Source organism: Cryptomeria japonica, chromosome 3, assembly GCF_030272615.1.
Source record: "Cryptomeria japonica chromosome 3, Sugi_1.0, whole genome shotgun sequence".
NCBI lineage: Eukaryota > Viridiplantae > Streptophyta > Pinopsida > Cupressales > Cupressaceae > Cryptomeria > Cryptomeria japonica.
Window position 1 is genome coordinate 162,118,367 of NC_081407.1, and position 72,089 is coordinate 162,190,455.

The following is a 72,089-nucleotide window of genomic DNA, read 5'->3' on the forward strand; positions in this document are numbered from 1 at the left end:
ATGTAGTTGTCTGCTATAGTATTTTTGTTATTTATTTTACCAGAAATGACAGAGGTAGCGTCTATTGACAATTCAGGGTGTCCATTTGATCTTAAGTTTAAATTAATTGAAATTTAAAGCTTATTATGTTTTGGAATCTTAACTAGTCAATGCATTGGGTTGAAAAAAAAAAAAATTAAATGTGGATGAAATTCTCTTTTACATAAATATTTATAGGATTTATTTGGGCTTGAAATTCTATAGAGAAAGGTATATTAGCTAATTAACTTAGATTCAATTTAATAGCTGAGTAGATAAATGAATAATAATGTAATATTAAATTGGAGCAAAGATGCACTTAGCTTTAGAAATAATGATGGAGAATTAATGATGTAATTCGCAAATAAGTTTCACTTATATGGGAAATTAATTCTCTTGGCAAGATGAATGTCTTGGGTTTCAAGTACTCTCATAAATCTATGTGGTCAAATCTAAGTCACTCAATTTTGATACCAAGCATTATGAAAATGATGTAATGTGCAAGAATGAACTATGAACCATGGGAATGTTCTAACAAAAAGTTTTAGAAGTGATATCTTCACCTTCACCTTCTCTATATTTGATTTTGTCAAGGAGGTCTTTACAAACACCTTAAAGAATATTGTTAGATCACTAAAGTCAAGTTCTCCCAAGTCAACACTCTATCAAAATAACTTTACAACTCTAAGTAAATTATTAAAGACAATGTATAGAGACTTGCAGATGACCTAGATGATCTTGATGCAAACGAAGATTTTTAATCCCTTTAGAAAAAGAAATATGCTTTTGTAATATTTTCCTTGTTTTTCTATTGGTGCATATCATAAATTCGCATGTGAATTACTTGCACAAATGAATAGTTTAACTACCAAGACAACATTTTACAAAAAATGGTTGCTAGTTCGACTCAAAGGGCTAGTGAAAAGGGGTGAGAAGTTTAGAATTTAAATTTTATAAATTAAATTTGGGGTCAATCTTGAGGCATTTAAAATTGACTAGGAGAAAAAATATATATTGTTTTTGAGGCATGGATTGAATGTGTGAATATGGGTATGAATGTAGACTAATAAATGGTGTGCAAAGGGTGAATATATGAGTGTATGTAAATGGGGATGATATAAGGTTAAATACATAGAAATAAATTTACTAGTAATTATTACAAGTGATTATGTTGATTCCACATAACTTCTACAAGATAAACTATGGTAAAACCCATAATGCAAAATAATAACAAAGCATAAATATAAGATAACACCAAATGTACCTTGGAAAAATCTTATTGGGGGAAAATAACCTCTAAAGAACAACAAAGTCAATGTATTATCTAAAAAATGAGATTACTATATACTTATAAAGTTATCCATACAATACTTTATCATAATTGAGTAAATTAATTACATTCCTCGTGTGATCAATCTATCAAAATATGGGAACCAAATATACTGAAGCAATCATCGGTGAGGAGGGACCGCAAAGAGATCAATCTAGACCGGTCAGCAAGAGTAAACACAATGAAAACACAAAGATATGATGGAGGTAATGCTGAACAGATTATTTTATTGCATGAAATTTGATTACATCCAACTGGTAACAACCGGGTTACAACATACCAGCTCACAAGCCTGATAGAACATACAGAATAGGTCACAACCAGGACCTTAAATCTTGAGATCTATCTTCTACGTACAGTCTAGCTACTTGATTCTCTGATTGATTACATTCTAATGTGCAATTACAATTATATATATCAATCCAAAGGATCCAGTCGGCCCAAAAGGGATCAAAACCCGCAGAACAAGACCTAATGTGTAAAATAACGAAGTCGGCCTCCACCAAGAGATTCCTCTGGAAAATCAAAAGGATGAAACATAGATCATGGGAAAAGGTTCTCCACACTCTAAGGAACATTGAAATCAATGCCCAAGGCTCTGCAAGCTTCAGAATGGATTTTGGTAGATCACCCAAAATAGGTCCAGGCAACCAATAACAAGAACTTCCAACCGGTAATAGGAAACTGTCATGGAAACCGGTAGCTATACCATGCCGAAAAATGATCCAAATGCAATGTGTTCTAGAAGTAAGAAAGATGATCTAGTCTTCAAGTAGAATCTAACTCCACAGGATCCTGTGAGCCAAAACTAAGACACACAGAAAGGAAAACTGAAACTACAAACAGAAAGCAAAATAGAAAGGAAAATGTTTTTGGTTGGTGCAAGATTGCTATGAACCAGGGATGCTCCTGCATCAGACATCCAGGGTTATTGAAAAATTGAGCCTCTCTTTTTGTTGGGGTTAGAGGGAAACAAATCCAAGATGAACCTTCAACTGGTATGTCCTTCCACATCACAAGATATTCCTTATACTGACTGCTCCAGGTACTACGCCCAATCCTACTATCCAAAATCTCTTCAATTTGATTTGATTCCTTCTAGGGCAACTATTTCTCCAAGTATATAACACTATCCTCACTGAATTCTAGTTCATGATACTCATGAAGATCTGCAATGTTAAACACGAGTGAAATACTTAGACTATATGGTAACCCCACTTCATATGCATTTCTAGAATTGAACTTCCTCAAGACCCTGCAAGGTCCAAACTTCTTCATTTGCAACTTGTTATAAGTTCCAACCAGGAATCTTTCTTTTCTCAAATATACAATTAACTCATTGCCAACTTTAAATTCCTTGTCTCCTCTTCTAATCCTCCTTCTCCTTATACTTGTTTTTCATGTCTTCCGAATGTTGCTTAACCTAAATATGCAATGCTGCCATGTGATCTACAAAGTCTTCTTCTTCTAAACTTCTTTGGTTTTCACTGCTAATGTTTGTCAACTCTTGTATACCTCTAGGATGCACTCTGATAACAATCTCAAATGGCTTTCTTCCAGTACTTCTATTCACTGAATTATTGTAGGCAAACTCTGTTTGTGCAAAGATCAAATCCCAACTTCCCATTTTATCTCCCACTAAACATCTCAACAAATTTCCCAAACTCCATTTAACAACTTTTGTCTATCCATCGGTTTGTGGATGAAAAGTAGAACTAAACTTCAAATTTGTCTTCATCTTCTTCCAAAGTGTTCTCTAAAAATAGCCAACAAACTTAGTGTCTCTGTCTAAAACTATGCTCTTACGTAATCCATGCAACCTCACCACTTCCTTGAAAAATAGGTCTATTACATGCAATGCATCTGATGTCTTCTTACAAGGTATGAAATGAGCCATCTTCAAGAATCTATCCACTACCACAAATATAGAATCATTCCCTCTCAGTGTCTTAGGCAATCCAAGTACAAAATCCATGTTTATATCCTTCCAAGGTCTTACCGGTACCGTCAAAGGTTTATACAATCCCACATTCTGACTACTACCCTTTTCAACTTGACAAGCTCTACAACTCTGCACATATCTCTTAATATCCTTATGAATCTGCGACCAAAAGTACTACTCACTCACCAATGCTACTATTTTGTCAATGTTAGAATGTCCAGCTAGTCCTCCACTGTGTTTCTCCTTTATCAAAATCTCCCTCATAGAACTCTTAAGTATGCACAACTGAACTCCTCTGAATAACATCCCATCCTGAATGAAGTAATCCAACCACTTGCTTCTATCTACCATAACCGGTTCTCTACATTCTTTCCAAGGTTTTGCAAAATCCGGCTCATCATCATACAAGGTCTTCAAATCCTAATACTGTCACTCTCATCTCTATCAGCAAATTCCTTCTCCTACTCAATGCATCGGCAACTTTATTAGATTTCCCACTTCTATGCTTCAACACAAAGGTATAACTCTATTAAAATTCTACCCATCTCATATGTCTCTGATTCAACTTACTCTGTTTGGTCAAATACTGCAAAGCTTGATGATTTGTATACAACACAAACTCCTTAGGCAACAAGTAATGTCTCCACTTCTTCATGGCTTGAACTATGGCATAAAATTCCTAATCATACACTAAATATGTCCTCCGGGAATCATTCAATTTCTCACTGAAATAAGCTACTTCTCTCCCTTCCTTACTCAATACTGCTCCTATTGTTGTTCCACTTGCATCACAATCCACTTGAAATACTTTATTGAAATCTGATAAAGCTAACACAGGCTTCTCAATCACTTTCTATTTCAATAGTTCAAAACTTTTCTTTGCTCTGGTGGTCCACTTGAATTCCTTCTGATCTCCTCTCATGGTCTCAGTCATAGGGTTACAATCTGAACTAAAATTTTGATAAACTTTCGGTAAAAACTAGCCAATTTATGAAATGATCTTACCTCTCCAATGCTTTCCGGTGTAGGCCATTCAATAATTGCTTTCACTTTCTCAGGGTCCATCTTCAAACCATCCTCAGATATCACAAATCCCAAATAGAGTAACTCATCCTTTATGAAATAACACTTCTTGATATTGATCAGCAACTTCTCCTCTCTCAACTTCTGCAAAACTTGTCTTAACAACAACAAATGCTCATTTTTTTTCCTACTAAAAATTAGAATGTAATCCAAATACAAAATAACAAACTTACCCAATAATTTCTTCAATACGTCATTCATCAGCCTCATGAAAGTACTCGATGCATTAGTCAATCCAAAAGGCATCACCAACCATTCATACAATCCTTCATTTGTCTTAAATGTTATCTTCCACTCATCACCTTCTCTGATCCTGATCTGATGATATCCACTCTTCAAATCTATCTTTGTAAAGTATTTTGCTCCACTCAAACAGTCCATTATGTCATCCATCCTAGGCAAAGGAAACTGGTATTTCACTATGATCTTGTTTATTGCTCTGGAATCAGTGCACATTCTCCATTCTTCTTAGGTGCTAATGTTGTTGGTACTGCACAAGGGCACAGACTCTCCCTGATCAAACCTTTCTTCAACATCTCATGCACTTGTTTATTCAGTTCTTCATTCTTTGTCGGTGTCAACCAATGTGTAGCTTTGTTAGGTAAGCTAGCTTTGGGAACCAAGTCCATGCAATGACTAATACTTCTCATAAGTGGCAATCCATCAGGTACAATCTGTGAAATGATGTCCTCATATTCTGTCAGCAAATCTTTTATCTCTTCCGGTTGTTCTCCTTTCGGTTCCGATTTCTCGGTCTTCTTAGGAATTAAGGCAAAACACACATTCTCATGTCTCAATCCATCCAAGAATTTCCTTCCATCTACCAAATAGATTCTAGCATTCATACAGACTTCATTCTTCAAAGGTTCCTCCAAGGGTAACAAGGTTTACTTCATCCCATTGGCCACAATAGTGTATGTATTCTTTCTCCCATCATGTATTGCATGTCTATCAAACTGCCAAGGTCTACCCAACAAAAGATGGCAAATATCCATAGCCATAATATCACACAAGACTTCATCATGATAATTCCCAATTTTCAATTTCACCAAACATTGTTCACTTACTAACAACTTATGTTCATCTTGAATCCACGTTATCTGATAAGGCTTAGGGTGTTTCAATCTCTCCAATTTCAACTTATTCACCATTTCTTCTAAAACAAGATTATCTAAACTACCACTATCAATAACAACTTTACAACACTTACCGGATACCTTACATCTGGTATTGAACAGATTCTTCCTCTGCAAGGGCTCTTCATCTCCTCCACTAAGACACAAAGCTCTCCTCATCACAAACAGTTCTCCATCTTCTGGTTTATTGTCTGATCCAGTGGGGTTTTCTTCCACCATTTCTGCTCTTCCAGTAGTTTATGTCTTCTTACAATCAAATGCACAATGTCCTTCTCCTCCACATTTAAAGAAAGTTCCTCTAAATGTCCTCTTGCCTTGTCTTCCAAAATTCTCATTCTGGTAACCATCTGGTTCTCTCCTCTAGTAGAAATTTCTATCATCCTTACCTTCTTTGTTTACTTCCTTGTCCTTGCTTTGATCTGTATTGGTTCCTCTTCCTCTGGTATATCCTCTTCCTCCTTGAAATCTTTCTCCAATAAACCTTCCACCTCTGCCTCTTTGCCTCTGCTCATGTCTTTTGTTTAACTTCTCTTCTACCTTCAAGGCATACTGGTAAGCCTCTTCAACACTCTCCAATTTGATCAAACTCAATTCATCTTGTATATACATTTGTAATCCATTCAAATATCTTGAAACTTGTTCAACTTTTTCATCAACGTGTCTGAATCTAATATTCAACTTGTAGAATGCTTCAGTGTACTCCTTCACACTAGATTCCTTTTGTCTCAAATTCTACAACTTTCGAAACAAATCCACTTGATAATTCATCAGCACAAACTTTGACTTCAACTTAGCAATCATCTAATCACATGTCTTAATCTTCTCTTTACCTCTTCTCTATCTATCAACTTGCAAATGTTCCCACCAAAGAGATGCATGACCTTTCAACCGAGTATAGGCATATTTCACCTTCCTCTCTTCTGCAATGTTTTCAAAATCAAAATACTTCTCCATCTTCGAGATCCAATCCATCAATTCATATGAATCTAACTTCCCATCATATTCTAGTGGGGTAAAATGAGGTTTAGTATTCGCCCTACTCAAAACCTTCAAAAACCTTTCCTCATCTGGATCAACTATCGGTAGGTTTGCTTGTTCTACCAGGGCTTCTTCTCCTTCACCTTCACTTACATCTTCAATGTGTCGTCCTCTTCTCTGGGCTATCTCTACGGCTTCCAAATGGGCAGATATTCCTTGCAACATCTCCATCACAACAAGGTCTGCATTCCCATGTGCTCCACCATTCCTAGCTCCTCTCCACGCCATCGTTGACGCTAGTCCTCTACAGCTGCAGGTCAGATCCGCAATTCACCACCCTACAACAAAATTTCAGGACATGCAACCTCCAGAACGAAACTTCGCTCTGATACCACTTAAAGCAGTCATCGGTGAGGAGGGACCTCAAAGAGATCAATCTGGGCCGGTCAGGAAGAGTAAACACAACGAAAACACAAAGATATGATGGAGGCAATACAGAACAAATTGTTTTATTGCATGAAATTTGATTACATCCAACCGGTAACAACTGGGTTACAAGATATCGACTCATAGGTCCGATAGAACATAAAGAATAGGTCACAACTGGGACCTTGAATATTGAGATTTATCTTCTACGCACAGTCTAGCTACTTGATTCTCTTATTGATTACATTCTAATGCGCAATTACAATTATATATATATATATATATATATATATATATATATATATATATATATCCAAAGGATCAATTCGGCCCAAAAGGGATCAAAACCCAAAGAACAAGACCTAACGTGTAAAATAACGAGGTCGGCCTCTGCCAAGAGATTCCTCTAAAAAAATCCAAAGGATGAAACGTAGATTGTGGGAAAAAGTCGGCCACACGCTATGGAACATCAGAATCAACACCCAAGGCTCCGGAAGCTTTAGAATGTGTTCCGATAGATCACCCAAAATAGGTCTAGGCAACCGGTAACAAGAACTGCCAACTGGTAACAAGAAACTATCATGGAAACTGGTAGCAATATCATGCCAAAAAATGATCCAAATGCGATGCATTATGGAAGTAAGAAATATGATCTAGTCTTCAAGTAGAATCCAACTCCACAGGATCCGATGAGCCAAAAGTGGGACACAATAAAAGGAAAACTGAAACTGCAAACAGAAAGCAAAACATAAAGGAAAATATTTTTTGGTTGATGTAAGATTGCTATGAACTAGGGATGCTCCTTCATCACATACCACTCCATTTGTGTTGAAATCCAAGAACATTGAGAGGGGGGGAGTGAATCATTGTTCTACTAGTATGATCAATTTTAACCTTATTAAAACATGCATACATCAACTGGTATACCGGTACATAAATAATTGAAAGAAGTAAAGAAACCAATAAGCCAATCACATAAATGAGAACCATAACACATAGAATTATACGTGGAAAAACTTAAAGAGGAAAAACCACGGTGGGATTTATGACCCACAATATCAATTCACTGGCCATATGAAGAGATATTACAAATATAAGGGGCCTACACTTGTAGGAAGGCTTATAGCCTAGAGCACACTGCTCAATCACAAAAGGAGCCTCATTGACTACATATAAATCTAGACCTCAATCCGGAGAAATGAGTGAACTGCTAAGATAGCATCTTTTATGCCAGAATACAGTTCTGATTAAGCTCTGTTTATTTCGGTCTGAAACCCTAAACCCTTTACTGGAATAACCCTTTACAATAATATCCTCACATACATGATCTCTCTGATGTATTTCACATCTCCTTCATTATTTCCTTCTTAATACATATTCGCATCATATCGCATCCACATATTCCATATCAAAATGATCTAATCCAACTGACCTATATACCTTATACAATTTATCATGCCTTATGTCGGCTTACAAAGATAATTACAATATCAATATACATATCGGCTAGATAACATAAATACATTAATATCAAAAATAATTACTGATGCCGGATCCAAGAGATGTCGGCCTCCAATACCGATAACCATGTTGTCCTACATTATTGGTAACCAAAGAAATCCTTCCATCCTGTCGGTGTCAGTGTTGGTGCCGGTGAAGTGCCTGTTGGTACACAACTGACCCAAAATATGAAGTCGGAACAAGATATCATGTTGCCATCAATGACAACATAGTGAAACCAACCAATTGAGTGTCAATTGCCAACAATCTCCCCCTTTGGCATTGATGGAAACACTCATGTGAAAAATGATCATGGTTTCATTTGTCGGTTTCATCCTGCCTACTCCCCTTGAGTTGAATAGTCATCAATACAAAATACTCCATACTCCCATAGTTCCATATCTCCCCCTAATGTATACAACTCCCTCTTTCTTTTTCACATCTATATCACTCCCCCTTTGACATCAATGTCATCAAAATTTCCAAAAAGAATGCCAAAGATCCAAAACCGGGACAAAGAATGAAAGATATTGTACAATGAATATCCCAAAAATATCTTACCCGAGCTTAATATATTTGAAAATATCTAGGTATGCCTTCTCCAAAAGCTGAAGGTAAGTATCCCAACCAGATTAGAAAAAGCTAGAAATAGAGGCAAGTCCATTTAGCATATGTGCAAATGACTCTTTCTCACTTAACTTTGTCGATGTGGGCTTACCAACCATATCCCTACACTCCTTCTTATGTGCACTGAGTGAATCCAACCAGGGACTCACCAAACCTCTCAAACTTCTGGCTCTTCTTATGATTGTCTTTTTTTTTCTCTCAAGAACAAAAATTTGGGCTTCCAAAACCAAAATTTGACCATCAATGGATGTAGTCAATGAATTCAATCCATCAAAAGAATTAGCTATACTTGCAATTTTCTCCTATAATTCCTTAATCTTCTTATCCAAATTAAATGTAAGAGCATCTATGTTACAACATACTCTGTATATATTTGTACATTTCTTCAATAAAATAATCAATTTCAACTTCTCATCAATTTCCTTTCTCTCAGACTAAATCATCTTATCAAATGTGTCTCTTTTAGCCTGTGTGAGCCTCTCCAGTGCTTGTCGGTTTAAAATTTGCTACAAGGATTGAAAATACTTTGAAATGTGCTCTATAATTGTCTTAAGCTTGTCAGATGGGCTCACTTCTTTGTCAAACTTGCAATCTGGGACTAGTTTGTGCAAAATAGTGATAGATTGATCAATAATCCCTTTATCCATAGATCCTTCCTTCATCAATTTATGTGCAGCCATCATCATGAATTCAGTAGAACTCATCTCGATTATGTTTTTCTTTACAACCTATGAGGTGTCAATTGACAACAATGATGGACTCACTACTGGTTCCCTGTCAGATTCCTCTGTCTTCTCCTTTGATGATTTATCTTTTATAGTTTCCTCACTTGCACCAGTGGCTTCGCCACTTGGTGCAGTTTCAGTAACTATCGGTTCCTCCCTGGGAACTGTAACCTCATCCTATACATTTGTATCCGGAGGACTGTTGTCCTCAATATTAGTATCATGTACATTATCAACCTTTACACTCTATGTATTTGTCAACATCTCAACATTTGCCTATACATTTGTATCTATCAAGGGCTTAATTTCCACTATCTTAATGTTTTTTTCAAAATTGAGGGTGAAGTACCCATAATACCCTTTCCTTTCCCTTCAACTGGGATGTCTGCAATGTCTGTCTTTGATTCTGATGAAGTAAAGAAACCTCGATTCTCTTAAAATAACTTAACCCATGCCTTGTGGGTCTCCTTTATTGTCTCATTTACCCTTCCTAGCATCAGACTGGTTATTCTATGTTTGTTGTTAAAGACTTTTCTATCTGCCACCTCAAGTGTCTTATCCATTTTCTTTGGAGTAATAGAAACACAAATAGATAACAACTCGTGTATCTTTATATGTCAGTCTTCTTCCATTGTTGATAGTCTCCTAGCATCTAACATATTATACAATTATGTCGGTATTTGGTTTTTAATTTCTATCAAGGCTTTCTTATAAATATCCAAATATAACAAAATTTCTTCCTATATCTCTCTTTGTTCATCATCCTCTAAATTTTCATAATAAAACTGTACATTCTTTAACATACCATCTTTAGTGATCTCATAAACTAATTTTGCATAATTTTTTAGTGGAATGATAGTTACATTACCAGATTCAATTGCCCGATCAATGTCAGCCTTCTTCTTCCTTCTTGCAGTACCAGATGGAGTTAAAGATATTACTTTTGGTGCTTGTTTCTATGCCGGTAACTTGAATGTAACTTTCCTAATCGGTTTATTTTTAGTCTCTACCTTGGTTTCCTTTGTTTTCTTCCTTATAACCCTTTTGAAAGCCAGGGGTGTGTCATCCTTAGATTTAGACTCTGCTGCAATAGGCTCAATGAACACTTATGGTTCTTTTCTCTTCCTACCTTTCTTTGGGACAGCATCAATCAATGCTTTAATGTCTTATGAGACCCTTTCTACAAATTTTCTTTCCTTTCCATCATGATTCTCTCTTTTCTTCCTGTTGAACTTTGTTTCAAACTCTTGTGTCTTTTGCTTTGTAGTGCCAAAGGTTTCGACAATTTCATCTACCGGTGCATTAACTAATATCTTTGCATAGGCATCTAAAATTTGTGCATCAATTTCATAGCCCATTTCCTTAATCTAGAACTTCTAGGGCTTAACTACTCCCATGATTAAAGAAAAGTACATGTTAATCACTATGGATGAAACCCTAACAAACTCTTTCAATCATCAGTGAAATTGCTCAAGAAGATATCTGATTGCACTGAATCGCCTTTAATCGCCCTGAATTGCTCTTAATCACATTGAATCCCTCTAAACGCAAGGTGATCAAAAATGAAGTAGATTCAACCTTTTTTCCTCCAAGAAAAACCCTAATCTTTCATTGACATCAATAACTTATGATGAAAGATATCGGATCTCAAACAAACATATCCATGTTGGATAAGCATCTCTAATGTCTAGAACATCTTCCAAAACCTCTTCCCGGGGCATATGCAGCATCTTCATGAATTTTTGCCTACCCCTAAGGCATCTGCCTCAGTTACCAGATGAGCTACCTACCAATGCAAGAGCAACCTCCTTTGTCGAATAAGTAACCAGTGCATTCCCATCTGCTGATTGATCTTCAGTCTTCCTGACCCATCTCTAGGTATGATCTTGTTGGATTTCATTAACCTTCTCTTTTCCTTTCTCATTTGATCCTCTATTACCAACCGATGGATTTCTTCTTCTACATAATTTAGCAATATGTCCAACCTCATTACATGCATAACATGTAACATTGTTCTTTTGAATTGCTTTGCTAAAACCGATGAAAGTTCTTGACCTGCACTGATTAGTCATATGTCCAAATTTTCCACATGCATAGCATTTAACATTCATTATGTAATCTTTTGTCTAATGACCATACTTATTACATTTAGAACATTGACTGGGAGCAAATCAGGATTCTGATTTGCTTTGTTTCTACATTGTTTAGCCATTTGACTAAATTTATTACAAGCAAAACATCTACCATTAAATTTATAAGCATTAAACTGTCTTACCGGTGCCTTATGGTTTTGATCTTCATTAGTAGTACCAGAACTCTGTCTTTACTCAAATCCAAGTCCACTGGAATCTCCATTCTGCCTTTGTCTCTTCAATAACTCATCTAGTTGTGCTGAACTAATCTTAATTTTTTCTTTATACTCACTTGCAATAGTTAGATCATCTCTCAAAATTATCATTTGTCTCTCAAGCTCTTGTTCATTACTTTGGGATTGTATTAAATCAGTTCTCAACATATCATTTTCATGAACCAACCTACCACATTCTTCAAATTCGTTCTTCAGAGATATAGCAAGATTTTCTTCCTTTTTATTCCGGTCCTCAATCTCTTTAGACATTCTCATAGTTATAGCTTGCATTTCATTTTTCATGACCATGTTCTCCTAACTTAGCTTCTGACACTGTTCCTTAAGTGCATCTTTCTCTTCATCATCCTGATTTTGTAAAAGTTCCTTCCTCCTAGCTTGAATAGATGGCAGCCTCTCCTGTAGGACAAGAATGAATTCCTTAGTAGAATTCAATTCATCTTATAGCTTTAATGTCTTCATCCTTTCAGCATCATAATCTTCAAGTGTCATCTCAAGTTGTTTCTCCAAACCCATATCCATGGATTCCGGATTCAGGATCTCCCTCAAGTTGTTAAACTTCCTCCAAGGCATAAGGCCTTGATACCAATTGTTGGAATCCAAGAACACTGAGAGGGGCGTGAATCAATGTTCTACTGGTGTGATCAATTTTAACCTTATTAAAACATGCATACATCAACCGATATACTGGTACATAAAGAATTGAAAGAATTAAAGCAACCAATAAGCCAATCACATAAACGAGAACCATATCACACAGAATTATACGTGGAAAACCTCAAAGAGGAAAAACCATGGTGGGATTTGTGACCCACAATATCAATTCATTGGCCATATGAAGAGATATTACAAAATATAAGGGGCCTGCACTTGCAGGAAGGCTTACAGCCTAGAGCACACTACTCAATCACAAAAGGAGCCTCACTAACTACATATAAATCCAGAGAAATGAGTGAACTATTAAGATAGCATATTTTATGCCAGAATGCAATTCTGATTAAGCTTTGTTTGTTCCGATCTGAAACCCTAAACCCTTTACTAGAATAACCCTTTACAATAATATCCTCACATACATGATCTCTCTAATGTATTTTGCATCTCCTTCATTATTTCCTTCTTAATACATATTCGCATCATATCACATCCACATATTCCATATCAAAATGATCTAATCCAACTAACCTCTATACCTTATACAATTTATCATACCTTATGTTGGCTTACAAAGATAATTACAATATCAATATACATGTCGGCTAGATAACATAAATACATGAATATCAAAAACAATTGTCGATGTCGGATCCAAGATATGTTGGCCTCCAATATCGATAACCATGTCGGCCTGTATTGCCAGTAACCAAAGAAATCCTTCCATCCTGTTGGTGTCGGTGTCGGTGAAGTTCCTGCCGGTACACAATTGACCCAAAATATGAAGTCGGAACAAGATATCATGTTGCCATCAATGAAAACATAGTGGAACCAATCAATTGAGTGTCAATTGCCAACAATTTGTTCATCAAGATCTTACCACATATGTAGTCTTCTTCAGATGCTCCACAATGCATACATATGCCTTTGCCTATCTATTTTCTTTGATAGTATAAGTGTGCAAAAATCCACTAAGTGATATTACATAAATCATGAGCCCAAGTTATGTGATTAGTAGATTGTGATTCCTAAAATTAAATACATGTCCAATGCCTCATACAACTTAAAAGTCTCAACAAGAATCCTTATCCTGGTGTGGTATGCACATCCTAAGATGTACCATAATATAATAAAAATATTAAGTATAATGCAAGGTGTAAAACACACATTTCCCAATATTCTTCCACTTGTTGTATGCATTACATAAGGTGTTAAAGATAAACTCAAACAACTAGGGATGATTTTTATAGACGATTTACACCATCTAAAGTTCCCTATTCTCATGAGCTCTATCAAATCATCTATAATAGAAACTAAGGTGACCACTATCTCAACCAAAACCTTCTCACCCTCCATCATGTCAATGCATGAAAGATAAGATCCTAGCCAAATTTATGATACACTAATTATCACGTAGTAACATTATCGCATCCTACTTACACTAAAAATTTCAATGCAAAGATTAAATCCAAAATAATAGAAAATAGGGCCAAGTAGATGCCAAGTACTCATTTACCTGGTTGGAACAATGACCATGACATTGTGTTTGTTCACAACACAACCCATTCTTTTATCCTAGAAAAATAACAACCCCCTTTCATTTGTTCACTTAGAGGCTATTGGCAAAACTCTTTTTTAGAAATCATCAAGATTAAGGTTTCTTGATCAAATTTCATTTTTAGGAGAAATAGAATTATATTGTTAATATATGGTGCTTTTAAAAATGATGACAATTTATTCATTACACTATGAATAAATTTAAAGTAATGCACAAATTATTACTTTGTGAACATTATTGTTCCATCCAAACGACTAAGATCTTCCTGCAAGGCTAATTCAGTAGGGTTTTCCCACAAATGATACATATTTAGCTAACATCTTCTCTTGTATTAATATTTCTTTGTGTTGAATTATCACATCTAATTCACTTGAGTAATTTTGCACTTGTACTTGCTATTGTGTGAAGTTTTAATGTGAAATTTAAATTCACCAATAAGGAACATCCATTTGCATAGCTTTTCCCAAATAGCTCTTGTACGTAGGAAAATAGGGGAAAGCATAAAAAGCATAAATATTAGGCAACCACAAACCTAATTGCTAATGAAATCCAATCCTAATACACCAATAGAGCAAGAAAGACAAAATTTAAAAACAAAAGCGCAAACCATATACAAAAATCTCCTTCCTTGGCCTCCATTGTTATTCTTTCTCCTCCAAATTATGTGGGTGTCACCTACAAATGCAAAAGATGAGCAAGCAAGATGATTGCAAACAGTGGATTTGAAAGCGACAACGTGAGGCTCGAATTGTGGTTTCAATTGATTGAAAAGAGAAGTCAATTTATAGACAAATTATCTCCAAAATTTATGAGCATTTAAAAAGGGCAACAAATTGGAAATTTAGCATGATTATGACAAAATTATGTCAAATTGAATGGCCAATTTCATGACAAGTTGCTATGTGAGAATATGACAAATTGAGAGCAATTTATGTTCATTAATTATGACATGATTGAGAGAGAAAATAGCCACTTGATTTATGACAAATTACTCACAAAAATTTCTCATTGATTGAATGACAAATTGAGCAAAAATAGCTTCATTAATTATGACATGATTGAGCACAAAAAGAGGAGAAATTAGTGGAAGAAGTTAGGAGGGAATAATTAGTGGGATTTGAAATTCAAAAATAGCAAATTAGGTGGAAATGGGAAATTAGAAATTAGAAAATTAGAAATGGGGAAATTAGGGGACATTAATTTATAAAATATTTATTAATTAATACACAAAGAGGACATAATTAGCCAATTAAATGAAACATTTAATTATGGCAAGAGAGACCTAGGATAAATGAAATTAATCCATTTAACCTAAAGAGAAAAGTTGGAAGGATTAAATCATTAAATCATTAAACCCTAACAGAGACACTAGAAATGAAATTAGCTCAAGACAAAATCGAAGCCAAGAAAAGATAAAAACAAAATGACAAGGACTTGATAATGACAAAAAACCAGATTTGCTTCAAATTTCATGGATTTATCTCACTCGAGGGAGCTGACTAAATTGGTAATTGGAGCATATGTCCACTCCTTCACCTTTACTTGGGAGGAAGTGAACCTACAATTGGATAACTATGACTTGTTCAGCGGAGATTTGTGGTGGGGTGGTTTCCTGAACAGGGGTTTTTTTCTGGTTGACTCCATCCCTAGATCAGTGTTCATCTCCTTCATACATGGTTTGCAGTTCGCCTCTCCTCGCCCCTTCTTAGCCTGGGTTCAGCAGTTTGCTTGGCTAATTGGGGAACCACTCTGATCGATTCTAATTGCGAAATTTACTGCAATCTCGAGTTTGAGGGAATTCACGGAGATTGACTTTTTTGGGAATGCTAATTCTTTCCCTCAGCCACGCGCAGTTACTTCCTCACATAAATCCAGAATCTCACAATAAACTAGAGTACAACATTTTGTGGGCCAGATCTTTGAGGGCTGGTGCCTCTACAAATTTTTGTGTTGTGGTCGAGTTCTAGATTGTTGTTTGTTGTAGGTTATGTTGCCCAGGAGATGCGGCTTGGAGAACTAAGTCGACTCAAGTTGAACACGGTGAAGTATCTCTGCAGTGGGTTTCCATAGGTTGGTGCTATAGTTGTTCAAAATTTTGGTGATCCCACAATGTCTTCCTTTTTGCCAGCGACTGATAGTGTTTGCCTTCTCTCCCGGTAATGGAAGGAGGCTTGGATTGTCCCAGTTCTTACTTTTTGTATAACCTTTGTAGTTCTAGCTCCCTTGTTATTTTCTCATGTAATGAAGCTGCAATGTGTGTATTCTCATTTTGTAACTATTATTCCACGTATTTGAACAGTATGGCTTATTCTTGGCCTCATTCTGTGGATGGTTTGTATTGTAACTCCAAGGGCAGTTGCTTTTGACTCCTACCACCTTTTGTAATCTCTCCTTTATTATAATCAATATACTATAGGCCTCGGCCTTTTGCCTAAAAAAAAGATATGACAAAAAACCGACATTGACATTGATTGATGAAAATCAATGATGAAACAATCAAGATTGACAAAAGGACCAAATTGATAAATGACAAATGACAAAGGATCAATGACTAATCAATTCAAAATTGACAAGGATTGATGATTGATTGAGATCGATGACAAATTGATCAAAGATTGACAAAAGGTCGACTTGGTGAAGGTTGACATGATGTCAAGATTGTCAAAGACCGATGATGAATCGATCGCAAATTGACAAGATTGACTGATAATTGACAAGAGATCCAAATTGAAAGAGGATCCAAAAATGATTGAAGATGACAAAAATCGAGGACAAAACCCTAATTCGACATCAATTAGGATTGATGATGTCCAATTGATATGACAAAATGATTACAACCAATGATTTCCAGTTGAAAAACAAAATTGACAAGACCCAATTGAAAATGCAAAAAAATGCAATTGAAGAGGAAAGAAGTGTAGAAGAATGACAAGATGTCGACAAATGATAAAGATCAAGTGTGTGACATAGAAGAAATGTTAATAGGATGATAAAACCCTAAAATAAGGTCATGTGGACATGTTAAAGTATGACACCGCAAGCATTGACCATTTTTAGATGCCTACAACTCTTTTTGCATTTTTTTTGTATAAGGTTGATTTTAAAATTATAATAGACAATGCATGATTTCATTTCTCAAGTGAACTTTGTTAATTACTTCCCAAGTTATCAATTTGCTTTCAATGGTCTATGTTGTACCTTGGCAACATAAGCATGACATTCTCATCATTTATGCTAATGTAATCATCAAAAAGACTCATCCAAACTTCCCTATATTCATCAATGTATCATATTCACATGGAAGCATCCACTTGGTTAGTAGCGAGGTGACAGACTACATGAAAAAAAGGTGACACAACTATTGTCCATATAAAATGACATGGGTAAGACATGATAACATATAAACTATCATACAAAATGGCATACACTAGGACCCACACCCACTTGTTGTAGCATTACAATGTTGTTGTTGGTTTTAATAGTAGCTACCATCAGTCATGAGTGCAAATAAAAATGAAATGAATGAACTTTTGACAAGTTATTTTTCCACCTAATAGATTCTTTCGAAAATATTTATTTTGATGTTGTTTTGTTTTATTATATATATCAACAATGTTATTTTATATTATAATATATATATATATATATATATATATATATATATATATATATATATATCGTATTACATTATAATATATGAATAAAAAATATAATACAATATATATATATATAATATATTGTATTATATTAATATATATAATATATTGTATTATATTAATATTTATTTATATATTGGACTAGGGGCCTAGCTCAATTGGTGAGAGCTTATATATATATCATAAGCGAGTGTTTTTCTCTAGACAACACCTCATAAGAAAATTTTGATAACGGATAGACTGATTATTATTAAGATTAATGGACCTAGTAGATGCCCATTATGTTTTGAAGAGCCTGAGACTACTAATCATCCCCTTTGGTGTTTGTTTGTGATCAAATGTTGGGATTGGTTACAAACATAGTTGGGTTAGATAGGACTGCAACAAGATGACTTACAAGACATTCTAATAGAGTGGCCCAAGTCACATAGGAAATCTCTATAGACATATGTCTGACATGTAGCCCCATCAATACTGGTATGGTAGATTTGGAAGGAACATAATAAGAAGATATTTGATGATTCTCAAATGGAGGTTGAAAAAGTCATTCAAAAAGAAGGCATTTATGACTTGTGGTGAACTCAAAATCCTTCTTAAAATCCTACACTTAATTCACTCAGTGGGATGGAGATTCAAAAAAATATGGAAAGAATTGAAAAGGCCTAAGGGCTTTCCAAAAAATAAAAAGAAATATGGATGGGAGGTAAGATAGTTTGCACCTTGACCAGGTAGAGTGAAGTTAAACTTCAATGGTACAACAGAAGACAACTCGGGCTGGTTGCATCATACGAAATGAGAAGGGGCATTGTGTTTGGCCTTTGTCTCGAAAAACTTGGCATTGCAACTTACAATGATGCTAAGATGGAGGCACTTGCATTGGGGTTATGGCTATGAAAGGAGAAAAACCTGACCAATATTGATATAGGAGGGGATTAAATGTTGTGTATGAAATGCCAAACTGGAAGCTCAAAAGATGGATTCAAAAAATACGGAACTATTTGGAATGCCTGTGAGACCACACAACTACACATGTCTATAGAGAAGCAAATGGGGTGGAAGATTTGTTGGCCAACCATGGATTAACACAAGAATTAATGGAGGTGGTCGCCAACTATACAAGAAGTTGAGGTGGGTTGGATAAGATAAATTCAAATGAGGTACCCAAACTCAATAGTGGTTAAGGCATGATAAGTCATAAACTTTTCATTTAACGTAGTCGTGTTTGGGCTAATTGTTCAATATGACTTGGGCCAAACTTAAGGAGAAATGTGGCAATCATCTTCCCTTATGTCGGGCACATAAATAGTGATCATTTGGATCCATGGTTTGATGTCAGGGACCAAAAAGGGACATAAACACTCAATTGAGATTTAAAGACCTATCTTTATCTGAATATGATGCTTTAAACTTGAATGAAGGACTGGAGTGATGTCTTTAGCGGCAAATTTATCCAATCTGAGATTCTATATTTGATGTCTTTAGTGGTGGAGCCTATACAGATGTGGTGATGGTACGAAATATTCATAGGGGACACATGTGACGACCAGTCATAAATCACACATAGTAAGAAACATATTAAGTCTAAAGAATGTTAGTCAATTCTGAATGTTTAACACTTTTAAGTCTATAAGTGTATTTTTAGTGTGACCACACACCTTAAGCAACATATTAAGCCTAGAAAATATGAGTAAACTCTATGTGTTCAACACTTTTAAGCCAATAAGTATAAGCTTAATGTGTTTGATTTGAGTCATTCCCACATGTGACTAGTAATCTCTGGATGGATCAGGAACTGCCAAAATCAGAGTACTAACAAGGAGTTCCTTCAAGGTATGAAAAGTTGACTCACACTGCTCTAACCAAACAAACTTCTTTCCTTTCCTCTGAAGAGAAGTAATCAGGTGACCTATTCGGGAAAAACTCTGAACAAAGCGACGGTAATATCTGGCCAAACCCATAAAACTTCGAACCTCTAAAGCATTGGTCGGTGTTGGCCAATCAACAATGGCTTGGATCTTAGAAGGATCCACGGATACACCATCTCCCGAAACCACATGACCAAGATAGTTCACCTCTGACTGGAAGAAATCACACTTCGCCAAGTTGGCATAAAGTTGATTCTCCCTCAAGAACTGCAATACCTGTTGCAAATGGCCCTCATGCTCTTCCATAGATCTATAATAAATCAATATGTCATCCAAGAACACAAGGACAAAATGATCAAGATAGGTGCGAAAAACCCCATTCATGAGGCTTTTGAAAATTGAAGGCGCGTTCGTCAACACAAATGGCACCACTGTGAACTCATAGTGACCATAACGAGTATGAAACGTCATTCTATGAATGTCAACATCATGAATGCGCAACTGATGATACCTAGATTTCAGATCAATCTTAGAGAACACCTTGGCTCCCTTTACCTGATCAAAAAGATCATCTATACGAGGCAATGGATATCGATTCCTAATGGTCACCTTATTTAGCTGTTGATAATCAATGCATAACCGAAGAGAACCATCCTTCTTCTTAACGAAGATAACAAGCGCACCCCAAGGAGAAACACTAGGATGAATGAACCCCTTGGCCAATAATTCCTCCAACTACAACTTCAACTCACTCAACTCTTAAGTAGGCATCTGATATGGAGCTCTCAAATTAGGTTCTGCACCAGGAACCAAGTCAATGCGAAAATGTATGTCTCGCTTCAGAGGCATACCGAGAATATCCAAAGGAAGAACATTAGCATACTCTCAAAGAATGGGGTGACCATCAAGAGTGATTTCTCAACTCTCTTCCTCATCTACATCCTCAAGAGCAACTGCAAAAAGCTGATACCCTCGACACATATACTGCTTAAGTTGCATAGCAGAAATCATACGTAAGGATATCGATCTCTGAACTCCAATGATCCTCACTTTCCTGCCATGGTCATCTAAACACTCTATTGTCTTCTAACAATAGTCTACACGAGCACTGTGAGATGATAGACAATCCCTCCCCAACACAACTCCATAAGACCCCAAAGGAATGACGCGAAGGTCAACTCAAGTAACAAAGGGTCCTAGGTCCAACTCACAACTGGGAATAAAGGCATCTACGAACAGATGCACATGGGTAGCCAACTCTACTTGCCACCTATCCACCTGCTTAGTAGACATGAAACCGCATCACTCCACAATGGATGAAGAAATGAAAGAATTTGAAGCATCGGAGTCAAAAAGTACAGAGATAGGAATACCACACAACACACCTGCAACCTCAATCATTGTACCCTGATGCTCAGCCTAGCGGTCATCAACCGCTGCAAATATTCTATGGGATCTACCTGCATCCCCCACTATCGGCTCTAATGTTGTTGGCCTCTGACTACTCGTCTGGTGAGAACATTGAGGGCACTGAGCGGCTATGTGACCAAATTGTCCATAGGAGAAGCAAGCTCCCCTACCAGGTCCTCTACCTCCAGTCAGCCCACTGGACTATTGGAAGCTTCCCCTACTAGGGGCCTGAGATGCACCCTGAGAGGACTACCATGGGAAACTCTGTCTGCTCCTCTGCCAGTTCCTGTTCTTCCTATGCTGAGAGTTGCCACCCTGCTGGCCCTGAAACTATTTCGGTCTCGGCGGTTGCTGCTATTGTTGTCCACCCTTAGCAGGTGCCTGAGGACCCCTAAAAGGTGCAGCAGTCTGGGATAGATTCCCTTTAACTCTGGGCCCACTGAAAGGCACACTCCCGATCTACACTCCAAACTAACCGCCATGTGCGCGGACAAGATTCTGCTCCACCAGCCTAGCTTTTGCCACGGCTACCTCTATTAAAGCAAGCTCAAACACTCTCACTCTTCCACTAATGCGATCGTTTAGACCCCTCAAGAAGTGTTGAACTAGCATCACCTCATCATTGCCAATATCAGCATATTGTTTAAGCTCATAAAACATGTGCTCAAACTGATCTACTGATATACCAAACTGGTGCAAAGCATATAACTCATCTGCCCGAGACTGTCTCCACTGGGGTGAGAGAAATCGTGCCTTGAATCTCTCCAGAAAAATCTCCCATGATAAGGTGTTAATGCTCACACTGATCCTCTCCTCCTCTAACCACCACCAGATAGATGCAAAACTCTTGAGACGCATGATAGCACATCTCGCCTTGGTGTTTCTACCATATGGATACATGATGAAACATCGATCTAAACTAATAAGCCAGGTCTCTACCTCAAGACCCGTACCTTTTCCGTCAAAGAAAGGAGGATTGGACCTCATCAAATCCCTTATGTGCCCCATGGTAGTTGTGTCTTGGTCTAGTGGGACCGCTCTCCTTCTGGGAGACCTCTCTCTCCTCTAGAATCTGCTGATGCGACTCCCCAACCTGAGCATGGATGGGTTGATCAACCTCAGGTTTGGGGCCTAGTCTAGCTAGCACCTCCTGAAACATATGTCTCAACTCTTCCCTTTCGAGAACTTTCTCTCTTGCATGTTGCTCATCTTGATGAATAGACTGATCCTGATCCGCACTCACATGAGTGGGTGGTAGTGAAGGACTATGGCGGTTGGAACCTTGACCCCGTCCCCAACCTCTACCTCTATTGCGGCCACCAACGTGACCACCTCCCTTGGCTTTCCTAGCCATGAACTAACATTGCAAAATAGAAAAAGGTTCAGATCTGTGGAAAGGATAATAACAAGGGAAACACAAACACTAAGACCTACACAAAAGGTCAAGCTGGATGGGCTCATTATAAACCAGAGTACCCAGTGTTGAAACATGGGTTGTGATACAAAATGTAATGCCCCGCCAAGAACCCCAAAGGAATACCAACAACTAAGGGTGAAATTAAATATAAATCACATTAAGTGCATTAAATACTACATTGCACAATAACAACACAAGTGGAAGACTAACACCAGAATTCCTAAAGGGTTACCAACGAAGAATTAAACTAAAAGTTAAATTCCATAATTACGATTAATCCAATTATCCATCATTACTCATAGAACATTAAAAACTATAAACAATAACAGAATTACACCATATAAAGATAGAAAGAGTAACAATATAATTTTCTCTTAAATTAAGCATTTGTACAAATCATATAGAAAGCTGATAAATAACATCCAAATCTAGGATTACATTAACCATAAATTACATAGCTTCCAATTATACATTCAAAGTTAACATCTTAATCAATTACAAGGTTACATAAATTCAATGATACAATTGACCACATAGGTCTCCAAAGAACAATAATCTCCATCATGAGATATACCATGAGTCACGAACCACAGGAACACCTGTGAAGCTAATCCACGCATGAAGGTACGAACAAGAATATTCTATGGAAAGTGGCACTACCACCCAACCATGTGATCCCAAAATAGAATCACCCCACCGTGCTAGGAGATAGCAAAGGACCCTCAAGCAAGCATAAAGAAGACAAGGACGACAGTACAATACGACTCCACAATACTCCAAGTGACTCGACCTCACAAGACACTAGTGACCCTAAAGAGAGAGTGTCATCGCCTAGCTTATGATGGTTACCCTAGGTAGGCCTCCATAGGTCTCGGCCCCCATCCTGGGTTATCCTAGTAACCTTTCCCGAACCCCCGGTTCCATCTAGGTCTCATGCGGACCCTACCAACCCTTCGTGAAGACAAGGTGGTCGGTTTGCCATTCCAGGCCTTCCCACTACATCTTGAGCCTATACTAGCACTCAACCATGTGCGGGGTACAATATCTTAATTAATATTAAAACAACCCACCCCCTAATCAATTATTAGGTTATCACTTATTAACTGACTTTCGAGGGGTTATCCTGCCAACCACTTCGGGTGTGGCCCCCACTCGAAAGCCACTCTCTCATAGGACACTAAACGAACATGGCCACTCTACAAGGACCCTATGGTGAAACAAACAGCCATAACACCACTATCCAAATACAAGTGGTCAAAACAGAGACATACTAACCCCTAGTTAACCATAAGGAATAAGCACTACATACTACATTACTTGGTCAAGAGATACAAAATATGCCACAACAGGACAACTAACAAGAACGAGGGATAACAACCAATTAAACCCCTTGTAAGAAAAGCTAAAACCACTAAGTCCCAACACAGTGAATCTTTGAAAAGAACAACATCATATATACTTGCAATTTCATCGTTTAAATTAAACAAAACATCCCATGAAAACTATGAGAAATTCAAGTCATCAATGCACTGATAGGACTAGAAATCTAACTAATCATAATAATCAATTTAATTCTTTTAATTTGAACCAACAAAAATCACAATGAATAATGAACAAACACCCCCAATTAAATAGCACATTTATTCTAAAGCGTCATTTAAGCTATAAATTTAACCCATTTTTATTAAACTATTAATAAATTAATAAAAACTACTATATATATATATATATATATATATTAACTATTAATAATTAATAAAATACTAACTTTAAATTATCAATATTTATTAATCACAAATATTACTTAATACACAATATGGTATTAATATCATTATTTTATTTTAATTTAAATAAAAAATAAAAATAAAAAAAACTTTAATGATAAATAATAAAATAAAAATTAAAAAATAAAACACAAACCATATACAGTGGGGCTCACGACCCACCGCTGCTACCACATATATGTGGTAGCAGCAGCTCTGTGTGCTACCACATACGTGTGGTAGCAGCGAAGGCTGTTGGGTGCGTGGTCGAGCCCAGCTCCACGCCACACAACCCAAAATAAAACATTTATTCATTTTTTATTTTTTTTAATTATATTTTTTCTTTAGAAACTAAAAGCAATGAAACATTTAAACTACTGGTAAAAATTTCATTTTTTTAAACAAAATCTTTGTGACAAAACGGAGAGCATAAAATCTAATTTTTTAAAAAAATCTTTCTTCCCTCAAACAAAATTCACTGAAAACCAAAGGGAATAACAAATCCCAAATTAAAATATGGACAAAATATAAATGATAATAGACAGCAATAGAGGAAAGACGATCAATTTCTTCATTTTTTTCAAACACTCAGGAAGAATTTTTCTTTGGATAACACAAAGAGGGCAAAATTGGCAAAATTTTGCCAGCATAACGCCCAAATTTGCACAAATCAAAACTTGAAAACAACTCAAAAAATCAATTCCATCCATACTACACAAATGGAGAAATGATCACAAACTAAGTTTTATGCAAGAAATGGAAAACACACAGCCAAAAAGGAGATTGGAGAAGCTTTCAACAAAACAAATTTAAAATGAAATTTCATTGAATCCCATAACAAACTACTCCATATCCCAAACAAACTTCCAACAATATTTCAAAACAAACACATAGGAAGAAGAGGAGTATTCTAAAAATTTTACTAAAACAAAAGAAGAGACTATCTAACCTGCAAAGCAATCCAGGAAGTAATTTGTGGAAGAGCTTCAACCTTGCAACCAAAATTCTCAATCCAAGTTCCTTCTTCCAAATGGATTTTCAAATTTGCATTCAAAAATTAATTCCTTCCCTTCCCGTGAACTCACAAGCCATATATCCAAAAATATTTCAACCTAAACTTTTAGGTTGAAATTTTTTTCCCAACCAATCAGAATAAAGCTATTAAAAAAGTAAAGAAATCTGATTTACCTTTTTCCATGAATAATTCTTTTTCTTTCAACAAATAAAATCTAAAAGTTAAATAGAAAGGAAAAGCTTTTATTTATTTTACATTTTCTATTTTCTACAAGACTTTAACTCAACATGGCATTTGAAATTTAAATAGTAAAGAATATACTTGCTTCTTTATCTAATATTTTAATACAACTTAACACAATATATTAAGCAAATTTAACCATTTAATTCTAGCAACTTCATCTATTTAATTAAATCAATAACGCTATGGCATATTAACAACTAATTACGCTAACACAAAAATAACATCATTCACTCAATTTAATAACTATTCAAATAATCGGAAGCATGCAAAACGAGGAATGATCAAACAACGACTCACAAAACAAAAATACTAAAGCACCATGACTCGCATATCGGTCAACGAGAAAGACGACCGACTGACAACACTCACATGAGTGTGACTGCAGGTCAAGTTAGGGTCCAACCACTATCTCCTCCACTCCCATCAGACAAATAAGGCATGCTCAAACCTGTGAAACCAGGTGTAGTCGATACCCCATACCTACCCGGTACTTGTACCTGCAATGTCCTGCACCAATGAACCACACATGCATATAGACAAGTATATATCAGACACAACATGCACACCAATAAAGGAGAATCGTGATGTTCCCTGTCTCACTGGAGTGAGTGAAGGAAAATCATCCCCTCGCATCCCAAACACTTGCAAACATGAAACATATAAATAACACATCGCACATATAACGTAAAAGTGTCAATCCATGACAATAATCCATAAAATAACATTAATCGTAAGTACTGAAATACTACATGAAAGCATACATCACATATCCAATTAAAGCATAAAATAACATCACATAAAGTCTGAATCAATATACAATAATGTATCCATTGAACAATCAACTGAAGTCAAACATAAATACAAAAAGAGTCTGATCGGGAAAGGGTACTACATGTATGTATGTATGTTTGTCTGTGTGTGTGTGTGTGTGTGTGTGTGTGTGTGTGTGTGTGTGTGTGTGTGTGTGTGTGTGTGTGTGATGCTCTGCAAAAAGGGTTAGAAAATGTGTTCGATGACAACACACACAGAAGAACAAAAACATGAGTGTTAGCAACAAAAGATTATTCTAAACAGGCATATCAAAAGAGATACCAAAAGCATGAGAGAATATTTAACTAGGAAGGTAAATATGATGAGACGTCTCCAAATGCCTCCTAACATGCTCTTAGCTCCTTGTCCTTTGTTCCTCTCCTCTCCAAGTTCCAAACTAGTGTAGCTCTCAACAGGTTTTTGCACTATGGATGCTTATGGAGGTTTGAGATTGAAGTATTTGCTCTAAATGTGAATAAAAAGCCAATACTAAATGCTATGATGCTAAAATGATTTATTTTAAACCAAAATGACAAGATATTAGTGATTTATGCTAAATGCTCTTTATAATTCTCTATAACTTAGATGCATACAAGTTTTTAGGATCTGGATTATGAAGGAATGGACTCTATTTATAGAGAAAATGGAGAAATGGATGGTTGAGATTGAGTAATCTCAACAAGGGTCATGATTGAATGATATTCAATCCATGTGAGGGCTTTCAACCCAATCCTAGGATGACAAGTGTCAATATGAGATAGGTTGAGAGGAGAGGGAATAAGCATTAAATGTTTGACATGACCTGAGAGTTAACTTGGGAGTTAAGGTCAAAGTTAGGTTGAATGAATAAATTCTTTATTCAAAGAATAAAGCTTTTATCCAATGGATAAACTCTTGTGCAAAGGCGAAATGGATAACCATGGTCAAAGCAATAAATGCTCGAGGAGACACATGAGTGCAAGTTGAAATAACCATAAATGGTTATGTAAGAGCTATAAATGGTCACGTAAGAGCCATTAGTGGTTTTGAAAGACTTTGGAGGTTAAATTGTTAAACACACAAAGCATTTAATGTTTTTCAAAGACTTTGAAGTCTTTGAGAAGTGACTTCAAGTTGCTTAGGATTGTGACAATAATTAGGGGATGGATTAGGGTAATTAGGAAGGGGTTAGAAGAATCTAGAAGGGGGTTTAGAAATGCAAGTGGATTTGGTGGGTGAGGGAAAATAGGATTTTTATTTAAAATAAATTAATTTATTTCAATAAATGTGTGCAAGTTGCATTTGTAGGAAAATGCAAGTGGGGGGGATTTATGATTTAAATAAATGTTTTATTTAATTTATTTAAAAGAGGAAAGGGAATTAAATTGAATAAGTGGGATTTATCCATTTAATTGATTGTGAATTTGGTTTAACGAGTTAATTAAAATAAATTGAATAATTTATTTAATTAATAGAAGAATGTTTGAAGATGAATTAATTAAATATTAATTTAATTAACTTATGGCTAGTGGATTTTTAATCAAATAAATACGAAATATTTATTTAATTAAAATAGACAGATTTATGTGACTATATATATATATATATATATATATATATATATATATTGCATATGTATATATGTATATATATGTGTGTGTATATATATGTATATATACATATGTATATAAGTATACACACACACACACACACACACACACACACATATATATATGCATATGCATGTGTGTGTGTGTGTGTGTATGTATATGTATGTATACATATACATAATATAAATATTAAAAATAATTCAATATACATATAAAGATAATATAGATATTAATATTATATAGTATAAATATTATATTATTTATTTATATATATATATTATATTATGCCAAATTATAATATATTATAAATAATAAAAGATTTGGCATTGAGATAAATAAAATAATTCTTCATATAGCTTTAAATTAAAAACAAAAGTAAATAATATAAATTAAATTAAATAATTCTAAATTAATAACTCAACTAATAAATTAATTATAATAAATAAAATAACTTTAAGTAGAAATATAGATATAAATGTTATATTAATATTAATATTTAAATAAATAAATATAATCAAAATATATTTATATTATAAATTGTTATTATATTGACATAATTATTATAATAATGGTATATAAATATAATTTATTATCTATATTAATATTAATATTTAGACTACATTATTAACTACAATTTCTATAATTATTCAAATAAAAATAAAACAAAGCAAATAATACAAATAAAATAAAACAATGGTTATTGAATTGCATAAAAAAATAAAAAATTATAAAGCTTGCGATGTCACGGTTCCAATTTCCTATGACTACTAAGGTTTGTGTTGTATCTCGTGGTTGCAGAAATGGTAACCAAAATGGGTAGCGATCTTTTGTATTTCCTAGTCCTGCTCAATATCCAACACGTGGTTGTGGCTAAGATTATCCTTTACTCCTGCAACCATTCCTCACACGACAGAAGAGGGTTCTTTGTTGGGAGATGAGAGCAATGGGGGCTTCTCTTCCTTTCACAATGACATTGTATGGCAGAAGAGGGAGAAGGATGTAAGCAAGAAACAAGAGCATATGACATACACAAGTTCTCTGGGTGTGGAGGACTATTGGAGAGGGAATTTCAAAAGAGAGGAATTGCCCTCTTCTTAAGGATATGCTATGGTAGACATGGTCATAAATGATAGGCCAATGGTGCTTTTTGATGTTGAGACCTCAAATGAAGTAAAGGAGAATGAACTTTTTTTTGCTGAGATGGATTTGATTGGGATATTTCAAGGCATCTGGCCAAGCCTGGTAGAAATACATAAGTGGATTACTGATTATTGGAGCCCCATCTTGGAGGGAGATGTCCATATTTACCCTGGAGTGTGAGGCTTCTTTGTGGTGGTGTTTGATAACGAGATGGATAGGATGAATATCCTTTGTGAGCATATTTGGTGTTGGAAGGAGAAGCACATACTCTTCTTGAAACCGTGGTAACTAGCTTTCAACATTCTTGTATGGGTAAGACTTCCAAACTTGTCGCTTCAGCTCTTGTTTCAATCTTGTTTTAAATTTATTGGAAATTCTTTAGAGAAATTTATAGGAGTGGATGAGGGTTTTTTTAAGTATTTGCATACTACTTATGCTCGCATCTTAGTAGAGATAGATATGTTGATAGCTCTATCAACGAACATATCTTAGAACTTAGCAAAAGGGATTTAGGTGCAATCAATGGATTACAAAAGTATTTCTTTTAGATGAAGAAGGTGCTACTAAACTGGACATTTGGCTACTAAATGTGTCAAATAGAAACAAAACAAAAATGCTTTCTGGTGGAGGGAGGTTTCCCCACATTATTAGTCGCTGGAGAAGGAGGAAACTATTATACAAAAGAAGGGCAATGGTAAGAAAATTGATAAAGCGGTTAAGGAAAAGCTGGAAATGGGGGATGCCTGCAAGGCGGCCAAATCAAAAGTGAAAGATATGCAAAATTCAGTCTCCTTAATCTCAAATGCACCAGAGGGGATGGTGTCAAAGAATAGTGATAGTAAACAGAAGGAGAGTAGCTCTGCGGTGACTATAGATGGAAGACATGTTGGTCCACAGAGTGTGATGGAAGGTATTAGGGGCTCTTCTGGTGATATTGTTGCAATGAATCAGAGAGCTTCAGAGCAGGGGGATGGGTGGATTGAGGTGTAGGAGAAGAGAAACAAAAGAGCATCAAAGGAGATTATGTTCAATGGTTTGAATCACTGTCAAGACATGAATGGCGTTAGAAAGAAGGTTTAATTCTTCGATCTTTTGATGGATCTTTGTACTTTGGTGCTTTATTATCAGGGAGGTGGCTCCCTGGTTGTAGCCCCACCTGGTTCGGGCCAAGCAAACCCATTTTAATACAAATATATAACTTTTACCGATAAAAAAAAACAATGGTTAAATAATTCATAAATAAAATAAAATATTCATTGAATCAATTAAAAAAACTTAATATTGTTCTAAATTTATTAAGATATATACAATAATCATGTATTGTAGTGTTGATTTGATTTTGTTGGTCCACTGACTTTCAATATTGTATTAGAATTCTCATTTTGACAAATCATCTTTGGTTATGTTTCTAAATATTTTTATTTTTTCAGTATTTTTCATGGTTCCTAACATTTATTTTATAGTCGTTTAAGGCTATCTCAAAGGAATGGTTGGATTTAACAAGCTTTCTCTTCGTGTGACAAAGGTAAAAGTGTTATCCTAACTATATGGTGTTGTAGGGTTGTGATAGGATGTCATTTTATATATGAAGTTGTAGGTTGAGCTACACATTATGTTGTTCAACCTGCACGGGTTTACTTCATGGATCGTAAGATGTATTTTTCTTCTAATATGAGGTTATCTCAAAAGAATGGTTGGATTTCACAACCTTTATATTTAGGTAATAGAGGTATGTGCACCGCAAAAAAGTGTACTCCTAATTTTATGTTGTTATAGGTTTGTGATAGGATTTCATTCTAAATATGAAGTTGTAGGTTGAAATACGCATTGTGTTGTTTAACTTGCATAAGTTTGGTTCAAGTAATAGAGGTATGTGCACCCCAACAAAATTATATTGTTGCAAGTTTGTGGTAAGAATTCATTGTATATATGAAGTTGCAGATTTAAATATACATTTTATTTTTCAACTAGCACAAGCTTAGCTCATTATTTGTAAGATGTATTTTTTTACTCATTTGAGTTTATCTCAAATGAATGGGTGGATATCACAACCTTCCTCTTCATGTAATAGACGTATGTGTGCCTAGGAACAAAAGTGATTCATCATTTTATGTTGTTTTAAGGTTGTAATAATATTTCATTGTATATATGAAGTTGCATGTTGAACTACACCTTGTGTTTTTCAAGTTTTACAAGCTTAATTCATGGTTTGTAAGATGTGTTATTTTCCTCATTTAAAGTTATCTCAAATGAATGGTTGGATATCACAACCTTCCTCTTCAAGTAACAAAGGTATGTGCACCCTAACAAAAGTATATTCCTCATTTTATGTTGTTGTAGGGTTATGATGTGATTCTATTATAAATATGAAATTGCAAGTTGCAATACACATTGTGTTTTTCCACATGCACAAGCTTAATTCATGGTTGACGAAATGTGTTTTTATGCTATTTGTATATGGTGAAAGTGGATTAACAATATTGAAAGACTAAATAGATTCAACCACAAAACCCTAGCCTAACAAAAACAAAGATCCACCATAACATATGAAGATTACCTAAGACAATGCAAATCAAATGAAATCACAAAGATTATACCATCACATGTCCAATAGGGTTTGGATCTCCATTCTTCCTATCTCCATTGATCTTGCTTAATATATTTGCTCTCAGATTTTATATGTGCACAAGAGCTCAACAAAGAACGGAAATGTGGTTGCAAGTAGGATCGCATATGAAAGTGCAAAGCGTAGTGTAGTCAAGTAGTCACTTGATCAAGTAGTTAGTTAGGGTTTGATAATGAAGGAAGCATCCCCTTATATAGAAGACACAATAAGAAATGGAGGGATAAGATTGAGAGGTGTAAAAGAGGTCGGCTATGATTAGAGGGTAGGTAGAGAAAATGAGAAAATAATGAAAGGGGTAGGTAGTGTATGAATTAAGAGATGAATGACATGTGTCATGGGTAGAAAAGGCTAATGAATTAATTAAATAAATAAAGATTTATTTAATTAATAGAGGAAGTGGGATAATTAAATAAATAAGATATTTATTTAATTTAGGAAAAGGACAATTTAAATAAATAAAAGTATTTATTTAAATGAGAAATAAGGCTAGAAGAGGATAAATGAATTAATTAAATAAATAAAGATTTATTTAATTAATAGAAGAATTAGGCTAAAATAATTAAATAAATTAAATATTTATTTAATTAGACATGACAATTTTAGGTGTCTACACTATTCGATGTTATGTTAAATGAGTGGTTGGATTCCACATCCTTCCTCTTATGATAATAGATGTATGTGCACCCCAACAAAAGTGTATTCCTCATTTTATGTTGCTACAAGATTGTGATAAGATTTCATTGTATATATGAAATTGCAGGTTGTAATACACATTGTGTTTTTGAACTAGCATAGACTTAGTTCATGGTTTGTAAGATGTGTTTTTATGCTCATTTGGTATTATCTCAAACAAATTGTTAGATTTTGCAACTTCAAGTAATAGAGATATGCACACCCCAACAAAAGTTAATTCCACATTTTATATTATTGTAGGGTTGTGATAAGATTTCATTGTATATATGAAGTTGCATGTTAAACTTTCAATTTGTATAAGTTTAGTATATGGTTGTGATAAAATTTCATTGTATATATGAATTTTGTGTGTCAAACTTTTAGTTTCTATAACTTGGCCATCTAGTTATAGAAAGGTAGGTGATCACGGTATGATTACTATCCTCAAATTATATATAGGCTTTTAATCTTTTCCAAGTCAATTCCACGATGTCAATCAATTTTGTACCATGTGCATCAAATCTTGTGCATAGTCCTAATAGTGTTGTATGTATAGATCTTTTATCTATTTCACTAAAATTTATAAGTGGGCTACTAATTATTATGAACTGCTAGCATTTAAAAATACACTGACAAGAATTAGAAGCACTAAATTCTCCTAGGCCAACCCCCTTAATTTGATCAATTTTATGGATATGGCAATAATAAGTATACCATAGGTAAGCATGCAAATTATGGCTCCAACCCAAAGTATACTAAATTTAGTGCTACAATTCCAAATCTTTCTAAATGTGTTCCTTAGTGTTCTAGGATTTGTAATGATGGTTAGAGGTCTTCTAATGCTCAAATGAATGTGTTTGAATAACAATATATAATCAATCATTTCACTAATGTGTACAAAGTTAGATCCCAACAATTGCAATGTGTGTGTGTGTGTGTGTGTGTGTGTGTGTGTGTGTGTGTGTGTGTGTGTGTGTGTGTGTGTGTGTGTGTGTGTGTGTGAGAGAGAGAGAGAGAGAGTATTTTAAACTTGAAAAAAATAAAATTTAGGAAAAATTTGTGTCATATAGGATTTGATTCCATCTATTGCCTCATTTCTCCATGATAGGAAATGTGAAATCTAGATATCAAGGATGAGTGTGTATGAATCAAGTTTATTAAATGATGCAAATATAAAGGAATGAGTGTAAATAAGGTAGGGTTATAGAAAAATGCATGGAAATATCTAAAGATGAATATGAATCAAGGAACTAGGTAAATATACCAAATAAGTTTCACATATCACAATATCATATTATTGAGACAGTCTCTCAAAATAGACCCAAAACTAAATCAAAATTTTCATAGGTATACAAGTTTGACCATTACAAGAATATACACCCCACATTACAAATACAAATTTTAAAAAAGTAGAGTATGTAAGTACCTAATAAAAGGCACATGCCACATAAAATAAAATTGTAGGAACTCTTAATTGATTTTAAATTATCTTAAGACTTATAAGGTGGGTCTATGTATGCAATTAGAACAACTAGGTTATGGTTTTAAGGATAGACTACCTAAAATAATTCACCATTATTGCTTCGAATTTTTAGGAGTATTGACTATCATGCGCTTTCAATAATTTTATAAAAGAGATCAATACTAAAAAAAAAATCTTTAAATATTAAAAAAGTTGATGATCTCGTGAACTTTCTTAATGTATATATGTATATATATGTATATATGTATGTATGTATATAATACATATACATGATGTACATGTACATGTATATTTATATGTATTATATGCATACATACATATAAATGTGTGTGTGTGTGTATGTGTGTGTGTATGTGTATGTGTATGTGTATGTGTGTGTGTGTGTGTGTGTGTGTATGTGTATGTGTATGTGTATGTGTATGTGTACACACACACACATATATGCATGTGTGTGTATGTGTGTGTGTGTGTGTGTGTATAGATGACACCTTAATCCTAACAATACATATATACATATATGTGCGCACGTGTGTGTGTGTTGTTAAGATTAAGGTGTCATCAACCTTGTAAATCCTATGTAATTAATTACTCTTAATATTGTTTGTAAATTATTCATAAGGGGTGGGAATCTAACCAATGGTACTAGAAATGTTTTACTAGATCGGTAATTATTTATTTGCTAGCAACGGTAAGTTAATTATTTACGGGTAGTTTTTACTATTCACATTTTCCATGAGGTTGACCAAAAGTAAATATGGGGTGCCTAAAATCTATTATTAGCGTATGACATGTGTAAGAGCATTTATTATTGTTGTTGTCTTACAATTCTGAGAGAATGTGTGTATATGTACACCTCTCTCTCTCTCTCTCTCTCTCTCTCTCTCTCTCTATGTGTGTGTGTGTGTGTGTGTGTGTGTGTGTGTGTGTGTGTGTGTGTGTGTGTTTAATGGATGATAATGGAACTGGGTAGGACTAAGACCAAGATCCACTTTCATACAAACATTGGAATACAAAATCACCTCAAAGAGTGATTGTATTTGACTAACTCTTGTAGAAGAGAGTCAAATGATATTGTTAGGGTTTCTATTCCTTTTGCTACTTTGGAAAATGAATGAACTATGGAGATATGGTGAAGCAACATGAAACTATGATTACAGTATGAATTAAATGAGAACTTAGAATGTTGCAACTGACTGATAAACAAATGAACATTTTGAAATAGATATAGAAATGGATAGGAAATATGACTATGCACCTATATCTACAACCTGGAGTTGAATCTGTGTGACCGAGATGCCCATAACGCCCCAGTATTCTAAGTATAAGCCACTATTTGTAAATCTACACCCTGAGACTGCCTAGAATCTATTTACAAAATCTAGTGAAAAAATCTAAGGATGGGGGCACTCTAACCACCTTGGTCTCGAATAGGGGCACCCCATCTGCCTTGGTCCCTGGAAATCAGGTCCAAATTCTGGGAACAATCCTGTACCAGCTTCCTAATGTTTTTTTGGGCATCCTGGATCTACTAGGTACCTGCAGTTGTATATGAGAGGAAAGAAAGGGTGTTGTGGATAGGGTTTTGCCTAATTCAAACCCCTTGTTTGGAATTAACCCTAATTGAAATTGAAATTGAACTTGAATTCAATTGAAAAGATTTCCTTTCAAGGGCAAGGCTAGATCTAAAATTGAAATGGTTGAATATAGATGATTTTACCTTCAATTAGTGATGCAATGCTCTTAGGATAAGCCCTCCATGTGTTGATGCAAGAATATGATATAAACCACATAAAATCCATCTTGACATCATAATTGAAATGTAATATGAAGATGCCTTGATGTAGTTTGTTTCTCCTTGAATCAAAACTACTCTTAAGGAAGAAGAATTGCTCTTGAATTGGATGATAATGCTAGCATGAGATGAGATGTTTTGGATGTTGAAATGAATTTAGGAGGATGCCTTATATAGGGATTTCACAATTAAAATTACCTCTTGGCTGACTTATATTTATTGTATTTTTGCACAAAGATAGATTTAGTTAGGGTAGGACAGCCCAATTATCCTCTCAAAATTTGGGGAAAAGGGTGTGGGACCAAAGGGTGTGACTGTCTTGGTCCTGACAACTTTATCCCAAATTTTAGGGATGCAAAATAATGAGGTTCTTATGCATATTTTAAAATGTTAGCTCAAACCATGATGTATAGGTATCTGAAATATATTTTGGAAGTTGAAATTGGGGTAGGATTAAGGATAAATTAGGATAAAAAGATAAAGGGAACGACTAGATTTAAGGGACCAAATAAAAATGTGATGATGTAATAAAGTGGAATAAGAATCATAACATTTAACTAAATATTAATTAATTACAATAAAGGTCCTATAATGCATAAAGGAATGGGAAGTACTAAAATGAGTGCTAGGAGAGTGTGAAATTGGACACACTAATAAAGGCATACGATTTATGATGCTACAATGTGTATATACATGCATACATACATACATACATACATACATACATGTGTGTGTATCTTCTAATACAATGCAACTAGAAAATTCTAAATTAATTTAAAAAATCATCAATTTACCACACAAACAATAGCTCAAAATTTAAGAAACAAAAATCCATATTTCTTTTTCATGATAAAGCTATAATTCATCTTATAATTTCAAGCTATATCAAGCAAATACTTACATCTCATCTATGAGTTGTTTGGCCTAACTCTATATTTACCTTAACCATCTTGTCATAGGACCAAGCATAGAAAAACTAATTAAGATGAAGTGTCCGTCATCCTTTTTTACTCCACATTATTCCAATTGAAATCTAACAAATTTGAACTTTATGAAGAAGTCTTGTATGGTTTAAAAAATTGTAAGACTAAAGCAAGTATGTGTTCATTCTCCAACTGATGACCTCTTAACTCGTCCTACTTATTAAAGATAGTTTCTAAAGTGGTCCTCTGAAATGCCCTGCCAAGGAACCCCTGAGGAAACAAGCCAAGAAAACTGGAATCTTTTTTTTGAAACATTCCAGAAAAAATTAAAAAAACAACACCAAAGATACTACGCAAAAGAACACTTGAAAAATAAAACACCATTTCACAAGCAAGGTGACAACAACGAAACCACTTTTCGTAAGAAATGACAAAATAGAGAAATGGCAAATGGATCTTCAACAGTGATTGACACATACCACGATCTCATCCTCTCACAAAATGGCCCCAAAATGGGATGAGGGCTTCATCAATCCACCTCACACTAGGTCAATCAACTGCAGCCTTAAACACTAGAATGATACCTATAGGAGTTCACTAGCTCAACTACAAACATACAACATCCTATGGCAACTCAATAATGCACAAGCAGAAGATTGAAGTCCCTATATGCTACCTAATTTCAGGGAATGGCACAAGATACCTTATGCAAGTTCAACAAGGGGATTCAACCCTTATGATAGACTTCTTATGAACACAATCATACACACTAATGCAATCAGTATCACTAAATCTTACTAGTGACACACCTATAACACCTCAAATTTTTCCTTGACCCTCCAATCCCTAACGACAACTTTGACACACTCAAACTACCCCTTTGGGGCCCTAAAAATCTCATTGAACAATTACTTAGAACTAGGGTGCTCACCACCAGAGACTATAGCACCCTACTAGGACATTGGCATGATAGAAGGACACTATCATGGTGTATGTTAGTTATCTTGGTGTGCTATCATCCTCTAGGTACATTAGTGTCCCTAGCAACCTTGTCTCATGTTGTCATCTTTTGTTTTGTATTTGTGTGTAGACTAGTGAATAAGTTAAAGCTAGGGATCGGCCCCATGGATACCCTGGATGCATTGGAGTGGACAAAAGACCTTGAGAAAGTCTAAAGAACACAAAAATGCCAAAAAGGACTAGGGGATGAAGTATGCAAACTACTTCCCTAGACACTAGGCACCACTGACATATTAAAAAAGATGATGGGAGGGAGACAAATACCTCCAAACCACCCTAAGATCCTACCCTAAGCTAAACCACACAAGAAACAACACTTTCTCGTGCTTATAACACTTTACAACACGCTTTGGAATACCCCAAATGGACCTGAATTGACCTAAAACTACTTAAATCACTACAAGACTACATGACAACATTGTGAGGGGACTACAACACCCTCCAAGATGACTCGTAACACCATTACATTCATTTTAAGCACAAAGAAAATATTCCTACTCACTAACCATAATGCCACATTACAATGAAAGGAAAGAATGCATGATCATTTGTGCTTGGTACCGAAACTGACACACGCAAACTACCCTAATCCATTTCAATGTCTATCGATTATAGTATACTTCATGAAGAAGGTCCAATATATAATATAATGGTTACCTCATTACGTTACATAGGATTTCAAACATCCTTAATATTAGATTTGCAAGGATGGAAAGAACTTAGAAGCATGAGAGAGGAGAGGAGTAGAAGGAACTCAATGGTAATTATAGTGCCATGATCTCTAGTCCCTAAGACTAGTTAGCAATGCCACCTAGAACCCATAGGTCCACCCCACTATGCTCATGAAGATAGTCGCATGACCTGTCGTGTCCCTCCTTGACATAGTTTTCTTTTGATGCATAGATAGACATTTATGGACTTGTTTAGATTCATTTATGACACTCTTGGTAGGTGCTTATGGTTTTGTTTATGTTTTGATAGACATTTCATGTTGACAGATGATACATTATGTTTTATGTGGATGATGATATACTCAATACTATGTTGATGTTCGGATTTATGTTTGGTTATTTATGCGTATTCAGTGACTCATTATTATTTATGATGGTATCATGTTATTTGCTAACTTTACTTTATGATTATATTGGATATGATGATGTTATTGATGATGATGTGTCTATATTGTGATGTATTATTTTTATGGACATGGAAGGGGGGATGCCATACCACTCATTGCAAGAAGGGTGTGACATTGCAATTCTCTTTCACCTATGTGTCTACTCTATGACTATATATATATATATATATATATATATATATATATATATATATATATATATATATATATATATATATATATATATATATATATATATATATATATATATATATATATATATATATATATATATATATATATCATAGACATTTGGTGCTATTCAGGATGCAGGTACAAGACATCAATTCCACCCGATTTCATGGGTTTGAGCATGTCTCTAATCCCAATGGCAAGTTGAAATGGAGAATGATATAATGTCTGTCACATTCTAGGCCTAGTCGATGCCTTGTCAGTTCTAGTATTTTGGTTATGTGGTATTTTATTTAATTATCATGTTAGGTTGATTTTATTATGGTGATTAATTAATTAATAATGTTTTGAGCTTTAATGTGTAATTAATAAATAATATTTATTTTGAGTTTATATTGTTAATTGATTATTTTATGAAATTATATTATTGGAGTTTTTATAATTAATTGAGAATTTAAAGTTTTAATATTTAATTGAGAATTTAAATTGTTTATTTTATTTTATCTTTATTGGCTAATTAGGAGTTTTATTTAGTAATTATCATTTTTAATTTATTTTTGAAGGTGGAAGTAGAGTGAGCCTTGTGTTTTGCATTGAAATTTCTATTTGATTTTTTATGCATGAGATAGATTATTTTTAGGATTTTTCCTTTTATGTTTTATTTAGGTATTTTTGGTTGTTTGAGCTGAAAATTTGAGGAGGCTAGGATATTTTTTGGAAAAATTTGGTGATTTTGGGTTGTTTTTTAAGAAGGATGGCCTTTGAATTTTGAAGAACTTTCCTGTGCATGCTTGGTTGTTTGTGGGATTGCATCTTGGATCTTTCGTTGTTGTTGTGATTTGCATTGGAGAGGATTGAGCAGATTGAGGATTATGATTGTGCTTCAACTTTCTTTCAATTTTTTACCATTCTTCTTATTTCTAGGTTGATGATTTCCTTATTCTTGATTCTTGATTTATGTTTTTTTTAATTTCGAAAAGAAAAGATTGTCTACTTTGTGTTTTGAAAATTGTCTTCTATATTTTGGGAACAAATATGGGTAGTATTATTATCAAAAATTTATTTACTATGCATTAGGATTTTCGGATTCTTATTGAGATTTGTTTTTGTGTTCTATCCCAATACTTTGTTTACTATTCATGAGAATTTTGGCTTGATTCTTACTGAGAGATTATCTCAGAGTTTTGATATCAGTATTACATCCTTTGTGTATGAGAGATTTCAAAATTCTTTATTTTGGTTCCTTTCGAGAAATTGTTTTAAGGTCGAATTCTCTGTTTGGAGTTATTCATTTTGTTTCTGAGTGAAAGACGTCTCTTTTTAGATAGATTTGATTATGTTGAACCTTGTTTTGAGTTTTTCGGAGTTTGTTTATAGATTTTATTTTGTTTTTGTGTCGTATTTTATCTTTGTTTTATATGCGCTAGAAGAATTAACATATGCACTAGACTATGCAATGAATGTGCCACTATGTGTGACAAAAATGCTATTTTGGGTATTAAATGCACTAAAGGAGTTGATATATGCACTAAATAAAGTTGTGAAAGTGTTGAAAGATTATGTGTATGTGCCAAAATAGTATTTGAATGCACTAAAGTGGTTATTTTATATTTTTGACTTATTTTTTGGAATTTTGCCAGTCTTAGTCAAACCAGAGACTTGATTTTGAAATTGTGATTTTCTATGATAATTTCCCAGAATTGGTTAATTGGATTTTTTGTGGTATTCTTGATATTGCATAAGTTGTATTCATTTGGAATTATGTTTATGAATCAGTTACATTGCGATGGTAAAAAAATTTATATGAAAATAGATGATTATGTATATCATGGAATTTATGAGATAACTTGATGATATATGTGTTGTATTTATCCATAGACTTTAGGAACATGTTAAGGGGAGTGGCTTCCAAGTGAGTTTCGAGGCCCGTAAGTGGCTTCCAGGAGATCTCATTGGGATTTTGTGGTTAAATAAGTGATAACCTTAACGAATTAATTAGGGGTTGGCTAGCTTTCACATTAATAAGATAATTATGGTGCCCCACTCATGGCCTAGAGTGCTAATTCAAACTCAGGATGAGATTGGGAAGGCCTTGTTGGCATGACTGTACTCCCTTGTCTTCATGGGAGGTTGAGTTGGTTCTGCATGGGTGTCACTTAGTGTTGTCGGGGTCTAGAGAGAGACTACTAGGATAACCTTGATGATGGCATGCAATGACACTTTCCCCTATTGTGTCCTTGGTCTCAGCCTTTGTTTTATAGAAGTCTCTGGTTAGTCTTTGTTTTATGTTTGAGCCTATGTTGGTAATCTTAGTTTAAGTTATTTGGTTGTGTTTCTTTGGGAGATAGGTGTCAGTCTAAGCTTAGTGTGTGTGGAGACTTATATCATTCTCTGGAGCATGGGGTATGGTTTATTTTTGGTTCCACATGGTGGGGTGGTTGATTCCTTCTTCCATTGGGATTTTATTCATTGGATGTTCATGAGTGAGATGGATGCTTCTTCTTTTATGTAGTTCTTGTGCTATGGATTCTTGGAGCAGTTGTATATCATGATTTACTATTTGGATCAGATATTGTATATTTGTAATGATTACTTGAATATGATGTAATAATTATTATAATAATGACTTATGTAATGATGAATAGATAGATATGGGTATTAGTACTGCTAGTTTGGTAATAAATGGACTTAATATGTTTAGTGGTTTAATGGAATCTATATGTTTACTTTTCTATCTTATGTATGGTGAAATGAGTATTAATGTCAGTAGGAGAATAATTATAGATCATTGATAGTTGTATATTTTATTATTGATGTTATAGTTAAGTAATGACGTTATGATACCCTAGGGAAGAATGTTTATGTATTTCTGAATTATTCTGCTTGTGTACTTTAGTTTTATGTGATCATGTATAACTTGTATGTGTATTTCTTGTAGTGTAATGTAGTTGATGTGTTGTTGCAATTTGACTTTTAAGAAAAACATTATCTCTGATTTTCCAGATTATGTGTTTAGTTCTCTAGGGTTTTTGTGGTGGGCATTACATGACCCAAACACTCAAGCAATGGATACACATGGGGGTTATATGCTTATACACACCCCATATATAAAGTATACACATCATACATGATCAAGCATTTGAACATTCCCATTTGGGAGAAATACCATGCATTTTGATTGCAAATCAATCTATGCAAGAGAATAGATAAAATCCTCACACAAGTATGCAAAACATATAGCGTCAAGGTATGAAACCACCCATCATTCAAGCACAAGGTGAAATATAACATAAAAAACCAATCATACATTGCAATCACATGATAACACATTAATCCACACTAATAGGGAATGTTGGTATGTGGCAACTGATCATGTTGCTAGGCTTAAATTTGGGTACATTTTTAGTCACGTTCTCCTCCTATATCAATTAGTGTCAATACGTGAGTGCAGGGGGTACCCCCCTTGCAAGGTCTAGGGGGATGGCCCCCTCTTTGGGGGATCCAAGGGATGCACCTTAACAGGGGGATTTTGGGGGTAGTGCCCTCGAAGACACATTTTATGTATAATTTGTCATTGTAAATCTTGACCATTTATCATTAGGTCATAGATCTAACGGTGGATATTTTATGTGCTTAATTTTTCCTAGAAGGCAACCATATTTTATGAAGGCATTGTGTTATGGATAGATATCATATTGTAATTTTCTCTTTGATGGATAATAGAAAAGAAGTGGATGATTGTTTCTTTGGTGGATGTAACCCACATTGGGTGAACCACATTAAATCTTTGTGTTGTTGTGTTTTGTTATTTTTGCCTCTCTTATTCTACATTATATTTAATATTGTTTATTGCTCCATTCAACCTTAAACCCTAACAATTGGTACCAGAGTCATGTATTTTGTAGTCATTTGGTAGGTTATTTTTTCAAATTCAAGTGGGAGAAATGGTAGAAGAAGGCAAGCTTAAGGTTGACAAGTATAACAACCAAAAATTATCAACTGTGGAAGATGCAAATGGAAGATTATCTATATTAGAAGGATCTTTATTTACTTTTGGGTGGAATAGAAAAGAAGACAAATACTATGACATATTCCCAATGGGAGGTTCTTGATAGGAAGGAACTATTAATAATATGGTTGTGCCTAGCATTGTTTATGGCTTTCAATACATCACAAGAAACAACAATAGTGAGTTTGATGTCAGCATTAGACAAACTGTATGAGAAACCATCAACCTCCGATAAGGTATTTCTTATGAAATATTTATTTAATATGAAGATGCCAGAAGGTGGGTCTATTGTTGACCATTTGAATTTAACACGGACACTAGTTAGTTAAATTCTATTAAAGTAACTTATGATGATGAGGTTAGGGCTCTCTTGATTTTGTGCTCATTGCCAAAAAGTTGGAATAACTCGATTATGGTTGTAGGTAATTATATCTCTAGTTCAAACACTTTAAAATTTGATGTTGTTGTTGGTGTCATCCTTAATGAAGAAATACAACAGAAAATCACATGTGAGACATCAAGTAATGTTGTGTCTATTAAGAACAGGTGAAGACTGAGGGAAAGAGGAAAAGGCCCAACAAACTATGGGAAATCTAAGAAGGGAAAATCCAAATCTAGGGCAAGGCTGGAGTGTTGGCATTGTGGGAAGAAAGGACATCTAAAGAAATATTGTTGGTCTCAAAATAGAAAACAAGGGGATGGGCAACAAGAAAATAATAAGGAAGCAAATGCAGTAGGTGATGTGTTCTGAGATGCTTTTATTATTTCTTTAAATAATATTATTTATTCTTGGGTGTTAGATTCAAGGGTTTCATTTCACGCCACACCCCATAAAAAATATTTCTTAATTATGTTCAAGGTGATTTTGGATAGGTTTATTTGGGTGATGATGAACCATGCAAAATTATTTTTGATTAAGGCAAAAACAAGTGTAGACACCTAAAATTAATATTTAATTAATTTAAGCCTATTAACATAATTAATTAACTTAATTGTGTTATCCTTATTCCTCTCAGAATCAATTAAATCTAATTTAATTAATCCTGTCACTATAGTCCAATAATTAATTTATCAAATAAATTAATTATTCCCCTATTCTTCTAAAGTCATCTCAATAATTATTTCTTCTAAACCCACTCAATTAATTAATTCTAATTAATTAACCTAGTCATGTGATTCCTACAAATCACTTTTCCTAATCCCACTCAAGCTAATTAATCCTTCTAGAATCTCTCATAATCATGCTTATCATTATTCTCCAATTTTTAATTCCCACTCATGTCACATCAACTTCGAATCCCTCAATGCATCCTTATTTTAGAATTTTTAATTCCTCAAGTTTGAAATTCAAATTTCTCGCCCCTCTTTCCAAAGGAATTTTATATTCTCGTTTATTTTCCCAAGGCACCCTTGATCCATGCCTTCTATCTAAAATCAATCTCAACCATTCATAATCAAATCAATCTTGGCCCTCCATTGGCCTCCTCCAATCTATAAATTGGAGCTTATTCTCCTCACAAATCAAATCTACTTCTCATAGCATCCTCATGTTGCCATTTCTTCTCTCATCCTCTTCTAATCCTCTCTCAAATCCATCAAATTCATAATCCATCACTCAAATCCAATCCAATAATCCTTAATCCATCTTGTTGAGAACAAAGGAGAGCATTCCACATCACAAGCAATCAAAGGAGCACATCAAGTGGAGCATTGTCAAGGGGCGCCTTCACTTCATCAAGCTCAATCCAAAGGAAAAGGTAAAATAGCAAGGTGAAATGGTTATTCTTTGATGTTTTTAGCATTTTCATGTTTATTTCATTATGTTTTGATCATTTTGACCTTCTAATCCATTTTCTCCTCTTCAACGGGTTTTAAAGGGACTCGAAACCCTTTACAAGAAGATTACATAAAATGTAGCATTAAAACCCAACAAAATATAATAGACTATAAAGACAACAGGACTAACAAAAACAAGACACATAGAGAAAACCCTAGCCCAACACCAGAAAGACGCCAACAAAACGCTACCAGAAGAACACAACAACACCAATGGAAGAAACCATGCAAAATTGTTGGAAAAGGCAACTTATAGATAAAATTATCAAATGAAAATCAATGGTTGTTGAAACAGGTGAGACATGTTCCTAATTCGATAAGAAATTTAATATTAGCAAGACAACTAGGAAGTGAAGGTTGCACCGTTATATTTACAAACAATTCGTGGGAGGTTAATAAAGGCTCGTTGATAATAGTAAAAGGGGAAAAGGTAGGTACATTGCATTTACGTACTGGTAATTTTGATTGTTCTATTTCCATAGCTTCCACGGGAACATATACAACTTTATGGCACAATCTAGGCTTGGACACATGAGCGAGAAGGGGATGAAGATTCTCCATTCTAAAAATTTATTGCTAGGTTTGAAACAAGTTGATTTGGATTTTAATGAAAATTGTGTTTATGGGAAATAAAAGAGAGTCAAATTTCTCTAAGTTGGAAAAGAAAAGAAGAGTGAAATTTTAGATCTTGTACATTTAGATGTATGGGGACCAACTCATGTGTCATCTCTTGGTGGCTCGTATTATCAGGCGACTTTTATTGATGATGTGACTAGAAAATCTTGGGTTTAGTTTATTCCCAGAAAATCTGATGTATTGGATACCTTTAAGAAATGGAAAGCATTTGTTGAAAATGAGACAACAAATAAGTTGAAGTGCCTCAGACCAAATAATAGAGGTGAATATTGTAGCAAAGAGTTTGAAAATTACTATTCATACCATGGGATTTGTAGACAAAAAACAGTTCTAGGAATACCACAAGAAAATAGTGTGTCCAAAAGAATAAACAAACAAGAAAATAGTGTGTCTAAACGAATAAAAAAAACAACCATGGAGCATACAAGAAGTATGAGATTGCATGCAAGATTGCCTTTAGATTTTTGGCTGAATATCGTGGATGTTGTTATTTGCTTAATAAATAGAGGGCCTTCAAGTTCTTTAGATGGTGGTATTTCATAGGAGGCATGGATAGGTGAAAAGGCAAACTACTTATTTTTTAACACTTTTGGTTGTGAAGCATTTGTCCATATTGACATAGAAAATAGATCAAAGCTTGAGACAAAATCCAAGAAGTGTACTTTTATTGGATATGGAGTTAATGATTTTGGTTATTATTTATGGGACTACGAAAATCACAAAATCAATAGGAGTAGAGATGCCATATTCAATGAGAAGGTCGTGTATTAAGATTAGTTCCAAGAAAAGAAATAGGAAAAGGAAAACATAGTATATACGATTCTTGATGAGATCCAAAAAAATATATTACCATCAATGCCAAAAAATATTAAGCAACTAGAAAAAGTACCTCAAACTCCTGCAAGAAGATCTACTAGGATAAGTATACCCCCTAAAGGATACTCTTCCTCATTATATTATATATTATTGACTGGTTTTGGTGAACCAAAAAGTTTTGCGCAAGCAATGTAGGTTGAAACCAAAAAGAAGTGGGAGCAAGGAATGAAAGAGGAGATGGACTCTTTTATACAAAACTAGACTTAGGACTTGGTTGAATTGCCAGACTGTAAAAGAGCATGGCCAAATAAATAGATTTACAAGCTAAAGGAATAACATCAAGGCAAGAAAAGATATAAGGCCGGACTTGTGGTAAAATCTTTCACATAGAAAAAAGGTATTGATTTTGATCAAATATTTTCTCCTATTATTAAGATGGCTTCAATTTGAACTATTCTAAATCTCGTGGCTACAAAAGACTTGTATCCTCAGTAATTAAATGTAAAAAAACTTTTCTCCATGGAGATTTGGGAGGAAGAGATTAATATGTAGCAAGCACATAGATATGAGGTCAAAGGTAAAGAGGACTTAGTGTGTAGGTTAAAGAAAAGCTTGCATGGCCTAGAGCAAGCACCTCGGCAATGGTATTTGAAATTTGATAGTTTTATGGTTGAACAAGGTTACAAAAAATGTCATTCTTATCATTGTGTTTATTTTAAGAGATTGGATAATGGTAGTTATATCATCTTGTTATTATATGTTGATGGCATGCTTGTTGTTAGATCTAATATGTAGTGCCCCTCCAAGAACCCCGAAGGAAAACCCACAAACAAGGGTGAAACAATTTTTTTTTTTTAAGTATAAACATCATTAGTACATTTACACAACATGCACGATAACACAAGCGGAAGACTTACACCAGAATTCCTTAAGAGCTACCAACGAAGAATTAACTCCACAACATAAATTCCACAATTACCATTAATCCACATATCCATCATTGACTCAAAGATCACAAGAAGCCATAAGCAAATAAAGATACACCATTGAAAGGTTGAAAGGATACAATATAATTCCACTTCAATAAGCATGTACAAATATCATAAAGGAAACTGATAAAAACATCCCAACATAGGATTACATTGCTCTTCCAATACATAGCTTCTCAATATACATAAAAGATACATCTCAACCAAATACAAGGTTACATAAGATCAATATTAAAATGACCACATAGGTCTCCAAATAGCAATAATCTCCAAACATGAGATGAAGCATGAGCCACGAACCATAGGAACACTTGTGAAGCCAATCCTCGCATGAAGGTACAAATCTAAACATTTGATGGGAAGTGGCACTACCGCCCGACCATGTCATTCCCAAAATGGAATCACCCCACCATGCTAGGAGATAGTTGAGGACCCTCAAACAAGCATAAGCATGACATGGTCGACAAAACAATATGACTCCATGACAGCACAATAAGACTCCACAAAATCCAAGTGACTCAACATCACAAACACACAAGTGAACCAAATGAGAGAGTGTCATCGCATAGCTTAAGTTAGATACCATGGTACAACCTCCATAGGTCCCGACTCACTGTCCTGGTAACCTCTTCTGAACCTCCGGTTCCAACTAAGACTCATGTGGACCCTACCAACCTTTCATGAAGACAAGGTGGTTGGTTTGCCATTCCAGGCCTTCTCACAACATGATGATCCTCAGAACAAGCACTCACCTAGGCACGAGGTACAATTATCTTTATTAATGTTATGAAACTACCTACTTAATCAATTCATTAGATTACCAATTATTATCTGACTTTCATTGGGTCGTAATGCCTACCACTTTGGGTGCAACCCCCAAGCGAAAGCCACTCTCTCAAAGGACACTAAACAAACAAGGTCACTCCCCGAGGACCCTATGGTGAAGCAGACAACCATAACCACCACTAACAGAAATAAGCGATCAACAAGGACATACTGACTCTTGGCTAACCATAAGGCAAAGATACTACATGGTTACGACAACGAAGCCAACATATATCACTTGGTCAAAGATACCAAATATGCCACCACAAGATGACTTAACCACATACCAGAAATGACACATTATACACTTGCAAGGACGGCTATTTCACCAAGCCCGCTTTCCGACAATCTTTGAGAAAAACAACATCATAAACACTTGCAACATCATTGATTGAAAAATTAAATAAAACACTCTTTCCAACAGTCACATTATTCAATTTCCAAATCGATATTCCATCAGAAATAAAATCCACGTTAAACATTCAACATAATAAAAACATGAATTCCAAACAGGCATTTTGATTTGTTTCCAGAATATACCCAAATTAACCAATTTGAATTCTTAATTCATGCCTTGATTTCCATTGATAAATTTATTAACCACATAATAAAAATCACATGAAAATCACCTTTTTCATTCAACACAAAATCCATTTAAAAATACATTTCATTTAACACTAAAAACCACTCTAAAATATATATATAATTTATTAAAAATAAACTTCATTGCACTAACCGGTTTGAACCGGTAAAGTACATGGTAACGCGGGGGTCAAACCAACCCACAGCAGTGCCACTGTCAAGGGCCACAGGCACTACCTGCCGGTAGTACTGCTGCCAACCAGTAGCAGGCACTACCGTCCGGTAGCACTGCTACCAACCAGTAGCAGGCACTATCATCCGGTAGCACTGCTACCAACCGGTAGCGGTGACTACCGACCGGTAGTGCTGCTACCATAGGTAGCAATAGCTACTGTTCGGTAGTACTACTACCATCGGTAGCAATACTGTCGACTGATAGCACTGCTACCTGCGGGCAGCAGAGACTATCGACCTGCGTGGTGGGACTAGCTCGCCATAGGGTGAGGTAAGGCAAAGATAACGAAACAAATAAAATACATGCCTCCCAAGGCATTAAAATCAACACTCCACCCAATCGTTTAAACAAGAAAACAATTCATTTCCGGATTTCATGGGAACACACATACACTGTGCCAAATCCTATTTTTCAAATGGATATTTACCAGCAATGTAAAAGATGAAATAAAGTCCCACAAGAGTCCCAAATCTAGGCAACATGAAACTAGAAAGCACACAACAAGATAAATCTAGTTCATTCTTTCCAAATAGAAGAGGTAAAACAAGAAATTGATTTTCAAGATCAAACACAAAACAGATAAAGAAATGAACCATTTCCTTCCTAAATGCAACCATAAGATATAGATTCAAAAAATCAACAACAATAAACACTCTTTCTTCCATTCCAATCATTCCACAAGCATCTACGGGAAGATTGCATAATTTCCACACACAAGAAGCAAACTGAAAATTTCAAATAACAAATTCAAAACAAGAAAAGAACCTCCAACCTTGAAGCAATAGCAAGCAAAGAGATGAAGAATTTCCAGTCTTGCAAACCAGGTCGAATTTCCAGTTCCTCCATGAAGTTTTTCATAATTTCTCTCCAAAAATCCCTCTCTTCCTTCTTCCCGTGAATTTTAGGAATAGCATGAAAATTATCTTTTAACCTAAACTTTCTAGGTTAAAAGTTTCCCAACCAATCAGATTTAAATATTTAAAAAGGTAAAAACAATCAGATTTACTCCTTTTTCAAAAATAATTCTTTTCTAACAATTAAAATGAAAAAGTCAAATGAAAAGATAAAAAAGGAAAGTTTTTATTAATTTCTATTTCCAAAATATACTTTATTTCAACATAATCATTTAACATTTAAATGGCTAGGCAATTATTTATTTCCTTCCAAAATATACCAATGCACCATCCAAAATAAATAAGCCATTTAACCATTTAGTCTAGCAATTCATTAGTTAATTAAATAAAAAATCATAGAGCATGGTAATCAACTAATTACGCCAACATAAGAAAGCATCATCTATTTAAATTAAATAACCATTTAAATAAACGAAAAACACGCAAAACCAAGAATGATCAAATGACGACTCTCAAATGACCAAACCAAGGCATCATGACTCGCATAACAGCCAGACGGGAAAGACAACTGACTGACAACACTCACACGAGTGTAACTGCAGGTCAAGCTAGGATACAACAACTATCTCCTCCACTCCCATCAAATATATATATATATATATATATATATATATATATATATATATATATATAAGGCATGCTCAAACCTATGAAACCAGGTGGAGTCAATACCCCATACCTACCCGGTACTAGTACCTGAATGTCTTGCACCAAAGAACCACGTGTGCATATAGACCAATATATATACAGACATGACATGCACACCGATGAAGGAGAATCGTGATGTTCCCTGTCTCACCAGAGTGAGTGAAGTAAAATCATCCCCTCGCATCCCAATACACTTGCAAACACGCAACATATAAATAACGCCTCACAATATAAGGTAAAAGTGTCAGTCTATGATAATGATCCATAAAATAAAATTAAACATACGCATTGAAATACTGCATAAAAGCATACACCATACATCTAGATAAAGCATGAAATAACATCGCATATAATCTGAATCAATATACAATAATGTTCCATTGAACAACCACAAAAGTAAATCAAAATATACAAAAAGAGGTCGATCGAGGAGGGGTACTACATAATATGCAACATATATATGAGATGAAGAAAAAATTAGCAAAGTTATTTTCTATGAAGGTTTTGGGTACAACAAAAAAAATCCTTGGTATGAGAATAACTAGAAACAGGAAAAATCACACATTAACATTGTCTCAAAGTGATTACATAGAAAAGGCGTTGAAAAGATTTCAAATGCGGGATGTAAAACCAATTAGTACACCTTTGACTATTCATTTTAAGTTGAATAAGGAGATGTATCCCAAGACAAGAGGATATGGACTACATATCCAAGGTTCCATACTCTTCAACACTTGGTAGCTTGATATATGTCATGGTGTGTACAAGGCTAGATATTGCACATTCAGTGAGAGTTGTGAGTAGGCTTATGAACAATCCTGGAAAAGAACATTGAAATACAATAAAGTGGATTCTCAAGTATTTAAGAGGTGCTACTACTCAATCATTATGTTTTGGAGGTTCTAATTCCACTGTCTAAGGATATGTTGACTTGGATCTAGCATAAGATATTGATAGCAAGAGGAGCAAAATAGGGTATGTGTTTATTTTAGGTGGAACAATAGTTAGTTGGATTTTGTTGTTGCAAAAGGTTGCTATACTTTTCATCACAAAAGCATAGTATGTTGTTGCTACAAGGCTAGTAAGGAGTTGATTTGGTTACAAAGATTTATGAAGGAATTGGGCAAGCAACGATAGAATAGTAGGTTGTATAGTGATAGTCAGAGTGTTGTTCATCTTGCAAAGAACTCAGCCTTCAATCTAAGACAAATTATATATAGCGCAGGTACCATTTCATACACTTAGTTTTAGAGGATGGACATTTGAAGTTGGAGAAGATGCACACTAGCAAGAATCCTACAAATATGTTGACCAAGGTAGTAACTCACGAGAAACTGACTTTCTGCTCAGCTTCTATTTCCCTTCAAACTTGATAATAGTGGAAATGAGAAGCAAGGAAAGTCTAGGTGCGTTAATCTACTGGGAGCTATAGGTGTAGTAGTGTTCATCTAGGACCAGTCTCCAAGTGGGAGATTATTTGGTGTGGAGCCTGATCAATCTCCAAGTGCGATATTGTTGGTATGTGGTGACTAATCATATTGCATGACTTTATTTTTGGTCTTTTTCAACCACATTTTCCTCTTATATCAATTAGTGTTGATACGTGAGTGCGAGGGGTTGCAAGGGGGTACCCCATTTGCGGGGTTTGGGGGGATGGCCCCCTCAATGGGAGGTTCAGGGGCCATGCGCCCTAGTGAGGGATTTCGAAGGCAACACCCCTGAAGCCACATTTTATGTATAGTTCATCATTAATCTAACAGTGGATATTTTGTGCAATTTGTTTTTCCTAGAAGACAACCTTATTTAATGAAGGCACTATATGATGGTTGGATATCATATTATAATTTTCTATTCACTTGAGTAACAAAAAAGAAGTGGATGGTTGTTTCTTTGGTGGATGTAGCCCACATTGGGTGAACCACGTTAAATCTTTGTGTTATTGTGTTTTGTTATTTTTGCCGCTCTTATTTTATATTATATTTAATATTGTTTATTTCTCCAATTCGCCTTAAACCCTAACAGGGAAGGCAATAACATCTTCCAGGACTACTCAAACTACATAGTTAGATGTCAAAGAGTAAGAGCAGAGAGTGTCATCGTGTAACTTGAAGGGATGGCTCGCACAGAATCAAGTAGTCCTCTCATACAAATGAGGAGACTCAAACATGCTAGATCAATGCCCCACAAACAACCAAGCCTTCTCAACTCATCCCCGACCTTTACAAGCATTCAAGGCATGAGAGGGGTATCCACTTTATTTTGGTTCATTTTAATTAGGTGTAATTAGTTTTCACTTATTAACAAAATGTCCCAATGGGTTATCCTGGTGGTCCCTTTATGCCTGGCCCCCATTGGACATGACTCCTATCATTGACTATAATACCTACCTAGGCTCATCTCGTTTCAATGAAAATGAAAAATAAAACTGAAATCCAGAATCCAAAAAAAAATGGAAAACTCACATAGAAACATCACCGTTCATATTTTACACATAATTACTTAATCATCAATATCATTATAAAAACATATCTGAAATGATCCAATTCCCAAATTTCATATACATTTTCCATCATTCCACATCATAATACAACATAAAATATAAAAAAATCCACTTATTTCTCTTTTCCAATTTTTTTCCAAAACTAACCAATAGTATTTTCACCACAAAAATAGCTTGAAGAACACTAAAAATTCAAAGTTTAAAATTCTAAAGATACTCTTTTGATTCATAATGACCCTATACTAGGTGTTCACACTCAATTTCACAATATGTTCATTCAATTAAAATTTTGACATGATAACATTTTTAGATGCATGGTTTACGATTTTTACTCAAATCAAAAGCTTTAAATAAGAGAAATGAGCTTAATGCCAATATATATCATTTCCAATCATTCATTTACTAAAGGGAGCTAATGAAGTTCCAACCTTTCATATGCACCAATTTTGAAAAGTGAAATCACAATGAAATCTTGAATCCACAAATCCATATTCCTAATCCAATGTATGAATGCCCACAAAATTCCTCAAGATTTTCCCCTAAAATTTTCATCCTAAAATTCAGGTGTAGGAAGGTTTTTGATCTCTCAATATTCAAAAATAACTAAGTGTTGAAAGTGAATTGTTTTCTCATATAAAAGCCTTTTTGCCTTTTTTAAAAAATTATACAATACTAATTTAATAAATCATTTTTTTTTATTTCCCCAAATATCCAAATGGTCTAATTATGCAATGTAATTTAAATTAAATCTACATAAGACATGTTTCCATCTTTAAATATTAAATTGCAATAAAACCCATTAAATTCATTTTCATATTTAAAATTGACAATAAAATGTGAATAAGTGTATATGCACAAACACTCTTTATTGGTCAACTACAAGGGGATAATAGGGATTTTTAGATGTTACCAACTATGGTAGTCAGGGTATATACTATAAACACATGAAAATTACGCTCAATTAAGTATGATGGGTAAGGTTTGATGATAATTTGGCTAGTGTGCTATGTCTTGTTAACCACCATCAGGGAGGGCATGCACGTATCTATGGAGCTAGTTGGAGTTGATACCTAATACCTACAACCACTCAACACACATCAAGTGTTCCTGGTGCAGAGGAAGGAGTGGAGGTTGGGACAGCGATGGAAGTGTTTTGGCATGGGTTTTTTGTGGCCTCTGTTTTGGTCTTCAGGGGTGTGCGGTGGTTCCTGTCAATGGCCTTTTTTCTGCTCTTTCTTTGGTGGGTGGTGTTCTCCTGCCTATGTCTGGGATGGTGTTTGGAAAGATCTCGGACCCTGGCGGATCTCTTGTGGAGAGGCTCTTTGTGTTCTCTCCTTTCCTCTGTGCTGAGGATTTTTTGTTGTTCTGGCCTTTGGTGCTCTGGTTCTTCAAAGGAGCTTCTTTTTTCAGTTCTTTTTTGTTGGGCTACTCTCCTATTGAGGTGGAGAGTTGTCTTTGGTGTGAACCTTTGAGAGAGGTTTCTTGTCTCTTGTTCTTTTCCCCTCCTTGTCTGTTAGAGGTGACCATATTTCCTATGGAGGTGGATATTTGGTGGAGGGGAAAGGGCTAGTTTCTGCTTGCTGCTAGAGAGTGTTGGTTGTTGTCTTTATGCTTCATTCTTCGTCCTGTAGAGGTGGAGATCTTTCCTATTGAGGTGGAGAGATGGAATGTTGGGGATTTTCTACTTTTGGTGCTCCTCTTGTTGTTGGCTATGGATGCTTGTTTCTTCTCTCAAAGGTGTCTCCTTGGGTGGGTCTAGAAGTTCTTTTTCCCATACTCCCAGCTTGTCTCCTAGAATGGTTCCTTTTTGTTGTTTCTTGGTTTGGCCTCCTTCCTTCTAGTTTTTGGGGTCTTTATTCCCCCTTTTTCTAGTGGTGGGTTCTTGGTTTATCCCACAGGCAAGCCGGTTGCTATTAGTTTTAAATGGCCCAGTCAGTCTTTCTGTTGTCTTTGGTTTGGGGAAAATCTTGTGTCTGGTGTTCTGAGCTCATTATTTAAGGTTGAGGGTGCCTGGCAAAACCCCTGGTTGCTGGTTTTGGGTTCCATTTTAAAACCCAGTTTGAAGGTTGAGAGAGTCTTTCAAAACCCCTACTGGCCAGATTCAAATTGTATGAATATCTGCTGTAATCTGGTGTTGTTATTGAAGGTTAGGGATACCTTTCAAAACCCTGAAAGTTGGTTGAGGGTGCTTGTTATACCCTCGATTATTACTCTTTCGTGCTATAGTTTGGAGCTGTAGCTTTGTTGGGTGTGGCGTGACTATACTGGTTGTTGCTAGTTTTAGTCATCTTTGCTGGATTTTGGTTGTGGTTTTTCATTGTTTATTTCTTTTAGCAGCCTGCTTTGTTGGGTTCTAGATCCTAGTAAAATCTATTAGGTTTCGGGTCCCTCCAAAATCTGTTGTATGGGGTTTCGGTTCCCCTCAAAACCTGATTTTCCCCTAATCAAAAACACACATCAAGGGTACCTATCCATATATATAGCTGAAGCACATATAGTTTTTGAATGGGGTCAAATATCACATAATATTAATTGATTGAATTAAAATAACTAATCATATTAATATTACATTTCAACATCAATAATAATATCTCAACCATAGTGAAGCACAATTGCATCATTAATCCATCTTAGCATGTAATTTAATGTCAAACATGTTGGAAAATAAGGTCTGGTACACCTTGCATAATGTTATGTAATTGTATTATTTTATTATTATGTGTGTAGTGCACATGGATGTGTATCACGTAGATATTCCAAGGGAATATTCTTGAAGCCACTTGATGTTGCATTGTAACATTGTAATATTATATTGTAATTATTTAATATTGGGGAAAGATATTTCAAAAGAGAAAACTTAGTACCCAATATTAAATATGGTGCCAATGGTTAGGTAGCCCATGGTTTTAGACCATGGTTTTGATATAATAACACTTGGTGGTTTTGTGGGAGCTTGACTCTATAATAGAAACCACAAGGTAGTTGTTCAAGGTTATTCAAGTTAGTGTTTGTGGAGGTTGGAAACATGGCATGGGATGTGTGGCTACATGCTTGTTCACATGGAGTGCTTGTTGGTGGCTTGTGGTTCAAAGGCTTTCATGGATGTATTGTAATGTTCCATTACTAATCAATACATGGATGATGGATGCTTTTGGAGGCTAGGACATGAAATTTTTCCCAAGCTATATCTCGTGTCATCTTTGATGGGTTTATTGTCTATTCTTTTGCATGTGGGTTCTAAGAACTCGTTTGCATTGATTTCTCAAATGGGTTATGTGTAAATTGTTTATATATGGATGCAAGTTTCCTTTTAGAACCCACATTTAACCAATATACCAACATCATTATTATCAACATAACATATTCAGGTAAACATGACATCTCATTAATCTCATAGAATTTTGCTAATAGAGAATACATTAAGTTCCCACAAGTAACTAGGCATGAGAAATACACATGCATTTCAATGCAACATCACAATTGTTGGGATTAAGGTGTCTCAACCATAGAGAGTCCCAATATATTTTTTTTTCATTAATTTATTGGGCTTTAATTTGTTGGTTTTATTTATTAAATGATATAATATAAGTTTTCAAATTGCTAAGTTACATTGTGAGGCTTGATGGCAATATGCATCGAATGGAGAGAAAAAATTCTGACACTTATCACATTAGCACACTTTTAAAGAGAAGCAATTTTGAGGAGCCTCTCAAATGTGCGCCTAGGTGACATGTGGGAATGCTTTTGAGCTTGCACTTGGCGAGATGAAAGATTCTCTATAGGACCAATTTGACTACTTGGATAGACTTGGAGATAAATAAAAAAAGTTCTAAAATGGCAATTGCAGAGATTTTCTCTTCTTGGATGCCTAACGTGTGAGAATTAAATAAATTATTTGCATTGAATAATATTTTGGACCCTTCCATTTGGTTGCATGTTGCTACAGGATTGGCAGTTTGCCTTATGGGTTAATTTGGACCTATGCATGTTGTCTATTATTAGTTTGCATCAATGCAGGGACTATGGAGATGAAATGTGGCATCCTTGGGTGCCTATGATGGAGATTTATAAAATATTTATGACTTAATCATGTTGTTGTATTGATTAAATTGTATTATTCTAAGAAGTTGTTATGCTATCAAATTCACTCTAGAATTTGTACCACAATTTGAAGACACCTGCAAGAGCATAGACTTAGTTCATTGCATTGTAATAATTTTTTATAGTAATACAAATAGATTTGTGGTTTGGTGTGGTGGGTTTTTTCCTGAAAGGGTTTTCCCATGTAAATTTTGTGTGTTATGGTTTTATGCTTGAATCTAAAATTTAAATGTATGTGCATCTTTATGAATCTGTAGTTGCACAAGGTTTGTGAAGAATTTTTTGCATTCACTCTCCTATGGAATTTACAATAGGAAGGTTGTTTCCACACTCTTCTTTACTTTTAGTTGGTATTAGTGTCTAACCAGCTTTGTTATCCTTGGTGGGTTGTAGGGATTTTTGTGTGGATCTCATTTCAGTGGGAGTTTTGCAGGGAGAAGTTTCTTAACCTTGTTGTAGGTTTAAGATGGCAAGTACATTCGAAAGAAGAGAGATGGAGAAATTCAATGGTATCAATTTTGAGTTGTGGGAACTCAAAATGGAAGAAATAATCATAGATAGAGACCTATGGGTTGTGATATTTGGAGCAAAGCCTCAAACCATAGCTTGGGATGTTTGGGATACAATGGATTGGAAAGTTAAGGGCCTAGGAAGACTTAGCTTTGGCTAACTTTGTGCTCTTGAATGTTCATGAAGAGAAGACTGCATTTGAGCTTTAGAAAAACTTGATGATATTTATCAAGGGAAATCCTTGGTAAATAAGCTCTTTCTGAGAGAATTTTTATTCTCTGAGGATGGAGGAAGGAGGATCTATTATAGATCATATGAAAGCATTCAACATGTTGGTTTCCCAATTGAACAGAGTTGGTATCAAGATTAATTATCAAGAAAGATGCATGCTTCTATTATGTTCTTTATCAAACTCATGGGATCACCTTGAGATGGCCATTGGAAGGACGACAACCACTTTCAAGATGGAGGATGTGGTTGCTTCATTATTGTTTGAAGATATGCGAAAGAAATCTTATGAGATGGCTAAGGAGACCCTAATTACTCATGGTAGATCAATGGAGAAAGGTAAGAATAAAGACAAGAAAATAAAATCAAAGTCTTCAGTGACATCTTAGTCTCTTGGTAAAAATTCCAAGTCAAAATGTTAGAACTACAACAAATCCAGTCATTTTCGAAAAGATTGTAAAGAGAAAAATGAAAAGAAAAACAAGAAATTCTTTGATTTTATTTTTGAAGATCCTCTTAGGTGTTAGAATTACAGTTGTTGTTGCACCAAAATATTGACCTATTAATGCTCAATACAACCACTAGACTTATAGAATCCAAAGGAAGCGGTTAAGTCATGTCACAAACCCAAGCATTGCACTACACAACACAAGGAGACCAAGGGTGCACACCTTGCAACAATCCCCCCAACGCAAGAGAGGGAGTTTGAACCTGTGACCCAGACTCTAATATCACTTGTTAGAAGTATGATTGTCGTTGCACTAAAATATCGACCTATTAATTCTCGATACAACCATTAGACTTATAGAATCCACAAGAGGTGGTTAAGCCATGTCACAAACCTGAATGCTACGATGCATATCACAAGGAGACTAAGGGTGCACACCTTGCAACATCAAGATGATGTAGATTCCTTTTTCATAGCCTTGGCAACACACGCATTGATATATGTGTGGTTGGTTGACTCCGGTGATTCTTTCCACATGACCTCTCATAGGGGTTGGTTCTCGAAGTATGAAAAATATGATGGTGGAAAAGTGTATATGGGTGATAACTCTCACCTAAAGATTGTTGGTCATCAAAGACTTAATATTTTTTCCCTGATGGTAGAATAAAGGGGATTCATGGTATAGTTCACATTCCTGGTTTGGCATGAAACCTTCTTTCAGTTAGCAAATTGAGTGATGTGAGAGTGAAGATTGTTTTCTTGCAAGGTGGATTCAAGATGACTAGAGGTTCTACGATGCTTGCTAAGGGTGTTTGGATAGGCATTACATATAAGTTGGATACATGCACAGTTCATAGTAATGGTGCTTCTATGAATTCAAAGAAAAGGGCTTTAGATTCTTCATCCTCATCGCCAAATCAAGCAAAGAAGAAGAATGATGTATCTACATTGGATGGTTGTGCTTTGTAGGTACCTAAGGGTGCTAATGATTTAGATATGAAGCTCCCAATTGAGAAGACAATGTTGTGGTACCAAGACTTGGCTACATTGGTGAAAAGGGTCTACACGCCTTAAAAAATAAGAACCTTGTCGAAGGCCTTGATGATTGCAATCTAGAGTTTAAAATATGCAAATATCGTATATTTGGAAAACAAGACCATGCTTCTTTTTATTCTAGTTCTCACAAGTCTTGTGAGGTTTTGGACTATATTCATTCTAATGTGTTTGGTCTCGCTAATGTGCCTTCTTTATCTAGATCGATGTACTTTGTCTCTTTCATAGATGATTATAGTAGAAGGACATTTGCATATTTCCTCGAAGTAAATCTGCAGTTCTTAGTCTGTTTAAGGAATTTAAGTCCTTGGTTGAAAATCAGTTTGCTAATAAAATTAAGTGCTTCAGGACAAATATTAGTGCAGAGTTTGTTCTGCAGAGTCTAATAGGTTCTATAAGGACCATGAGATTGAAAGACATAAGACAAATCCATACACCCCACTGCAAAATGGAGTTGTGGAGAGGTTGAAAAAAACACTAATGGAGAGGGCTATGAATATGATGAGTGGTATTGGATTTGAACTAAAGTTTTGGGTTGAGGTGTTAGTCATTGCAGGTTATTTGATTAACAAATTTCATACTTCAACGCTTGTTGAAAAGACCCCTATGGAAGCATGGTATAGAAAGAAGCTCATGATGAGACATCTCAAAGTCATTAGCTGTGAAGCATATGCTTGTTGGGTGAAAAATTTGTAAACTGGTGAAGGGTTACAACATTTAAGTTTCACGACACTACATGAGATAATACTTCTCATAAGGCAAAGTACAATATATCCTAATTATAAGGGAAGGCTCACCCTTTCTATTGCAGTTTCTATTTTCCCTATTCTACCTGCTAACTTTACACTAATCTAGGATGTCACAACAACTTCGTTCTCTTTTTTCAGAACAAGTTATATCTAATTCTCTATTTAGAACATATTTCTTATTTTCTCAATTAAAATGATTCAAACTTGCAATAATATTAAAACTATGCTAATTAAGAAGTAAAGTGTACGTGAAAGAACAAAGTCTTCCATTACTTCCTTTTTTTGAAAATGATTTAGGGACGAGCCTTGTGTATACAAAGAACTCAAAGTTTCTCTCAAATACCTAAGTCCTATCATCCACTGTAACCCAAATGCCAATATATTGCTAGCTCAAAGACTTTCAAATATATTGTAAGACTTTCTACTCTAACAAGATAAATTAGTAAAGCACAAAGACTTTACCTTCTTATCCACTTAATATAAACTTCAAAGGCAATAAACAAAAGCGAGAAAAGACTTTCCAATATTATCCACACCAATTTCCTATTCTTGAATTCTTAAAGTAACACAAATTCTACCTTCATAAACATAAGTTATTCCTCAATATTGTGCAGCAATAACAATACACAACTTAGATCTTCCAAGAACATATAACATAAATGATATAAGAACATTTATACCACACTCAAGATTGATTCGAACACAAAGTCTGAAAGCCAAACTTGTCTTCTCTTTGATTAAGTTTACAAATTCAAAATATGAACACCAAGTCTTCCTTTGCTCTTCACTTTGGCGGAGTTTTGTTGCATAAAATAATGATGGAAAAATATCCATATTACAATAAAAATCCTTATATATATAGAGGAGAGGCACAACATGAAACTTGGAAAGATGCAACTAATTTGTGACTAATTCAAAAGTAGAGACCTATTTAACTAAGAACACATACAATCCTATATGTGAACTAGAGTATGTACAAAAAGACACTTAAGGTGTCAATAGACATTATAAAATGCCACTAGAAAATCACAAAAATGACTAAGTGTCATTTTCCTCATGTTGGTCGTCATTTCTATAATTCTTCAAACTTATGCAAGACATCTTTCATTTGAGCTCCATCGGGTCCCTAGGTATCGCTAGTGATGATATTAACTCATGTGATAGTGTCTTCTAAGTCAGTGCAACACTTCTTGTGTTTCTTCAGAAGAGAATCTAGAAAGTCTAAGATGAATTGTAGATCAACTAATTTATCAATAGAGGATAGAGAGAAGTCCTCTCTATCGATTTCAGTAGAAACCAACAAGTTGAATTCCTTAGTGATCACATCCACATCAAGATCCTTTTGACTTTCATCAAGGAATGCACATGGGATCTTAGAGATTTTATCTACAATCTCCTTCTTCTTGTTGGAACAATCTTTTTCTTCTTGTCAGAACAATCTTTTTGGGCTTTCCTCGTGTCCTTTATAAGGCACTCCAAGATATTCATTTGATGTTCTAGTGCCTCTTATTGTTCAACATACATACATTGTGAAGGAATGACACCATCCCGCACAAGATCATCATAATCAAAGTCTTCAAGCTTCAACCATGCCTCAAAAACTTTCTCTTGTGCTTCCAATTCTTGGGAGAAGATTTCCATGGTGTTTTCCACCTCTATCCTTACAACATCAAGATTACTGACAATAGTAAATCTTGAGCTCAAGATCAATGTACCTTGACTAAACATTTGGTCCACCCATTCTCTCACTGCTCTACTTCATGATGTTGCTTGCTTGGCCCTTTTCACAACTTGTTCATCCAATGATGAAGTTACTGGCTCAATGGATTATGAAGACTTGGTAAATTTAAGTAACACTGTGGCAAGTTGTTCAATCCGTTCCTTGAGTTGGTCCTTTTTTAATTTTGTCTTCATCATATCTAATAACAAGAGCATCTAAAGCTAATATAATGTCACCTGAAGTAACATCATGAGTTTGTTTGTCTAACTCAATCATCTTGATTACAAAATCTAATTCTTGAATCTGATCAATATCTTTATTAGGATGAGGGATGGAAATATTTGCATACTTATTTCTTGATTTGTCCACCTTTACCCTTGATAAGCTTTTAGCTTGCTTGGTGATCTTGGGTTTGGTGGAGACAAGCTAACCAAAATCAAAGTCATCAGGGGAAACCACTTGATTCTTCCTCTTTGGTGCATTAGAGAATAACCATGGTGGCAAAGAGGCATCATCATCATCACCTATAGCTAAATCTTGAGAGGGATTAATTGACTCTTGGGGGTTAACAGTCACAATAGGTGACGTTGTAGTGATTACTTGAGGAAGATTTTCAAAGGATGACTCATTGGGTCTTGGACCAGATTCTGTCATGAACTTGTCAAAATCATCTAACATGGAAGCATAAACTTCAGAAAATTTGGGAAAAGCAGAGAATACATTCTCAATATTATCATGGGGAGTATCTAAGGCAGACTAACTAGCACTAGTGGAAGAAATGTAAACAACAAAAGGTTCTAATTCAGAGGTAGGAACAATAGCATGTAACATAGAAGAAGTAGGAGGTACCTGGGGTAAAGATTCTTTAAACTTATCTACTTGCAGTAGTCTTTCCTCATTATATTCCTCATGCTCTTGATCACCTTCTTGATCATCCTCAAATTGATCGATATCAACAAGTTCTTGTATCAAGATGTTTGTTTTCCTATTGTTCTTCTTGTTCTTCTAATTCCTGTGTCTCATGAACATTAGAGGTTGATGGCTCTCCTTGGGATTTTCCTTTCTTGGTCTCAATTGTGTACTTCAACTTGGGAGCCTTTAGAGGAGTGGCAAAATCTCGTTTGTTCTTTGTTTTGATCTTTGATCTCCTCCCAACAGGTCCAATTGTATCATCATCAAAGCCAAAGGATAAATGTTTCAACTGGATTCCCTTGCTTCATAGCCATACATTAGTATTTGCGAGAATACTTTGAAATTTGTCTCTGATGGAAGTTGATTCCTTCTGAGACCATTGAATGAGGGGCAAGGGAGTTGATGCAACTTTCTTATCAACATAGGTAAGATCAAGAATATTACCATCTTCTTCCATGTCATTTGGAATATTAACAAGATCAAACTCCCTAATTTAATCAACAATGAGCTGACAATAATCAAGTTTCTTGACATCATGTTCATTTCGACAATCAACCCAAACATCTTCAATATGATGGATGTGCACATATGCCTTTTTCAATTTGTTTCTCATTCCTTTGTAGTCAAAATCTCTCTTGGCCTTTAAGAACCTCATAGTTACTCTTCTCATCTCTTCCTCCATTGCTCTGGCTTTGAAGATTGAATTGATAGAATATCTACCAATAGTTAGAGAGAATTTCAAACCTGTTTTATGAGAACATGATTGAGCTTCATGGGCTGCCACCATCTGTTGTGCCAATTCCATCAAAATAATTTTATCTGATGGGTATCTCAGGAGCATGAAGGGCTCACCATTGAAACACCCAACCTTGAGATATGTGAAGGTGGGGAATTTTAGGAACATGCATCCATATTCATTTACCACCTCCCAAGCATGATCTGATACCTCGTTATTGCATACATTTTTATTCAATATGCACATATGATACCCAAAGAGGGCATCATTTACTCTTCAGAAATGATTGAAACTATTTTTCAATTCCAATTGGGAGTCATATTTATGCACAACAACTTATCTTCTATATCCCGTGGTAGACAGTCCTGGGAAATGTCTCACTGAAGTTGTTGCATATACCAAATAAGAGGTCATGCAGAACTTGAGAAAGGTTATTATTTTGGTAAGTTGTTCACATATGGCATCACTGATTTGCTTACCCCAAAATATCCCTTCTTTATTCTATCTGATGACATGGATATATTTCTACATCCATTTATAGTAGGTTTTAGAAGTGGGAATACCTTTCACCCTACTCAAGAGAGTTACATTCATGTTCGTCCTACATTTGTCAAAATATTTGTAGGCCCTAGGGTCTTCAACCAATTATCATTCATGTTTCTCCTACATTTGTCAAATTTTTTGTCATAGTAGGCTTGAGCAGATTGCATGGTGATGTTTGAGTACTTTTCAATATTAGGACACTTGAAAATAGTATCAAAGTGTAAAGCGGAAAATCGCGATCGAACCCTAGTTGCTCTCCCCTCTTCCAACTCCAAGGAGAGAGAAGGGAGATTCACTAGGATTGATGGTTTTCACTTAGGGGAGAGACTTTACATTCAAAAGAGGGGTTGAAACCCACAAGATCCAATCCCACACAATGCAAGATTGGATGCTAAATGTGTTTCAAGGGTTAAGAAAGCAAGGCTACCCTCTTTTGTAAAGAATGTGCATAGAAGAATTAAGCTAGGAATGCATAGAAAATGACAAAGATTCGCTTATAAACTGAGATAGGGATACAGTATGAAGCTGCGGACCTGGAATTAGCAGTGAAATGTCGATACGGCGCTGTCCTGCAAATTTGAGCAAAAGTTGTCAGGACGATGGCGCCCGGCGCCACGGTCCTCCGAAAAATCCGCGAAACGAAGGGGGATCTGTTCGTCTCTACACAAGGATTCCAGATCTTCAATTTCAGCCACGTACCTGCAACCTACACACAAAAAAGCGAAGACGATTGGGGGGTTAGGGATTAGGGGTTTGCCTTTAGGTCAAACCCCGGTTTTGGAATTAACCAAGAAATGAGCAAGTGCTGTAAATGTAAATGACTGTAAAACAAGTACTAATACCTTGTTCTAAGGATGTTTGTATCCTTATGTGCGAAGGTATAGATGTTGTATTTTGTTGTAATATATTGTATGTGATCTCCTCTTCAATGGTTGAATCCTTGTCTTGAATGCAACACTTAGCCTTGAATGGAGACTTAGAAGGAATGCTTGAATGCTTGAATGTTTGAATGCTTGAATGTTTGAGTATAGTTTCCACGCTTGTACACATATGTCCTTCTCATCCATTTATCTTATTTATCCCAAATGAGAGAGAAAAATGTAGTTTATATACTTGTCATTTAGGGCTGATAGACTGATTTTCCCGACCTTAGGCCGACCAGGAAAGTTAATTTCCAAATTGCAAACAAAAAGACCCGAGACCCCTTAGGAGACCGGGCCCAAAATAGGACCCAGGGACCAGGGCGCTGGGCGCCCTAGTCCTGAAGGACCAGGGCGCTGGACGCTCTGGTCCCACCTCCCGGGACAGCAGGGTGCAAGGAGGTTCAGGCCAGGGTGCTTGAAAAAATCAGGTTTCGGGGTCTCCATTCAGGTTGCATGTTGCGTCGCCATCGTGAAGACCGAAATGCAGTCGAAATTGCAAGTGTCGCAATTTTAGGACGCTACATTTAGCCCCCACTTTAGCGGGAGTATGTATGCTCATACTTCCGGTAAAGTACAAGGAAACAACATTGAAAGACTTTCACCACGTCAAGGAGGCAAGACACACCAAGCCCCCAGTGGACTAAGGATCTTACGACTTCGATTGACAAAGTAAAAGGGAAGATCACGAGGGAGAACCATGACTGTCAGTAGTAAGGTTCCCTCACTATGAGTCATGCAAGAAAGATATCAAAAATTTTAAAGGCAAAGCTAAATTTGTCAAGAAATTTTCAAGTATCTCGAAAAGATATGAACGGGATGTATGCCCCCCTACGTTAAAGCGATCGCACACGCCTCACTGGGGGTGATTGCTTTAAGGTAGTGATACATATAAGAAATGAGAAAGGAAAGGAGCACGTTATCGCAAGGATTTAGCCCCCAAGTGTGAGATAAACCCAAGGATAATAGACACAAAACACAAAGCACGCGGTGACTTCGCTTTCCTCGGGGTCAGTATGCTGTATGATAATTCATGTATATGTATCATATGTATGTATGCATAATTGTTCTTCATTCCCCAATCAAGGAAGGTCACCTAGAAGAAGGGAACACATGTGTCTTTTGAGTCAACATGAGAGAGATCGAGAGATCTCAATGCTTTGCATCGTCCTCAAGTAGACAACACTAAGGACAACAAATAGAAGAATGAGAATAACATATAGAAGAAGTAACAAAAGAGAGGGGGAGAGAATCTGCTATGCTAATGAAACTAGTCTAGCACGTCATCTACCCCCCGATCTTGCTGATCAATGTTTCGGGAAGGCAGGGAACGCGCTAGAGGAGGAACATCCAACACAGCAGATGGAGCTATCACAAGATCCAAACAAGGGCTATGTTCATGTTCCAAGCCACATTGTTCTTGTCTAGGAGCTAGGATAAGTGCTTTAGAAAATTCATTAGATAAATGGTTATCAATATCAACAAGTTCATATTCACTATCAGAAGCAAAAGGAGTAACATTTGCATCATGAATAATATTTTCATCTATATCATCATCAAGATTTATAAAAATAGGATCTTTAACTCGCACAGGATCAAGACCATCATGCATCTTATGTTTAGGAGATTTAGGCTCAACGTCGGGCTGAGGAGAAAATGGAATAATGCTTGTTGAAGGTGTTTTTGGAGATTGCAAAGTTTGAGAAGCAGCTGCTTGAGCTCTAAGACGACGCTTTCGTCGGCGTTCACGTGCCGAACGATTTCATCTAGTCTTAGTAGGAAGTTGCGAAGATTGAGGAGGAGGAATGTTCTCATCCCTATCACTTGGGTGTTTAGGTTGTGGTCTCTTAGGCTGGATAATAGGAGAAGAAGAAGGTCTCTTCTCTCTATAAAAAGAAGGAGGAGGAATTGCTCCATATAAAGGAGGAATTTTTGGTTTAGGAAGGAGACCAAGTCCATCATGACGAGGAGGGATAGGTCTACTTTTAGAAGGTTTATTAGGCATAGACATAGTCACATCCATAGGGATGGGTTGGGAATCTTCTTGAGGAAAGACATTAGTTTTATCTTTCAAAGGAAGAACTTCCTTCTCAAGAATGATAGGAATATCAAGTATAGGTGTTCTAGGTTCACTTAAAGATAGGATCATATCTGTTTTCCACTTTTGATAAGATTTGAAAAGATGATCACTTCGCGGAGGAAGAGATTGGAATTGTTTAGGCCAAAAGTAATCAATAGGAACGCTAGAAGTTCTTTCAGTTGGTTTAAAGAGACTATGATTGACAGTAACAACTTCACCATTATGGGGAAATTTCAAACACTTGTGAATGGGAGAAGCAATAGCTTTCATGGAAGATAGCCAAGGATAGCCAAGCTTCACACGAAATTGTTCAGAAGATGGAATAACAGCAAAGTTCACATCAAGGGATTTGTTATGGACCTCAATAGGCAATGTAATAGAACCAATTGCAGGAGAAGAAAATGCATCAAATAATTTCACAATCACATCTGTTTTGTCATAAATCACTTGATTCAATTGCAAAGTAAAAAGAAATTCTTCAGTAATAACATTAACCATACAAGAAGGATCAATAAGCACTCCACGGCAAGGTGTATTCTTGACTTTTGCAACTATGTATAAAGGACCATCAGGTGCTCTAATGGTTTCACTAGAATCAAATGTGATGGAAGGTTCTTTAGGGATTTCTTGCTGCTCTACAAAGTTAATCACATTCGGAGTCATAGACACAAGACCATCAGATGAAAGAGAGGAATCATTAGTCTCAATTGCATTAGAGGTATGAGAAGGTAATGGATCAGTGAAAATTTGAAGGTTTTGATTAGGAGGAGCTACAGATGTATTGCCTTTATCATTCACTCCAGAAACAGAAATAGTATTATTATCAATCAAATCTTGAATTTTACCCTTTAAAGAAAAACATTTTTCAGTATCATGCCCAGGCTGACGATGAAAGTGACAAAAAGCTTTGTTATCAAAATAAGGTGAAGTAATCTTTGCAGGATCAATTTGCCTTATAGGAGGAAGAGTAAGCACATTTTGTTCCAATAACTTATTCATAATACTATGCAATGATTCATTCAAAGGAGTATACTTTCTTTCTTTCTTGAAAAATTTAGAAATAGGAGGCACACCTGATGCTGCATTCACATTGTTGTTGATGATGTTTTCATTGAATTTGATGGAATCTCTGTTCGGTTTAAACTTCCCAAATGGTTGTTGACTGCTATCACCCTTATCACTCGGAGCCATAGGATGTGATTGTTCCATTTGACTCACAGTCAGTTGATAATTGTGAAGAGTTGCACACAACTGTTGGAAAGAAGTAAACTCAGAAAACAGAAGTTTGTCTCGAATATCTTTTTGTAAATTAGAAATAAAGATTCTTTGAATATCATTGTCAGGCACTGGAAAAGAAATTTGAGCATACAAATGCTTATATCTACCAATGAAATCAGTCACTTTTTCTTTAACACCTTGTTTACAATGCATTAAATCAATCAAAGTAACTTTAGGACTTATATTGTTTTGAAATTGTTGAATGAAAGCATTTGCAAGTTGTTCGAAAGAAGTAATAGAATAAGAAGGCAATGAGCAATACCATTGTAGGGCTCTATCTCTTAATGTTCTAGTGAACAATTTTGCAAGCAACCTTTGGTCATAAGCAAAATCAGTACATATTGTTTGAAAAGTCTTAACATGTGTTAGAGGATCACCTTTACCATTATATAGTTCCAAATACGGGATTTCAACATGTTTAGGAGGGATAGCTCGAACAATGTCAAGAGAAAGTGGGCTCGCAACATCAAATGCGGGCACACTAAACTTAGATTGATTCATAGAGGCAATTTGTTGTTGTAAAGAGGAGACAGTTTGTGCAAGATTGTTAATGGTCGCTTCAGTCGAAGAATTCATATTGGATGTGTTAGATTGAGATGGAGGTGTTATGTTATTGAAAGAAGGTAAAGAGTAAGGTGGTGGGACTCTATGATAATTAGTCATAGGAGATGATTGGACAGGAGGAACACTACAAGGAGGAATAGAATGGTTAAATGAATTGCCCCCTTGCGTCATGTTCATTTGTGGAGATATAATAGGGACACTCATTGAAGGAATGAATGAAGAAGTCAGATTAAATGAAGGAAGAGGGTTAATTGAAGAAGAAGGGTTGCCCCCATGACTAGTAATCACGGGAGGAATGTCTTGTGTAGAAGTAGCCATTATGTTTGATGTAAAGGTAGGTATGCTAGCAATAGGAGTTGTCAAAGGAATAGAATGATTGACTTGAGTAGGAGGTTGTGTATAACCCAAATTTTCAGCACAACTCTTCATAGGCATCACATTCGAATCCACAATGTGTACAATACCACGCAAAATATCAATTCCATTCTTATCACTTTGAAGCATACGTTTTAGACCCTCAATTAAAGGAAGAGCTTGACTATCAGGGTATTCTTGAGACATCCATTGTCGAAAATCGTCAAATTGGTTATCCAATTTCGAAAGTTGTTCTTCAGAAACCTCATGGAGAGCTTATTCATCATTAAGAGGATTAGAGGAATTACCCATGTCCTCGTTAAAAAGGCTATTCAAATTAGGTTCCATCTCCTCAGTAGTTAAACCTCGGAAAGACTTAATTCTACGGCTTCGTCTAACGGGAATAGTGTAAGTAGGGCTTATTGTTGTAAAATTCATGCACTAGAAAGAGAGAGAAGATTTTGAATTTAGAGGTAGCAATTTTTAGTAAAATCAGCCAATCTTCTGGATTTAAGCTGTTAAATGCAATCACGACAGTCTCCCGAAATTTTGGAAAAAATGTTCGGGACCATGGCGCTCAGAGTGCAACACGGTCCTTGCAACTTTTTTCAAAATTTGCAGGGATGAAAGGTATGATGATTTTAGAGCTAATCTGAAAAAATTGAGTGATTTTACGATTTGTAGATAGGCCAAATTAAAGTTGCAATCTCGAAATTGAACCCTACCAAGATTGTCGAAAAATGCAAAAATTTGAATTTTGAAGAAGAGAGGGAAACTGAAATTTTGAATTTTATGATTTTAGAGGGAATGTCAAAAGCAATGCAAATTTTGAAATTCAAAAATTGACTCAATTTCACGCAAAATTCAATTTTGAAAGCGGAAATTAAAGTTGTTGTAATTAAGCACTTAATTTCAAAAGTCACAAATTGTAAGAATTTGAATAAAGCACTGAAATTTCGAATGAATGCAAACACACTTTTCAGATTTAGGACAGTAAGAACACAATTTTGACACAAAATTTCAATTTTGATGATTTTTGAATGTTTAGAAGCCTTAATCCAAGCAATCACAAGACCAACTTTGACTGTAATTTTGAAGGTGTTAAAATTGATAAAATCAGTCAAAATTCTGGATTTTAGCAGGAAAATACAGTAAGATCTAGCTCCCGAAATTTCGGAAAAAATGCCGGGGACGATGGCGCTCGGAGTGCACACGGTCCTCGCAACTTTTTTCCAAATTTTCAGGGATGAAAGATATTGTGATTTTATTGCGGAATCCAAAGTTACAGCTGATTTGGAGATGTTTTGATCAGTGAAATTGTCGAACAAAGGTTGAATCAAGAGGGTTTCAAAAATTAGGGTTTTGACATTTAACCACTTAATTTTCAAAATTAAAGCACAAATATGAATTGATAATTTGTAATAGAAGGGCAGATCTGAAACAAGCATTAATAATTAAACATCTCACAAGTTTAATTACTTAAAAAGAAAATTTAGGGTTTTTATGCAATTAACCTCTAAAATTTTGCCAAAGATCAAACATGGAAATGTAATCAAGGAATCCAATTTTCAGATCTAACTATGAATAATCAGAAAGGATGTTCACGTCGGGTTCACCAAAATGTAAAGCGAAAAATCGCGATCGAACCCTAGTTGCTCTCCCCTCTTCCAACTCCAAGGAGAGAGAAGGGAGATTCACTAGGGTTGATGGTTTTCACTTAGGGGAGAGACTTTACATTCAAAAGAGGGGTTGAAACCCACAAGATCCAATCCCACACAATGCAAGATTGGATGCTAAATGTGTTTCAAGGGTTAAGAAAGCAAGGCTACCCTCTTTTGTAAAGAATGTGCATAGAAGAATTAAGCTAGGAATGCATAGAAAATGACAAAGATTCGCTTATAAACTGAGATAGGGATATAGTATGAAGCTGCGGACCTGGAATTAGCAGTGAAATGTCGATACGGCACTGTCCTGCAAATTTGAGCAAAAGTTGTCGGGACGATGGCGCCCGGCGCCACGGTCCTCCGAAAAATCCACGAAACGAAGGGGGATCTGTTCGTCTCTGCACAAGGATTCTAGATCTTCAATTTCAGCCACGTACCTGCAACCTACACACAGAAAAGTGAAGACGATTGGGGGGTTAGGGATTAGGGGTTTGCCTTTAGGTCAAACCCCGGTTTTGGAATTAACCAAGAAATGAGCAAGTGCTGTAAATGTAAATGACTGTAAAACAAGTACTAATACCTTGTTCTAAGGATGTTTGTATCCTTATGTGCGAAGGTATAGATGTTGTATTTTGTTGTAATATATTGTATGTGATCTCCTCTTCAATGGTTGAATCCTTGTCTTGAATGCAACACTTAGCCTTGAATGGAGACTTAGAAGGAATGCTTGAATGCTTGAATGTTTGAATGCTTGAATGTTTGAGTATAGTTTCCACGCTTGTACACATATGTCCTTCTCATCCATTTATCTTATTTATCCCAAATGAGAGAGAAAAATGTAGTTTATATACTTGTCATTTAGGGCTGATAGACTGATTTTCCCGACCTTAGGCCGACCAGGAAAGTTAATTTCCAAATTGCAAACAAAAAGACCCGAGACCCCTTAGGAGACCGGGCCCAAAATAGGACCCAGGGACCAGGGCGCTGGGCGCCATGGTCCTGGGGACCAGGGCAGCGCCCTGGTCCCACCTCCCGGGACAGCAGGGTGCAAGGAGGTTCAGGCCAGGGTGCTTGAAAAAATTAGGTTTCGGGGTCTCCATTCAAGTTGCGTGTTGCGTCGCCATCATGAAGACCGAAATGCAGTCGAAATTGCAAGTGTCGCAATTT

General features: G+C 35.4%; 1 protein-coding gene across 1 annotated transcript; it reads right to left on the reverse strand.

Moving 5' to 3' along the window:
* Positions 1-21,458: 21,458 nt before the first annotated feature.
* LOC131030994 (uncharacterized) lies at positions 21,459-22,278 on the reverse strand. Its single transcript, XM_057961990.1, has 2 exons — positions 21,747-22,278; positions 21,459-21,661 (listed from the first exon to the last, which is right to left on the reverse strand). Exons 1-2 carry the CDS (start codon positions 22,276-22,278, stop codon positions 21,459-21,461), a joined length of 735 nt encoding a protein of 244 aa, XP_057817973.1.
* Between the last annotated feature and the right edge of the window lie 49,811 nt (positions 22,279-72,089).

What these genes read in the sequence shown, in the direction of transcription:
- LOC131030994 (XM_057961990.1), bottom strand. Translation starts at nt 22,278, where the DNA reads ATGGGGCACATAAGGGATTTGATGAGGTCCAATCCTCCTTTCTTTGAC. An exon ending in TCTTGTCCGCGCACATGGCG is followed by an intron (nt 21,662 to 21,746) that starts GTTAGTTTGGAG and finishes TGCACCTTTTAG; the next exon opens with GGGTCCTCAGGCACCTGCTA.